Raw genomic sequence first — 72,089 nt, 5'->3', positions numbered from 1 at the left:
CACGCATTGATTTTAAAATGAAATCAATGTGTGATTGGAAGAAAATTTTCACTTTTCACATTTTTACTTTAGAAAAAGTTGCACAATCGACTCCTAGGTGTAGTAAACTCTAAGCCTTAAGAAATTGATCAATCACAGTTGATTATTCCCTTCATTCTTGACTGTGATTGATTAATTTCTTAAGGCTTAGAGCTCACTACACCTATTGTAGACCCGGCTTAAGCATACGCATAAGAAATTCGATTGGTTGAATTTCTTATGCATACGTTTATAGACTATAGATCAATCAAGATTCTTACTTATGCGCTTATGCAAAAGTGTGTGCTCCTCGCTTTATGGACCAATCAAATTTCTTATGCGTAAATTTCATGTGTTATGCGTTATACAAAAGTCTGTGCTCTGGCCTTAATTAAGCAACTAACGTCATTTTGACGTAATTGGACGTCAAAATGACGTTAGTTTGCTATCTGGAACAATTGTTAACTTTTATTTCTCGCGAATTTGTAGCTTGATTGTCTGTCTAATTAGCTTTTATTAATTTTTTTTACGTAATACAAAAAAAAATTTTAAAGAATTAATTTTTGAGCGTGGGTGATTTTGAAATCCAATAGTTTCAAACTGTCACCGCGCAGAGTCGCTAGTGTCGGTTCAGAATCTATCCGCTACTCCTGTCTCATCATGTTCTGTGTTTTATGACATATTAGGAAGAAAGAGAGAGAACGAGAGAACATGGAAAACACTTTTCCGAGTTTTGTGTGCACATTGTTCATTGTAGTATCGTAAACTGTCTACAATATACGCGAAACACGGAAAATCGCGCGTTCTTTTCTCTCATAACATTATTGAACTATCATTATCGTCGGTTATTCTTGTCTTGCTTACAATTAGTAACAGAGGAACATGGCTATGGCTTTTTCGGATCTGAGCAACATTACTCCTAATGTCGCGACAAATGTTGAAGAAACAACGGAGAATATCAAAGAGTGAGTTTATTTCTTAGAAAATGAGGCGGTTGATGCAATTTAAAATTCAGTTGCACAGCGGGACGTAGATAAGAATAGAACAAAACTGAATTATGAGCATTTTTTTCTCGAAAAAAATGTACTCTTATACAGAAAACTCTTTATTTTTGTCTACTCGTTATTTTTGTTATTTACATTTAATTATAATAGAATTTATATGAGTCTTTAGGTTAGGATTTTTGTATTTGTCTTTTTGTAATTGATAAAACATATTTATAGTTATATATTTATATATATTTATTTTAATGAAATAAAAGATATTAAAAACAAATATTATTGTAATGATAAATAAATATTAAAGAAATTGACCCTAATAATTTAAACTTGTTGAACTTACACTTTATATTTCTAATAAATATTATTGCAATGTTTAATGATAGTAATGCGAAGACTAGCCATGCTAAAATGAAAAAGAAAATAAATATAATTATGTATATAAAACAAAAATTTTTTTAAATATTACAAACTAACACTGGAGAGATTAAATATCAAAATTTGATCAATTAGATCAAATTTTTTTTTTTATGTAAATTCCAATCTTTAAGCTTTAAATGTTTAATGCGTAGCGCAATACAAACCTACTATTTTAATTTTGTTTTTCTTATTTTGTCTGAGTCATAGCACTGTATGTATCTATATAAAGTGTTACAACTTACAGTAAAACACATTATATATATAAATTACTGTATGTTTATTATATTTTATATTTACAGATTGGCAGAATCGAAAAAAGAAGCTGCTAATCAATATTATTCTCAAAAACAGTATAAAAAGGCATTGAGTGGTTACAGTGAAGTTATTGGTAAATATTTAAAAATTTTATTTTAAATAAAAATAGATAATTTAATCAAATAAAGCATTAGTTAATATTACATAATTATATAATTATGTAATATTAAATAATGCTTTAAAATCATTATATAATTATTTTAATAATTTTAGGATTCTTATTTTTAATAGATAATTACAATGATTAAAAAATATTTCAGAAATGTGTCCTAATGTATCGCGCTACTATAGCAATAGAGCGGCATGTTACATGATGCTGGGACAATATCGAAATGCATTAGCAGATACTAAAAAATGTATCGAACTGGAGCCACAATTTTCCAAGGTATGCTGATGATTTAATCTGTTGATCGTTGTATGTTACATTTTTTCTGTATATATTTATTTTCAGGCATACATAAGAATGATCAAGTGTTACTTGATCTTCGGTGACATTGTAGAAGCTGAAACCACAATAAAAAAGCTTTTAGAGTTCGATCCCAATAATGAATCGATAGCTGCAGAGCAAAGGGACTTAGCATATGTACAAAAGTTTCTTACAGATGCTGATGCTTCATATAATGCTAAGGATTATCGCAAAGTAAAAGATTTATTACACACTTTCTTATATTAACAATCCATTGAGATTATATAATTATTAAATTTAATTTTTTGTAGGTTGTATATTGTATGGATCGTTGTTGCGATATAAGCACATCTGGCACATGTTTTAAGCTGACTAAAGCAGAGTGTCTAGCCCTTTTAGGAAGATATCAAGAAGCTCAAGATATTGCAAAGTAAGTTGCTTCACTATAAATTAAGGGCATGTAATACAAAACATAATATATGCATTCGTAAATCTGTATAAATTCATCCTTAGTGATATTTTACACATTGATAAACAAAATGCTGACGCGATATATATCCGTGGAATGAGCTTGTATTTCCAAGATGATGTTGATAGAGCCTTTACACATTTTCAACAAGTATTACGACTTGCACCAGATCATGCCAAAGCACTAGAAATATACAAGGTAGATAAAACGACAAATTCTTCTAATTTATATTTTATTAAGAGTACGCACATTATTTTCATACATTTCTTGTACTCTGTCAGAGAGCAAAAAGTCTAAAGAAGAAAAAAGAAGAAGGTAATGCAGCATTTAAAAAGGAGCAATATCAAGAAGCATATAATCTTTATAACGAAGCATTAACTATTGATCCACATAACATTATGACTAATGCTAAATTACATTTCAATAAAGCAACAGTAGCAGCTAAGGTATTGCACATCAAACATTGGCTCTTTTAAAATTAATACTTGAATAAGTGTATTATTTTTATGTATAATACAATCATTTATATACAGGTCGCATAGGAAATTGCTGAAACTAATCAGCTGTCATTTTTTAATGCATGCAGTTATTCAGAAAACAAAAATTGTTGGAAAGAGGAAAGTTCAGTTTTTAATGGATATAAATAAAATATTTGTATACCAATTTATTTTATTGATAAAAAATAATGAAAAAAGAGTTAATAATCACATAAAATCACATAAACTAATGATAAATATTTTTAACAATGCCAGATTTATAGCAACTATTAAAAGGATCGTCAATAACATTAAAAATGACATGTTATAGAAAGAGTTTTTACGAGTTTTCGTAAAAGAACAGAATTTTGTACAAATTCAGATGGTGCACACTTTAAAAATATTTATTATTTACATATGTGATTATTAGCATATTTTTATTTTTTTTCAATAAAATAAACTGGTATACAAACATTTTATTTATATCTATTAAAAACTGTAGACTTTCCTCTTTTCAACATCATTTTTGTTTTCAATAACTGCATGTATTAAAAAAATGACAGCTGGTTAGTTTCAACAATTTCGTATGGGACACTGTATAAATTTTCAAAAACTACAATATTATGCAATATAGGGGGAAAAAGATAACCTTTTGTATTATACTTTCGCTTTATTGATTTTTAGTTAGGAAAATTGAGCGAGTCCGTAACAGAATGTACTGAAGCTCTGAAACTTAATGAAAATTACTTGAAAGCTCTTCTTAAAAGAGGAACTATCTACATGGAACTTGAACAACATGAAGAAGCTGTTCGAGATTTCGAAAAAGCATGTAAAATGGATAAGAATAATCGTGGTATGAATTTTATTGATTAATTATAGTATTAGTATAGCAGAAATATTCATAAAAATAATGTATATAGAAGATTAATGAGCGCATAATATGTATATTTATTGTTTTCTACATTTAGAGTGTTTTAAAATTACTGGATCTTTTAATGCTAAATTCTTTGGCCAATTTGAAATAGATTTTTTCTTAGCTAAAATGTGGAAAAAGTCTTTACTACAACTTCCAATTTTTTGCATTATATCTTTGTAATTAAACCTTAAATTATTATTAACTAAACTGGTATTAAACTAAACTGAAATTATTAATTGAATAATGTGTAATTATCTCCATTTAGCTTTCGAAAATATAGCTTCCTAAAGAGTTTTTTTCAAGTTCTTATAATTAAAAAATTATTGATGTCAATATTTTTGTTTAAAAAAAAAATTGACTTTAAATTGACATAAGATTCTTTTTCATTAAAAGAATATCTGCGATGATTTTGGGATACTATATGTTTAATAATTTTTATAGAAAATAAACGATTACTCGCAAAAGCGAAATTACTGCTAAGAAAATCCAAGAGGAAAGATTATTACAAAATTTTGGGTATTGACAAAAATGCATCAACTGAGGATATCAAAAAGGCGTATAGGAAACGAGCTCTGGATCACCATCCAGGTAAAAAAATGAAAATACATTATTTGTTGCATAACTAATAAACTATGTTCTTATTATATTTTATTATATTTGTTATTAGATCGTCACGCTAATGCAAGTGAAGGAGAAAAGAGAGAACAAGAAAAAAAATTTAAGGAAGTTGGAGAAGCTTATGGAATTCTGTCAGATCCTAAAAAACGCTCTCGTTACGATCGTGGTCATGACCTAGATGATAATGAAGGTGGTTTGCAAGGTTATTATTTCCTAGTAATTATACAGGCTGGAGCATTTAAAGTGTTACAAGCTGTTATCTTTGAAAGTACACATAGCAAAAAATGTTTCAAACAAAAGTTATTTAACTCGAAGGGTGATATAAAAGGTGCCATTGATTTGACCTTAGGTAGTCGTTTGAAGGTTACATAAAAGTCATTTTCAATTTCTTAAATGGGAAGACTTATTTCTCAATGTATATTCTTATAGCTTATCTTCAGAGCTTTTTAAAATATTATAATGAAGTATTTTTTTTATTAAGTACTTTTTGAATTGTGAGACTCAAGTTTACAATATTTTGATATAAAATAAAAAATATCTGATGAAACATTTAGTTTTCGGTAATCTTACTTTAATACTTTTATGCACAAAATAATGAGACCAATTAATTGATATAAAGAAAACAGTTAATATGAAAAAAGTATGTACTTTTTGAGATAATAACTTGTAACACTCTCTAAACATCCTACCCTGTATATGTTACTTATAATATTATATATTTTGTGGTTTTTTAATTGTCTTATAATATTGTATATATCGTATATAATTTTTCTTGATTTTATTTCTAGATATGGATCCCAATGCAATGTTCCATTTCTTCTGTCAAGAGGGAGGGGGTTTTCAATTTCAGTTTCAGGATGGCTTTCCCGGTGCTTTCCAATTTCAATTTCCAGGTTAATAATATTCTTCAAAAGTATAATATATATATTACATATATATATTACATCACAGTGTAGCTGTGTATATGATATTCTAGAATCTTAATAAATACTGCATCGAATTTTTCAAATACTTAAGCCGACGATGCAATGTAGTGTAATTACTTGCGTTTCGTAATTTTGAAACAGGTATTCATTTGTGCAGTTATGCATATTTATTTAAAATACTACTTGTAAATATCACATTTACTATTCTATTCTATTTTAATAAATAGATCTTCAATTAACGGATAATTAATTAAGAATGTTAAAATTAATGTCAAAGTGCAAGCAGTTTTGAAACCAGCGATTTTGAGGTCTGAAACATGCTCGTACCTGACGAAAATTTTTTGAATGAATAAGAAAAGCAAATACTAACTTTTTAATTGAAAACTTCAATTGAAAACGTTTTCAAAAAGTATTTGACTTCTTGATTGAAATCTTAGACAACCGTTTATTGTCATCGTGTTTAGCATATTATATTAATATATCGAAAAAGATGACAATTTTATTTGATTGAAAACACATTAGTAATTAGCGCCCTCTTTCCTAAAAATTGTTCAATTGCTCATTTTCGCGCCTCATGTCTTTCGCCCGAAGTGTTTTATTCACTTCATCCTCGATCTAATTGATGTGTAATCATTGAGACTGAATGCTTTCTCTTTTTATTCTAGATTTTCTCGCTTTAATCTTTACTCTTATTTATAATCTATTAATTATAAATGGAAATATATAGTTTGTAGGAAATAAAGCTATTCTCTTCTCTCTGGAATAGAAAGATGCGTGCAGATATATTAATAAAATATGGTTTTTCTTTAAATTTGTGTCTAAATATCCATATTAGTTTTAGATTCTTACATTATTACTATACAAGTCCGAGCAACACGATTATTGTAACATCATTGATTAAAATAATATTATTGACATAAATAATAATATTGATTAAAGTAAATTAAAATATGTTTATATATTAGAAAATCCTCCAACCTCATATATTCCGATACTCGTATGGACTGCTAGCATCCCTCTTTTCCCATATACAGGATGTCCCATAGGAAATTGCTGAAACTAATCAGCTGTAATTTTTTTTAATGCATATAGTTATTGAGAAAACAAAAATTGTGTTGGAAAGAGGAAAGTCTGCAGTTTTTATTGGATATAAATAAAATGTTTGTATACCAGTTTATTGATAAAAAGTGATGAAAAAAGTGCTAATAATCACATAAAATTACATAAATTAATGATAAATATATACAACAATGCTAGATTTAATAGCAGCTATTAAAAGGATCGTTAATAACATTAAAAATGACATGTTAGAAAAAATTTTTACGAGTTTTCGTAAAAGAACAGAATTTTGTACAAATTCAAGTGGTGCACACTTTGAAAATACTTATTTATCATTAGTTTACATATGTGATTATTAAAATTTTTTTCATTACTTTTTTTCAATAAAATAAACTCGTATACAAACATTTTATTTATATCCATTAAAAACTGCAGGCTTTTCTCTTTTCAACACAATTTTTGTTTTCTCAATAATTGCATGCATTAAAAAATGATAGCTGATTAGTTTAAGCAATTTCCTATGGAACACCCTGTATGTATACAATAGATGATGCATTTAGTATAATACAAAAATCGCTTATTGTACCAATCACGAACATTATTCACTTAATAAATGGTTGTACATACTAAATGCATTCAATGTAATGCTTTGAACTGAAATGAAGACATGTTCTATATATATATATATATATATATATATATATATATATATATATATATATATGATTTGTATATATAAAATAAAGTAAAATTCTTTTGTTTTATAATTTATTATTGAAATTTATTTTACCTTATTTATTATGTGAAAGTTGTGAAATTACAACAAATTACAATATATATAATAATAGAAATAAATTAATAAAATTAATGGATTAAGACTTGGAAGGATGTAAATATCATTGTATTAATCATAATTGTGATAACAATAGAGTAATATTGAAGAATAATATTTTTTAATAGTTTGTTAATAATAGTAATATTAATAATAATAATGAATATAATATATACTTCTTACTTATTGTTAGTATTACAAATTTATTAACTAAACAAATATTTTGCCGATAAATCTACGCTTTGTAATATCAAGTGAAAAATATACTATTTATTATATATTTATTATATATATTTATATATATATATATATAAAATATAATATTTAAAAAAATGCTGCAAATATTACATAAAACCTTTCAGGCAAAATCGGTAAGTAAGATTTCCAATTAATTATTTTTTTTAACATTTTATTCTGGTAAAAATGCTTACATATAGCTCATAAAGATACATTCTTACTACTTTTCATCATAGTCTCTTTCTTTATAGGCATTTGACTACACGAAAAAATTAAGGAATCAAAATCTTTCTATCTTGTCGGTAGAAAGCGGGAATCTTATACTTCTTTTTGCATCCATTACACTGCTCATCCTTCTGCACTTTTTGATATCTTCATCTGAATAAAATTGCTTATCACCTTCTTGGTTTTGATTCATAGATCTTCTGTCTAGACAAATCGCGCAATAAAGAAGAAGATTGTGTAAGGATTCTTTATACGAGATGTAGCATTTTTGTAAGTATTTTTATAAAAATAGTATTAAAAAAATAAAGTAATTGTATTTTTAAAATAAAAATAAAACTAAATATTTTCAAATAAAAGTAAATAAAAATATGTGTTTATTTAATTACATTTCGCAGTATTATATTTATGAATTAATAAAAATATGATAATAAAATAAATTGCTTTAAATGAAATAATAAATAATAAGATGAACTAAATATAATAATAAAATAAATTCTCCTTTGATTATATAAATAAATATTATAGTTTATAGTCCCAAGTAGCAAGCATATACAGTCATTTTGACGTTTGATAACGTCATGCAGTTTGTTACTTGTTTTTTTGTACTTAAATTTATTTTTATTAATTTTTCTTTTATATACTAATAATAATTTTTTTGTATTGATCAATATTATAAATATAAAATTCAGAACACAATAAGCAAACTGAACACTACAATGTAGATAAGAACATATCTTGGAAGAAGTCAGATTAGTTCATAAATATATGTGTTTTTCGATCATCAGCGAGTAATTTCAAATCTTTAATGCGTAATCCAAAAATTAGTAGTCTATGATAACTAATGCGAAAATTTATACCGTCCAGCCGAGAAAGAGAGAGAGAGAGAGAGAGAGAGAGAGAGAGAGAGAGAGAGAGAGAGAGAGAGAGAGAGAGAGAGAGAGAGAGAGAGAGAGAGAGAGAGAGAGAGAGAGAGAGAGAGAGAGAGAGAGAGAGAGAATTTCTCTGGCGATGATTCATGATATCTCGATATCCATGACATCGCACGTTTGTAGTTAAATGATAGGAACTAGACGCATATGATGCATGCTTATTACAATCGTGTGTCTTCAGGTACGTAACTGGGTAAAATTGTTATCGGAAGTATGCATTGTTACTTTGTTACGTTTAAAATTAAATCTCAAATGAAGAAATTTGATAAAATAAATAATATTTAATCTATTTCGAAAAAATATTAATTCTCAAAATAAATACATTCTATATATATATATATATATATATATATATATATATATATGTGTGTGTGTATATAAATATATAGCATAACTTTTAAGAAACAAATTGCGTAATTCAGAAAACATTTAAATAAAAAGTATTTTCAATCATAAGTTGGCATCCCTATCATCAATTTAAAACAGCTATTTGATATAATTATTTCAGTATAAATAAAATATCCTCTATCCTTCATTCAATAATGACGTTTATTTCTCGAAAAGTGCACCTTTCCCTTGTAGAAATTTATCACTAGTAACGCCAATTAATCACTTATTTCGAGTACTTAAAATACTGATATACAGTAGTTTAAGTACTCGAAATAACCCATACAGCACCGATAGATTGCAAAAACATTACAACAATCTTTCACCGCAATATTGCAATATTGCAAATTCACTGCAAAATGTTGCTACATCATTGCTGTTGAATTGCAGCAATGTTAAAATGTCCGCTTTTTGGAAGATTGTAACAAAATATTACAACAATATTGCAATATGTTATGAGTTTGCAATAATGCATTGTTGTTGCAACCATAAACTAATGTTGCATATACAGGTATATAAATGTAAATAAATCATTAATGAAAATACGTTGTAGTTAATTTATATATATTACAATATATAAATTATAGAATTTGGATTACATGCAATATTTCCGAAATATTAATGTCATGTTGCTACAAGTGTGCTGGAATTTTGTGCACTTATATCTCTGCAATGTCTTTATAATGTTGCATTGCAACTTGCAACGTTGCAACGTTGCTGCAATATAATTGCAATAATCTGTGCTGTATGGGAAGTGATAAATTGGCGTTATTAGTGATAAATTTCTATAAGGGTTGAAGAACAGCGTTTAGTGATAAAGTTGCACCAAAGTTTTTTTCAGGACTATTCAATTTAGGTTAGATTTCTTCATATTTTATACTATCTATGTCAAGTTTCATGACGATTATAGTTTTGTACCACCAAATTTTCCTAATTTGGTATACTCTTTCTGTAAATATTTTCTGCCATTCTTATTGTTGTAGCTAGTATAATATATATATATATATATATATATATATATATATATATATATATATGTGGGACAAAACATTTTCGAACTTGCTTATCTATTTTATTTCTCATCAGTAATTCTATAATAAAAGATACAGATTGGGCGATTAAGGAAAAGTTTATACCATAACTTTCAATATACGTTAATTTTCCAGTTGCTTCAAAAATGTTGGGCACAGCTTTAATATTGGTGTTTGAGATCATTATCATGTTGAGAAATAAAATTTTTTCAAATGAATTGTTAAATTCATCAAATAATAAACCGTATATTAAAAAAAAACTCAGATAGCTAGTGAACATAAAAGTTGCTTTCATATTGCTAACAAAGATGTTAACATCTTATATTGAGCATCTATGTCGTCCATTATTGTGCTGTTGTTTGTTAACATATATTCAATGTCGGAAACGAAACATTTGCACGTTTACTGGAATTAGAATTAATAGATGTTGACAATTAATGCTGACATAATGATAGCAACGTGTTTAAATCTGTCAGCAAATTGAAAACATTATCTGCTAACTTTTTGCTAACAGTATATGCTTATTCAATATATTTTTGCTACGTTTAATACTATTATAAGCTTGAACGTAAATATATATGTATTGCTGTTTTTCGCTCTATTTTATACCTACAACGTATGCACACATATACGTATGAATCGTAATACTAACTACTTTTATATTAAATTTCTAATCCAGATTTAGAGGATAATAGTATTTTTTTCATGTATCTAAATCTTAGGGATCTTGTGTTTATATTCATACAAAATGTATATTTTTTATATAAAGCACTTAATATGATGAGTTGACAGCTCGCCTATCATTCGAGACGTCATTTTCATGTCTAGTTTATCCTGAGAACTTGCTCAAATGACTTTCAGCAGTGAAAATAGTATTCACGTATTATGACTTCAATGTAAAGAAACACTCTTTGAAGGATATCTTAATAAGTTCACCGTAGTAGGATCCAGTCTTGCATCGATAATAATGGCCATCACTTCGAATATTTTTTGTAAAGATCACTGCTGAAAGGCATCTGAGCAAGTTCTCAGGATAAACTAGACATGAAAATAGGTTGAAATAAGATTAAAATAAAATAAAAATAAGTCAGTCAATCATGCACGATGTATCCGTTCGAACATTTTTTGTAAACGTGAATTTCATTTAATAACCCATACAGCACCGATAGATTGCAAAAACATTACAACAATCTTTCACCGCAATATTGCAATATTGCAAATTCACTGCAAAATGTTACTACATCATTGCTGTTGAATTGCAGCAATGTTAAAATGTCCGCTTTTTGGAAAATTGCAACAAAATATTACAACAATATTGCAATATGTTATGAGTTTGCAATAATGCATTGTTATTGCAACCATAAACTAATGTTGCATATACAGGTATATAAATGTAAATAAATCATTAATGAAAATACGTTGTAGTTAATTTATATATATTATAATATATAAATTATAGAATTTAGATTACATGCAATATTTCCGAAATATTAATGTCGAGTTGCTACAAGTGTGCTGGAATTTTGTGCACTTATATCTCTGCAATGTCTTTATAATGTTGCATTGCAACTTGCAACATTGCAACGTTGCTGCAATATAATTGCAATAATCTGTGCTGTATGGGAATAAAAATGTATTTCTATCGATTTTTCTTTACTTTAAATCTTGTTCAATAATCTTGTGTCGTGAGTTCTGAACTTGTTTCGAGTTCCTCTATCATATTATAGAAAAAAAAACATATCGGATCCGTTTAAAAAAATGAAGATGACCTTGGTATCTCCGAAGCGCCTCCACCTGGACAAAAATTATTATCGCCATATGATAGCCCCCTTTGTACCGTGCAATTTTTGTTACACAAATCTTCCTCTGGGCCTCATAGATTCGAAGATATTTAAGGTCCTAATAGTTATTGCCCCACCCTGTATAGAGACAAAAGTAGATAAAAAAAACTGGGATTTCGTAATTATTTCTCGTCTTTCATGTGAAATCGAACTTTCTTAGGATCATTGATGCGTATGTATTATGTATTGCAATCGTAGAGAAGCGTTTTAATTCTGTTAAATTAATCCCATACAGCACAGATTATTGCAATTATATTGCAGCAACGTTGCAATGTTGCAAGTTGCAATGCAACATTATAAAGACATTGCAGAGATATAAGTGCACAAAATTCCAGCACACTTGTAGCAACATGACATTAATATTTCGGAAATATTGCATGTAATCCAAATTCTATAATTTATATATTGTAATATATATAAATGAACTACAACGTATTTTCATTAATGATTTATTTACATTTATATACCTGTATATGCAACATTAGTTTATGGTTGCAATAACAAGCATTATTGCAAACTCATAACATATTGCAATATTGTTGTAATATTTTGTTGCAATCTTCCAAAAAGCGGACATTTTAACATTGCTGCAATTCAACAGCAATGATGTAGCAACATTTTGCAGTGAATTTGCAATATTGCAATATTGCGGTGAAAGATTGTTGTAATGTCTTTGCAATCTATCGGTGCTGTATGGGATATGATTAAAAACATGTCTTATGCACCAATTTTGGACATGGTGCTGTCTGGGGTTTGTACTTCCCTCTACTTTACTTCAATGGAATCCCTTTCTCGTAGATATAAAATTTTACAATTACTTATTTACTCTCGTTTTTAAAGGTACGAAGTACAAGAGAAATTTCCTTCAAATTCGCACGTTACGATTAGTCGCTCGTGCGCGGGTCATTGTGTAAATTAAAGCAAATATGGCCGACTCATATGCGATCGTGTGTGTGTGTGTGTGTGCTCGCGCGTGCAGATATACCTCGATATGCGACGAGCAGCCGGAGGTGGTGTGTTAGATTCGACGAAATAGCAGGGCAAACGAACGAAGCATCGTGGGGGATCGAAAATCGAACGTGCGAGCAAGAGGTGGCGCTGTCATTAAACCACAAGCAAAATTTCCGACCGTTCGCTCGACTCGACACGCGTCGCCCCCGTCTCCATATATCCCCTTTCCACTGTGCCTTCCCGCGCCGCGACCCCATTCATCATAAATGCAATCAGATCGTATTACGCGCCATTACCATACGCTCTACCCCCCCGTTTCAGTCTACATCACCCTAGTCGCGCTACCCTCTTCCTCTGTCAGCTCGCGCGTCACGAGTCCGAAACTCATCCCCTTATACTCATGACGAAGCGAAATCTGTGAAAATCTGCGAAATCTTTGAAAAATCTTTCGAGATGGGAAAAATTGAAAATCGATTAAATTTTAATTATTCGAGAGAAAATTAAGATGGTTTTTACAAAGAAGAAGCAGGGGATATATTTCTTTTTATTTTTTGTGTATTTATATTTTTTATTTAAATCTATGGTCGGTATTCATAGTCCGATCTTATATTTAAGATTGTCTTAAGTCTGGTCGGAGGTTGACTTAAGATCCCGTTCAACCAATTAAATGGCTATATACGTGGCGTTTTAAGCTCGGACTTAAGACGATCTTAAATATAAGATCGGACTATGAATACCTGCTTATGTTATTTTTATTTAAATTTTGCATAATTGAAATATATGCACGATAATTCATAAACTTTATCAATACTTATTGTCATATATGTATATGTGTATGTAAAATTATTATCTGGATATATTTCAATCACAACATTTAAAAATTTTTATTCTGTTTATAATATCATTTTATATTTAATTATACTTCAATATTTATACTTCTAAAAGTATGTAAATATATGTAAATTGCAACTTCTATATATTTTTTCTTAAATTTTGTGCATAAAAGTATTGCGGTAAGATTCTCGAAAAATGAATAATAAAAATATTTCGTCAATTATTCACTTTTTGATCATCCTATCCTTATAGTTTTTTATGCATAATTACAAGAAATCAATTTATATAATAAAAAATTTATATAATAAAAAATAGGATATTTTTATTAAAAAAAACTAGATTGAAATATCTTTAAATATCTTTGAAAAATTAAGGAGCAATTCTAGGTCACGATATTATATCTCTTACGAAACTCTACAATTTTTTATATAGAATACTTTTCCTGAAAATTTTATTTTTAAGATAATCAACTATAAATTTTAAAAGAGACCTTGTATATAATATAAAAATTATAAGTTACATTTTTCTAACGAATGATTTTCATGTCAATAATAATAAAAAAAGAAGTTGTAAAAAGTTTCTAATAAAGTTTTTATGCTAGTATTGGTTGAGAGAAGTTTGATTGTTTAATTTAGACGATTGGTGGTTCATGTATCTAAATTAATAATAAAAAAATTATAACTAAATTTATGCACATTGTGAAAAATTCCATTAATAAGAATTAAGAATATAAAATTATCAATTATTATATCATATATAATAATTAATTTATGCAGAAATGTGGTAATTTCTTTTATTTCCGAAACTTTTTTATGTATTACGTCATCAACATTTGATGAATAATTATTTGACGAATAATTATTTCAAGCAAATGTTATCTCAGCAAATAAATAAATTAATTGATATCTCGAATTCCTTCTCTCTCTCTCTCTCTCTCTCTCTCTCTCTCTGTCCCTTTTCTAGAATATTTGATATAAATAATACTTTATGTCAAATATAATATATTATAAAAACAAAAAATTGAGGAAAAATTAAAATTACATAAAATTTTTTATTTAATTTTGCTAAAAAGGCTTCGAAATTTTATAGTAAATAGTGAATGCAAAACTTTCCAGGCACCCCGTATATTTATATATATGTACATACATATATATACTTATGAATATATACTTATGTGTGTATCGGTACATACGAATATGCAACAATGCCGACATCGACACGACGATGTCCCATAGGATATTCTACTTAACCTAGAAAACGGTGGAATATAGAAGCGAAACGCTCGTGTGTGAACGTGTGTTCATTTGTACGTGTCGAACCAGAGCAATCCGGGTTGCGCAGGCAGGATGGCATCGTTGCTGAAGGACGGGATGGAGTAGTTCCGTATAAGTTCTGATCGCTTCGAAACTTCTTCCCTCCCTATCGCTCACTTTGCCGATGCCTTCACCCTGGTCGCGCGACATAAGGTTTGTTCTTTATTGCTGCACTGATGAATTAGTGCAGACTGTTGCAGTAAGTTAGAGTGAAACAAAATATATTTGTCTTACTCTAATTTATTGCAATATAGTTTATCACCCATAAAGCACCGTTAGATTGCAAAAACATTACAACAATCTTTCACCGCAATATTGCAATATTGCAAATTCACTGCAAAATGTTGCTACATCATTGCTGTTGAATTGCAGCAATGTTAAAATGTCCGCTTTTTGGAAGATAATAAAATTATTGATTATCGTTAACATCTTTTATTGTACAATATTGCAAAAAATTATTTTATTACAGTATTATACCCAGCAAATACCAAGTTACAGTTATATAATTGTTAGTTGTAATTTTCCACTCAACAATATAATTGTTATAATACACGTATTATATTTTTGAGTGGGAAATTACAACTAACAATTATATAGCTGTAACTTGGTGTTTGCTGGGTATATGTATATATATTACAATATATAAATTATAGAATTTGGATTACATGCAATATTTCCGAAATATTAATGTCTTGTTGCTACAAGTGTGCTGGAATTTTGTGCACCTATATCTCTGCAATGTCTTTATAATGTTGCATTGCAACTTGCAACATTGCAACGTTGCTGCAATATAATTGCAATAATCTGTACTGTATGGGCAGTGCAGGAATAAAGAACAATCCAGTACAAGTTCAACCAGAACATTTTCTAACAGTCAAAGTCCGAATTAAGCCACATTTAAGATTGACTAGTCAAAGTCCGAAGTAATTTTTTTAGTTTCTAACTTTAACCAGCCATATTATAGTTATTCCTAGGATTGACTATAAAAACGTACTAGTCAAAAGCCGAAACACAAAAGTATTTCGGACTTTGACCAATACGCTTGGTTGTTCCGCAGGATCGACCAGTCAATCCTAGGAACGGCCGTACATCGCGGGCTTTTACTATAACATATATAGCACATAATATGATGAATTGACAGCTCGTCATCCGTTCGTCTGTCATTCAAGATAAAAATAGATAAGGAAAACTGTAATTTTGTAATTATTTCTCGTTTTTCATATGAAATCAAACTTGCCTTGGGGTCATTGATGTATGTATTGTAATCGTAGAGAAGCATTTTTAATTCTATCTTAATGCGATGAAAGATTAGATAAAGTACGAAAATAATAATTTGGTCGATAAACACAATTGTAAAGGATCCCCTGAATTAATTTGTGTCTTTCTCATGTATAAAAATATATTATTTCTATAAATTATGCGTATATAATTTAAAATTGTAACTGTAGAATAGGAAATCGAGTTGATTGTTGTTTACATGTTGCTACCATATAATAATATATGGTATTACATGTTCAATCCTTGGAAGCGATTCCTGAACCAGCTGGTTTAGCCAACCTTTTTAAAATCGAAGAGTATTGCGATACTGATGATTACGTTGACGAATAAACTGTCGAATAATTAAAAAAATATATTCGCGAGATGAAATATATTATTCGCTATATCTACGTCGTTAATCCTGCATTATTTTTTGCTAAAATACGCCTATCTTTCGAGATATTTGACCATTCTGGAACTTTTGGCGCTCACTGTATATTATGCATGCATGCAACATGCAATTGTATAGAATATGTGAAATAGAGAATAAACTATATATATTGTCAAATACTGTGCGATATAGACGTGGCGCATATAGTATCGTATTTAAATCATTTGTTGAAATTACGACTTTAGAAAGTAATATTATTATTATATAAATGAATATGACGTCTCAAATTTTTATATTTAAAAAAAATTGAAATTTGTAAAATACTCATGCAATATAAAACTATTTTACAAAATATTACATTTTCAGTAACCAAAATAATTATCAAGAGCTGCAAAACATCTTTGTTATTTGAAACATTTTTCTATATATTTTATGATTTTCATAATATTAACTCAAAATCATAATATTGTGTGTAATCGAGTTATCTTTGCAAAATTATTCAATTCTTAAATATAGGTACACTACCGTCAAAAAGTTTAAAACCAAAAAAATTTAATTTATCATTTCTATCCTAAAAATAATGCAAACTATTTTTTACTTTTATAGTGTTATAATATGATTGTATAGCTATTTATAAAGAAAAAACAATTTCAATGAAATGTCATATTTTAACGTGTAAATTTTATTTTGTATTTTTTCCGTGATCTTTATTTATTACTTTAGTTTTAAACTTTTTGACGGTAGTGTATGCGTGTTGAGAACATTTATGAAAAAATGTGTCTCTTATTTCAAGCTATTTTTTACAATATACCTACCTAAAACCATAAAAATCGACGATATATATTATATATTTTCTTATTCGATATACAAAATATAGATATAACCAGAAAAATAATCGCCACAATACATGCATTTACATAATACTTAACGTGCAGAGGCCAACTAAGAGCGCTTTGTGATGTGATTATTTAATATTAATACTTTTCCACAAGAAGCTATAAAAGCGGAGTGGCTAGTCTTGCTACAAGTTGTTCTCGATGATAAGTGCTGTCCGTCCTCAAGTCACTTAGGTCGTGGCATCAGTAGAAAGTCCTAAGGAGATCGCTATATGGTTCTTGCTCTTAGTGATGAGAATCCGCTTGCTGCTTCCCCAAAGTAGCTTGTCAAACTCGAAAATTCCGTTGGCGTCGAAATTCTTCTAGTAAATTCTCTTAGAAGTTTCGATTACTGAAAGCCACGAATGTTGTTATCCTTCTAATCCTTATTTTTCAATGTTATTATTGACGATATAATATAATCTTGCGGAGGCTGCTTTATTGATTTCTCATCCGAAAAAATGTTTCAAATAAAAGTTGTTTGGTTTAGAGGGGAAAAGAAGTTAGCACTACTGACTTTTTTCTAAAGAACGATTTTCAAGATTTTTTTGAAGGTCATTTATATTTTTTTTTTAATGGAAGAACCTTAATTTTTTTATATAAATCGATTCCTCGCAATATTTACTATAAAAAGTTATAAAGATAAAATTAAATAGTTTACGAGATATTTTATACTTAAGTTTAACATAAGTTTACATAAACTATAAAAATATCTCATAAAATATTCATTTTTCGTCAATCGTACCTGAATACTTTGATGCGCAAAAAGAGAAAAGATATCAATTATTAGTGTAAAGAAAATACCTAATTGTTTGTTAGAAAAGATATATGTTAGTTGCTAATTTGCAAGTTGCTTTTTTTTATAAACAATTGTTTTATTTCTATAATTTTTCGTTATTTTGTGCATGAAAATATTGAAGATCGTCGAATGAGAATAATTTAATTGATGAAAAAAATAGACTCTTAATATTATTATTTTATGTATAATTTGACATAAAAATTTATTATAATTAAAAAAGTATTAGTATGTACTGCAAACGTTGTAAATGTATATTTGGAGCATATTTTTAACCTTAAATCAGTTTGGGGACGTATTTTATATAATGCTATGCGAGATGAAGAACGGGACGCGCTCAAATATGAAGCTTCAGAGGGTTTAATTATCATATCAGGTTTAATCGATCACGAGCGGATACGCAACTGCGATATCGCGACGATCACGCGGGATTGTTAATGATATTAATTGATAGCGCCGTGCATGTTTTGAAAATAGGGGCCACGAGGACGAATATTTGTGAAATATTTGCCGTCTTTGATGATTTAACATGTAACACAGAATGAAATTAATTATTTGTGCTGTTTCAGCTGTTGTAAATTAAAATGGAGCGATTTTAAATTAAAGTGTTTTTCGCGCGTCAATTTTTAAAAAGTATATACTTCATCAAATTTTTGTGTAAAGAACAATGCTGAAAAAGGGCCAAAATTTGCCTATAAGGGAAATGTATGAAATTGATGTATCTTTATGTTTTTGGATTTGCTGAACTCGAAAATGTGAAGTTTACAATTGTCAAAAACCGGGGAAAAATAGTAAAAATACAATTTTTCTAAAAAAAACCGCATTTTACAGCAATATTTTTGAATGGACAAGTGGTAATAGTAAACCAAAAATTTTATTTTATTAATGTTTTTGAGAAAGAGAGAGGGGGATGTTGTGATTACTAATTTTAATTAATTAACTAATTGCACGTTTCCGAGAATACGTGAATGCTAACTTTGGTGCTAACTATATAAACTACGATAATTTGTTTTTTTAGTTACGCGAGATTCCGTAATATTAATAAACCAGGAAAAGACGATGTCTTTTAATCTAATCTACAATTAGAGGAATTGGAAAGTGAAGATTTATCAACATTTGGGTTATATTTTTATTTTTTCTCTTATGTTCAATTTTTTAAGTACCTATCTCATATTTTTCTATATCTTACTTTCTTTTTTTCTTTGCTAATGTTAATCATTTTGTACTAAAGAAAATCTCTTATCTTTTTTATATATTATAAATAAATAAATAATAACATTATACCAGATTAGAGATTAAAAATAAAAAAAGAGGTATTGTATTAGATGACTGAATACGTTAAGCTAACACACTGCATACTATTTTCCAATAAAAAAAGACTATTCTCATTTACAATTGCCACTTGTTCATCAAAAAACATTTCCTGCAAAACGCGATTTTTCTATAGAAAACAATTTTTCCTGTTGTTTGGACAATTTTAAGCTTTATTTTCGAGTTCAGCAGGTCCAAAAACATAAAAATATACCGATTTTATACATTTCCCTTGCAGGCAAATTTTGGTTCTTTTTCAGCGTTGTTCTTTCTATTTCACTTTATATAATTTTAAGATCTATCTTTTTTTGTACTCAACTTTACATTATATCCAAGGAATAAAGTTACATACGCTAATATACAAAATAATAAATTAAATTGTATGTAAGATGGTGTCATTAGTTTGACCTTGAAAGTTGCTTGAAGGTCACTTTCAATTTTTCAAAAGAAACCACTTATTTTTCATTGGATATTCTTGTAGTTTATCTCAAGAACTTTCCAAAACTCTATAATAAAGTATTTTTTCATGAAGTACTTTTTTGAGTTATAAAAGTACGAAGTTAATAATTTTTTGACATAAAATGTAAAATATTTTGTAAAATATTCAATTTTCGGTAATCATACCTTATGTCCCTCTCGAAACTATACAACTTTTGTCTGTAACATTTTTTTTCACAAACATAAAAAAATTTTTGTTTTTGTATTAATATTATCTTTTTGTATTTGTATTAATATTAATTACAACATTATGGTGAGTTTATAATTTTTTACATTTGTAACACAAAAATAAAATTCTAATTATAATTGAAGATACGGATGTAATTCCTAGTAACACACTAAAAGAATGTGATAACACTTACACAACACAGCGTTTTTTCGTGATTTATTATTTGTATTAGCGGCTGAAAAAGTGTAAGTGAACATTGAAAATGCAAAATTTTGTAAGTATATTATAAACATCATTTTAATAAAGTCTTCACTTCCTTACTTCACACTTATGTTTTACATTTCGAGCTGAATATAAAAATGTTTAATACGTTTTAAAAATAAAAAAGAGAGAGAGAGTTATTTGAGGTTGGACATTAAAATGGAACACACTGTATATTTTTTAAAATATACATATTGTGACTCAAAATTGATATCTCGAAAAACCATGGATCGCGCTGATAAAAAAATTCTTTGAAAATGACTTATCAGAGTGAGAGATTTTGGAAATAATTCTTGCTGATTTCTGTAGTGAAATTCTTGAAAGACCGCAATTTTTACCAATTTCGTTGATTAGCAACGCCGCAGGTTGTCTGTTTTAACTCACTCGGTAGACAGATAGGAGATAGTGCATCTTATGACAGCCGGATATTTTTTTTTTCGCGTTTTCTCTCTTTTTTTTTAACTCTTCCACCCTCGTCTTGTCTCGATCCTTTTTTTTGCAACAAATAAACGCGCACTCGCGCGAAAGCAAGCAATTCGAGCATGAGAAGCGATGAGAAAAAGAAAGATCACGCGTCCTTCCGCTCTTCTCTCGTTCCTTCCGGAGTTCGATACACGTAGGTCTTTTGCGATGGAGACTCTAGAGAAAACCGAACTTTAGAAGCAAGAGAAGGGAAAGGAAAAGAGAAACGGACTCTTCCGGAGTTTTACGGTCCCTTTATTTTACATTTTTATGTGACCTTGAAATTTGAAATTAGAATTAGTTTGGAGAGAAAAGCATTTGTTATTAATTAAATTGTTATATTTTATATGTATGTATAGCATGAGCTGTCTTCATATCGTATTTATATTTTGAGGAATTATTATTCATCTAGTAGTGTCCCAAGTAGCAAACTGACGTCATTAAACGTCAAAATGACGTCAGTTTTCTACCTGGGATGTAGTTTTCATATTCTTTCTTATTAATTTAAGTGTTCTATTTTAAATAATGTCTATAAAGATGGCTATAATTTAATTTTGAAAAATGTAATAATTATTGTAATATTAATAATATAACTATTGTAATTACTAATGTAAAAAAAAGAAATTAACTTTTGCAGAATATATTGAGAATATATTTATTTATACCAATAATATATAAGAAAATTAGTAATATCATAAAAGTAAGCTTATTGTTTACTAACCTATTTTTCGAATGTAATTATATATATATATATATATATATATATATATATAATTAATTTATATAAATATTATATAATTATATAATACTATATTATATAATTATATAAATATTATATAATACAAAATATAATATAATTTATATAAATTATATATATATATATATATATATATATATATATATATATATAATTAATTTCATTTTTTAATTAATTTCAGGTAAAGTTTATTTGTGATAGAGAGAGAGAATTTTAATTTAAGGCTTACAATTAGTTACAAAGATACATAGAGTTACAAGTTACAAATTACAAGATTTTAAAAATTGGGAACATTAAAAAAATTATGATCTTTCTTGACATTTTTTGCTTCAAATTGCTTCAGGATTCTCCCATTAACGTGTGAAACGCGAGTCACCGGACACCCGGTATATTCTAATTAAAAACTTTTAATATTATTATTTTTTATATTAATAAAAAAGCTTTTATATTAATAAAATAATAAATAGTCTTGTTTCTGTTTATTTCGTCAATCAAGCTGGAAATTAAGATTTAGAATAATCTTTATTTTGAAAATTACTTTCTCCTATATATATATATACGAGGTGTGTTCAAAAAGTATCGCGAATTTTGTGTTTTTTCAAAAATTATTTATTTATTCATGAATATCTATTTTGTCCCCTTCAAAGTAATCCCCACCAGATATTATACACTTGTGCCAACGTTTTTTCCAATCCTCGAAGCACTTCAAAAAATCATTTTTTGTGATGTTGTTCAACTCCTCCTTCGATGCCGTCTTTATCTCCTCAATCGTAGCGTAGCGTCGTCCTTTCATGGGCCTCTTCAGTTTCGGGAACAAGAAAAAGTCACAGGGGGCCAGATCTGGGGAATACGGTGGCTGCGGCATTATTAGTGTGTTGTTAATGCGATGCTGTTTTTGGTCGAAATTGAGCAATTTTGGTACGAATTTCGCGGCGACCCGTGTCATGCCCAAATCATTGGTAAAAATCGAATGGCACGAGCCAATCGATATGTTTAGGTCCTCAGCAACTTCTCTAACGGTGATTCGACGATTGACCAATACTATTTTCTTCACTTCATCAATGTTTTCGTCTGTTGTTGACGTGCTCGGGCGTCCGGCACGCTCTTCGTCGTTCACATCTTCTCGGCCCTCGGAAAACATTTTGTACCACCGATAAACGTTGCTTCGGTCCAAGGTAGCTTCACCATATGCCACAGTCAACATTCGGAATGCGTCCGCGCACTTAATTATGTTTTTCACACAAAATTTGATACAGATTCTTTGATCCATTTTTTGGAATAGGCAAAAATCGAAGACGAGCCAAAACACGTGCAAGCGAAGCAGCTGTCAAAAATTAACTGAACATTCAAAATGGCCGTACTTGTCGGCATAAATGAGAAACATGAGTACCAATATAACGCCACAAAAAAATCGAAAATCGAATATACGTAACCCGCGGAAATTCAAAATTCGCGATACTTTTTGAACACACCTCGTATATATATATATATATATTTTTTTTTATTATTGGTCGACGCTAGACGTCGAAATAATTTTTTGGAGCTTTGCGTTTCCATGACGATGGCACAGAACAGAACGCAGGATTAACACTGACCTGTGCCTGTAACTTTTCCCATAATCGAAGAAAGGGAAAAATCTCTTGGTTTACACTTTGTCGAAAAAATCGGTGGGTTGGATGATAATTGATAGATTTTGCGAAATTATACATGACAGAGAGTCGCATCTCCTTTCGTTGAAATATTATATCTTATTAAATCTTCGATAAGTGAAATTAATTAATACTTATATAATTATGTATAATTATGTATCATAATTAAAAATATATTTTAAATTATAGTGGAAAAGATTATTGTTTCAATAGTTTAGTAAAATTACTTTTTCCTATATTGTACTGGTACGATTTACTAAATTTATTTTTTTACTTAGACATTCGATTATTTTTTATATTTAGAAGGACAATTGAAGAAAATATTAACAAATTTTATATTGGAATAATACTTATTTATATTTTTGTGATACAAAAAGTATTGTTAAATTTTTGAAGAAAATTTATGATTATAAATATGACATTCTTACAGATATGTTTTGTTGCAGACTGCAATGAGAACTTTTAGAAAATATTACGTCATTTTTGTTACATGTTTTACAATTTTATTGTTAGGGTACGATTAAAAACTTATGAAAAGAAGAATCAGTTTCAAATAAATACAAAAATTTTGTCATTTCTTTATTTTATTGCAATTTTAATATTTACTTTAGGGGTACAACTCAGCATGCTTTCCTGTATAATAATAATAATAATAAGATTAATAATATATATAATAAAAATAATAATAAGGTTGATAAAATAAAAAAGACAAAGTTATAGTAGAAATATAAACGGATCAGTTAATGCAAAGGTAAATCATTAGCATGGCAATGCGTTTTCAATACGCACCATCATTTCTAGTTGCAATTTTCGCCGAAAAAGAGGGCGAAAAAGAGCACGTGCAAGAGTTATCACACATTGATGTTGGTGATCAATGAGTATGTGTATGTGTGTGTGTGTATGTATGAGATTCGGGAGATATTGCATAGTCGACTCCGATAAACTCGACGAGGCATTGCGGCACGAAGCAAGATAAGGTATTTCGCGTGCAAACGCGTCCGCATGCTACCTTAATTCGCACCGATGAACGAACATGTTCATTTCACATAGCAGACTTTTATTTTTTTATATTTTCGACGGACGAACGCGCATACACGAACGTGCGATTCATAAAGCGTACAGCTAAGTTTTTTATTTCTATTTAAAGAATTGCGCGTTCGAGTGGCATTGATACAGAATATTTGCGGATTAACGTAGCGACGCATGATTTAATAGAAAAAATTCCAGAAAATTAATTTTTTAATTCGCAAATAGAAATACTAATAGATTTCAATATTTGTTTATAATTTTTTCTTATTCATTATTTTATTTATTTATATAATTAAAAAAATATATCATTATATTACGATAAATATAATATTTTCTTTATTCAGTTTAAAAAAATATCATTATTTTTTGTTATTGTTTATGTATTTTTTACCAACTTTTTATAGTGACGCATGATTTAAAAAATTCAAGAAAATTAATTTTTATAATTTGCAAATAGAAATACTATTAGATTTCAATATTTGTTTACAATTTTTTCCTTTTTATTATTTTATTAATTTATAATTTAAAAAAATATCATTATTGTAATAAATATATTAATGACACAATATGTTAATTTTTCTTCAAGTTATAAATATTTAAAATTTTTTTAATTAAAAAAAATCAATGTTTTTAAAAATATATAACTTGGAAATTAATAAAGATAAAAATTTAAAAAAATTCATGAAAGCTACTTTCAATAAATACAAAAAGATAAAATAAATGAAGCAAATAAAAAAAGGGGAAAAAAGTCGTTGATTTGGTATAGAATGCCCCATATACATTGTATAATTACAAAATACAAAAAATTCTTGTTAAGTATTAATAAAAAAATATATAAACAATACGAAATCTTTCTATTTGTGTCATTAAAGTATAGTTTATGTGCAGCTGTGAAATCCTTCAATTTTGAATCGGTATGCATCTATTTTTCCATTCTTCCGCCTCTTTCTGTTTATTCTCGTTCTCTTATACCCTGTTAATTCATTTGCTTGTATTTGTTCAATCAGTGTAATTAATGATAGCCTATGACTCATTGCAGCACGCCCGATTCAATTTTCTCATCGATGAACGAGATGGAAGAAGAAGGATATATATATATATATATATATATATATAAATTATAAAAATTTTTTATTAAATTTTAATAAAAGTTTTTAGGGTGGGTAACTTAAAATAGGACATCTTGTATACATACATATATGTATATGTATACATATATTCTACTACACGCAGATACACACATATATTTCATTTATTATTAATATTGATCTATAATACTGGCTGTAGAGCCTAACGCGATGTCTTTTACGTCAGTTATTGCAAAAATTAATTTTTGTGTTGATTTCGAGAGCCGAATAATATTCTAAAAAATTGTTTATTTTTTATACTTAAATTTGATATAAGTTTACATAAATTAAATTAATAATAAATAAATATTAAATAAACTAAAAACCTAAAAAACTGGTTAAAATAAATATATTGAAACAAAATAACATAATTTTCAAAACAGTTTCTATGGACGTATATGTATATCTATATTTGTTAATCAGGTCATAATACCAGTCATAATAATCTAAAAATAATTATATTCTTATTATATCTTACTATTTGCAGCAATAAACAATATGAAATTTGAAACGGTTGACTGAAAGTCGAGGCAAGACGTTTATATAATACAAATATGTATATGTATATTAACTATAATTGTTTTTTTAGTTTTTTTAATGAAAACACTTTGCGTTTTCTGTAATTACGAATCTCTAATATACCTCCTATATATAAATTTATATGTTCGTCTAGTCGAAAGCGATATATGTATATGGCGATATGGTTTATTGGTACCTCTTGGTCAACCGATCGCGCCTAATTGGAATCCGAATCATGCGTTGGCAAGCGCTACTGTTATAATGCGTATAAGCGTGTTTCTCGACCACGTGTCGTCTGCACGTATGTTAATTAGATGGTCTACCGAATAAGGATTTTCATTCTATCGTGTTATGTTCCTCCAATTAGAATAAAAATATATTGTATCTCTGTAATATATATGTATATGTATATACACTATAATAAAGTATTTTTTCATAATAAAGTTTTTGAGTTATAATGTTTAAAGTTAATAATGTTTTGACATAAAATGTAAAATATCTTGTAAAATATTAAGTTTTCGGTAATACACATAGTTGTTTTTAAGAAAAAGTATGCAGCTGTAAGTTGTAAATTACATATTTTTTAAACAATTATCTATTTTCTTTATACCAATTGATTGGTCTCATTATTCAGTGCATAAAAATATTTAGATAAGATTACCAAAAATTGAATATTTTACAAGATACTTTACATTTTATGCCAAAAAATTGTTAACTTCAAACCTTATAATTTGAAAAAATATGTCGAAAAAATGCGTCGAGATTATTCTTTTTTCTTTAAAATTAAAGGTGATTTCGGTTTAGTTGCTGTTAAATTATTAAAAGAATGGATTAAATATCGTAAGATGGTTATTATTACTAAATTGAGAATAACTTTTATGCATAGATGTATTTCACAGGATTTGGTACCGAACATATAACTACTTTATTATACGACTACGAGGATTCTTTGTTTAATCATAGATCGATTATGGATTTTAGATGTCTCAGAAATCACTTGATTACTAGATTGCAAAAAATTGAATTGAGAGATGCATATTGTAAATTAAGATTCGCTCATACATAAATATTTAGAATTTGTCATTCGATTTATCGTTGTATTCCGTCTTATATTTGTGAACAATTTTTCATTGAACAGTCTGGTCCACTATATACTTTTTTCCAAAGGGAAAGATCTAGATTGGTTAAAAAATTTGAATTTTTGAGTTGAAAATTAAAAAATCTTTTTAAAAAAACGATTAGACCGATAGCATACTCTTGTATGATATCGCGTAATTCGAACATGCGAAGTTGTCAGAGATATAAATTTGCTTCTGATTTTACTAATAATTTTGATAATGAGAACTATGATAGATGTGAGATATCGGTCATTCCTAATAATTTTAAGACAGAACAGTCAATATTTGATATAAAAGACTTTTCCTAAAGAAGTCCAAACTCTTCTCCAATTAGGTAAGAATTTTAGTTTACCCACAATTAAATCAGCTAAACTTACGACTGATTTTATCAAAAATTTTGAGAATAATATTAGATATCTCCCTAAGAATACACACAATTAGCTATTAGAAATAAAGCTGCACCGATCATTAGCAGATTGCCAGTCTATTCTTCTCCTAGAAATATTACTAATTTAACATTGAGACGTTTGTGTTCTATTACGAGTAGTTTTTTGAAGGATAATCTGAATGTTTTTGTTACGAGAGCGGATAAGGGAAATGTTTCTGTTGCTCTTGACAGAGACATTTATATTGAGAAAATGGAAGGCATTTTGGGAGATTCTGAAACATATAATATAATTAAGAAAGATCCAATAAATTGGTTGACGAATAAATTACGAGATTTGTTGACTTCATGGAAGGTGTCGGAATATATATCGAATAACATATATAAATCACTATACGTCAGTGATGGGAATTTACCGAGAGCTTATATGGACTCCCAAAAATTCACATATGTGGCATTCCATTGAGATTAATAGTTTCTTCATTAAATAGCCCTTTTTATATTGATCAGTTAGTTACCTTCATAGGATTATGCTTAGGAGTTTTCCCAAAGCACGTAGTCATATGGAGAATAGTTTTAGGTTGGTGGATGCATTGTCTGGAGTGTTCATTGAGGATGACTTCGTATTGATTTCTTTAGATGCAGTTTCTTTGTTTACAAATATTCCGATTGAACTGGCAATCGAAAGTGTTCGGAAGAGGTGGGATTTCATTTCTAAAAATTGTACAATCCCGTGTGAGAGTTTCTTACATGCTGTGCGCTTTATTTTGGAGTCCACGTTTTTTGTTTTTAATGGCACTGTCTACCAACAAACGTTTGGGACACCAATGGGGTCACCGCTCTCACCCATAATTGCAGATATTGTTTTGCAAGATTTGGAAGAGAGATTGGGATGATTAAATATTACACCATCTTTTTATATCAGATATGTTGATAATATAGCTTTAACTGCATCCATTTCGGCTTTCGAACATGTTCTGAACGTTTTCAATTCTTTCCATCCGCGTCTTCAGTTTACCATGGAGGTGAGTGAGGGGGACAGATTGAATTTCTTAATAGATGTTACTTTAATCAAAATGAATAATAAATTGATTTTTGACTGGTATCAAGTCTACATTCTCAGGTAGATACCTTAATTTTCTTTCACAACACCCGCTCTCACAAAAGAGAGCCACGATTATGGGGTTTGACCGATAGAGCTATCTTACTTTCGCATCCAAGTTTTCAACAAAAAAATTTAAGTTCGATCATTAATATCTTATTGAATAATAACTTTTCTTTAGATTTAATTTTTTTGACCATTTATAATCGACTTAAATATTTATTTATTAATCGTATTAATAATACACAAAATACACAGTGTGAGAATGAGAATAATAGGGATGGTGGAAGAAAGTTTTTCACGATTCCATTTGTTCCATCTATTTATGAAGGCTTTAAAAGGATAATTGGTAATTTAGATGTTAAATTTTCATTTTGTACTTTGAATAAGTTGCATCGGTTTATAAAAGTAGGTAAAGATACATTAACCACTGCATCACATATAAATATTGTGTATAAAATCGAATGTACTAATTGTGATGCATCGTATGTCGGTCAGACTGGTAGACAATTGCGAACTAGAATTAATGAACATCGTAATCATATAAGACGAAACGCAGCCAGCCGTTCAGTTATTACTGACCATAGATTAGAACTTAATCATGATTTTAATTGGACTGATGTTAAAATATTAGACAGTGAACCGAATTTTAATAAAAGACTGATTTCTGAAATGCTTTTTATAAAAAGACAAAATAACGGGTTGAATTTACAAACAGATACTAACAGCTTACATGAGGTATACATATGTAAACACGTTGGATAAACTGTCTAAGGTTTAAAAACAATTATTAGTTATGTTTATTTACATGATTAAATTTCACCTTGATCACTTCCGAGTTATTTTAAAGAGACGACTGCGCGACTTAGCGACTTATTTTTAAAGAACAACTGTACATATAATGTATCGTGTCTGTACCTTGCAATTAAAAATTTTTGAGTTTGTACATCGTGATTGCTATGTATTCTACTTTTTGTATTTTATGATATTTAGACTCATTATTTATATTATCTGTTTAGTGAGGTATGTTCTTATCCACGACATACACTATGGCATAAATATTAGACCATATGATGACAGCTTAATAAGTTATAGATACAACCGATTCAGGATTGACAGTATTTATTAGAACATCATTTTAAATAAGTTTTGAAGAATGTATTAATATTTCGTTTTTATTTTGAATAATATGAATTGTATGCGCTGAAGAGAGTCCAAAAAAAGGACAGAAACGTTCGCGATTGTATTATTATGATCTAATGTGATTTAATAAATCTATGAATTTATGCTTTACTTACTGCGTTGGTTTCTTATAGGCTCAATTTTATAGTAAATTTGAAAAATACTTTATTACAGTGTTTGGAAAGCTCTTGAGATAAACTACAAGAATATGTAATGAAAAATGGGTAGTTCTGTTTAAGAAATTGAAGATGGATCTTCACATGACCTTCAAATGACTATCCGTGGTCAAATCAATGGCATCATCTTATGTCTCCCTTTAAACCAAACCTTTTGTTTGAATCGTTTTTCCATATTTTTCGAGATATTTGCGTTGATTATTTAAAATAAGACAACCTGTACATGATTGATCTTTGGGATTTGCGAGTGTTAATCTAAAATCCTAATTTAAATTTTTATATGTGATATAATAAAAGGCCAACTTAACGAGCTTATATGCTAATAATTGAAAAATTTTTGTTTATTAATTTACGTCATACTATACAAAAGTTACGATAAACGTTTCGACTGTACGACAGTCTTTCTCAATATCTTAATAATATGTTAAAAAATTAATTTAGTCATTTCGACATCATAAATAAATACAACAATTATAAGATTATATGACAAACGCAATAAAAAATACATGATTGTTGGCATGAGTTAGAGCGTCAGATGCTGTTATATTATGTAACGACACTGTGAACAAATTAATATATCCGCTCAAATATTACAATACATTTAGATTTTTAATAAATAGTATTAACTTACTTTTTTGTCAACGAACATAACACAGTCGTACAGTCGAAACGTTTATCGTAACTTTTGTATAGCATGACGTAAATTAATAAACAAAAATTTTTCAATTATTAGCATATAAGCTCGTTAAGTTGGCCTTTTATTATATCACATATTTTAATTGTATACGAGCCGAAGTTTAATTTATAAAATATATATATTTAAATTTTAATTATATTATTACATATTATATCTCCCTTAAACTAAGAAAATGTAATTTAATTAAATATTAAACACATCGTTTTTCTTCTTACTTCCGTTTCAAGTAATTTTTTGTTATTTTGTGTCCCAAAGAGAAACAAGCCTAGCGCTAATTTTCTACATTAGGGCTCCGACGTTATAAAACAACGAGACTATTAAGACGTTTAAGCCGCTCGCCCGCCTGGCTAATTGTAATCTCGCGCAGCGATTTCGCATTTATCAGATGAACGTCGGCGGCGCGTGGGCAATTAAACGGGAGAGCGGGAGCGCCGAGCGCGCGATAAATCGCGCTCAGCGCCATCGTGCGTGAAGAGGCGGCCCGCAGCGCCGCTAATTTATTCGCGCCGCTGCCTTTTAATCGCCTGCGCGTCCCCGCCGTCGTCGTCGTCCGCGTCCCCGTCGTCAATGTCGATAATTGGATAACACGCTGCAAAAAATCGTGCACGACCGCCTTCGTTATTTTGATACCATATGGAGGGAGAAACAACGCACCGCAAGTGATAACCGCCGTAAATCTTCGTGAGACCGTGAGTGTTGGAAAAACGTTGCGTGCGAATGCGCTTCTGATTTCTGTAAAAAATAAAAATATAAATGAATAATAAAGAAAAATAAAGTAATAAGTTAAGGGTTAAACATTATATTAGGTTAGATTAGATTTAGCTTAGATTAGATTTGGATATGATTTGATTAAAGTTAGGATCAAGATTAAGTTAGATTCCTAGGTAGCACACGATCGTTTTAGAAATGTTTCTTAAACGTATCTAAAGTTTGTTAACAGTTTAAGCATAAATAAAAAACGTTTTGACAAAAACGGGTTTAAAACTATAATTTAAGAAACGTTTCTTTCACGTTTAAATTATACTTCCACAGCACGAAATATTGCTAAAATCTCAGGTAGCAGACTGACATCATTAAACGTCAGTTTGCTACCTGGGATATTTAATAAAATAAATATTTTAATATTTGTTTTGAGCTATATTACAAATATTGCAGCAATATTATGCAAATATTATAAGTTAATATTTTGTTGGAGACATTGCAAAATATTACTGCTCTATTATAATGCAATCACAATATTTTTTTTATTTACCGCTATGCGTCGCACGTTGAGTTATCTATCTCGCATTTAAGTTTTAGTCACGAGAATTATATAAATCATGCAAAAAGTGTTTGTATGTATGTTATTACAATTAATTATTTTTGTCAGTTTTTTGATACAATCCTAACAAGAAATTCAAATATTAAACTGATTATTCAAAAATCGGACAAATAAGTGTCCGAATAAATGAAGAAAATTAAGAAGAAAATATTTTACAATATTTTATAAATGTTACATTAACATTGCAGAAAATATATCAGCATTGTAAAAATTATTATATTGCACAATATGGTTTAAGAGTGGACATATCTATATTATTGCTTTACGAATAAAGTATAAAATGATAAAAATGGAATTTTGACCGTTTCTTAAACTCGAAAACTTTTCTCGTAACGTTCTTCGAGTAGACATTTTAATTAATAAAAAACGTTTTCGAGAGTCGGTTATGAAACATTTCAAAGAATCATTTGTAAAACGTTTTTGAAACAAATATGTTAATTCGGCTTATTTTTTTCTAAATGTTAACAATTATTTAATTAAATCGAGATGTATTCCGAATCTGTCATAATCTGTAAAACTATGTACAATATAACGTATATGTATGAAGTAAAAAATGGATAGAGATAAAGCAATGATTAAACGTGATTTTTTCTTAATTTAAACATTTGCGATATTTTTTATTAACAATACGTTATAATAATGATTATAGGATTTATAGATTATGATTATCTGTAATAACAAATTTGGAACATTTCTTGATTTAATTAAATAGCTTGCATATCTAGAAAAAGAGTAAGTCAAACTAACACTGTTCGGAATATACATTTTATAAATTAAATAAATAAGACTGGGAGCAACATATAAATATAATTATTATTGTGAATTAATGATACCTAATCAGTTGGAATGATCGGCTCAATTTGCTTCGTGATTTTTTAGCTATCTCTATCTTTGCGACATTTGAAGAAATCGATATGTAAAGCAAAATGTACTTATAAATCAATTAATATAGTTTTGCAATCAAAACAATCGATAATCACTAAATTATTTTCTTCAACGTACATATTTATAAATATATCTGAATAAAATTATCAAGAAATCAGTCGTTTTTATAAATACTAAATTTATAAAATATATAGAAACTTATTTAAATGTTTTTCTTATGATTGTAAAAGAGAAGTAAAAAAAGAGAATTTTTTAACATCTTTTTTAAAATAATATTACCTATGCTACACATATTATTCATCTTACTTTGATTGATCTTCTATATGACGGGGTTTTTATAAAACGCAAAACAATATAATGATGAAAAATAATATACATATACATAATAATTGTTGCCTTCGCTTATGAGCCTTTATATTTAGTAATTGTAGTTTTCAGAAGGTCACCGCGGACCATCTCGATAAAGTAATTGTCGTGTAGAATTCCGCTAGAAATCATTCAGCTCGTTAACGTCGAGAGCTTAAAGGGGATAGTTCGGTATCTTTTGGGCGACGATGCAATATCTTTTACGGCGGATCGATAATTGCACTGCAAATTCTCATACACTTCTTTCTTACTTATTAAAAATTGAAACTGTGTTTGCAAAAAATAAAAATAGATGAACATATAAAAGAGAAAAATAGTTAAGTTAAATTACAATTAGGTTAAATAGAGTTTGGATCAAGTTAGGTTAGGTTAGGTTAGATTCGAATGCGGTTAGGTTAGGTTATAAACATTAAAGTTAGGATTAATTAAATACATATAAATTAAATATAATAAAATATAAAAATTAAATATTAAATTAAATATAAAATAAAAATTAAATTAAATAATAAAATATTAAATTAAATATAAAATAAAAATTAAATAAAATATGTATATAAGAGACACTTTTGATATTATATTATGTTAACTGTTCGCGAATTTTTGTCGATCGCAAACTGAAATGCTTACAGGATTAACATTTCTATAAATTATGAGAATTGCGCGCGAAAGCATCATGTTTCAACAATGTAGAAATGATTGCGCGCGTGCGTTTCGGATTTCACTCAATTTTACTGAATCGTCGATTTCATCGATACTGTGGCGGTACACGGCGATATATGGATTTTCCGACAGTATTTAATGACGGTGTTTTACACATACACGTTGCATGTACTTATAACGTATAATTATAATAACGTATCACATTTTTTAACTGTACAATATAATAAGTATAGCGGAGTTACAGTGTCTATAACTTCTAGCTATTAAAGAAACTATAAGGGTCGTAAAATAGAGATCTTATTATTTTTTCTTGAATATCAAATTTAACTTTTTTTATATATTTAAGGCAGAAATATAAAATGTATTAGGAATATAAAATGTTCTAGATGATTGTTAGGTCAAATTCGTCAACGATAAATGACGTTATCACATATAATTGGTTATTGAAATATACATATTATAAAGAGATTTCTCTTGTTAAATTCATAAATCATCTTGTACATACATACATACATTACTAAAAAATCGATTATGCACGGTATATATCTCGCGACGAAAAAGTTACTGTTGCAAAATAAAATTCCATCATCCGCTGTCGAATTTCGTAGCGTTAATTCAAAATTAACCAAACAGGCTGGATCACGGTATAGCGCATAACGGACGAAAATAATTGAGTAAAATACTCCGGGCGAGAGAGCGTCGCTCCCTTCCTCCCCTTGGTTTTCTCTCGCATCTTCGTCTCGCTTTTAACGTTAATAATATGACGCGTGCCTTTTAACCGTTACGCTCTATTAATGCTGAAAGCGAGATATCGACGCAACTGCCGACGTCGACATCGGGTTAGGAGAGAGAGAGAGAGAGAGAGAAAGGAGGGAGGAAATAGAAAAGAGGACATGTTTTCATGTTCGCACAAAATTTTTTACGAATATTTTGCGCAAGAAATTGCATGCAAAATCGGGAAATTCTCGACAATTGCGATAGTCGTGGCTGGCTAGTGCAGGGGTGGGAGAAGCGGGAACTCGCATGATCACCGAGTCCCTGATATACCCGGTGGGTTGTCGAGGTGGACGGTGGTAATCCTCCTAAACCCGGCACAATACCGCGCCGGATTCTACAGCAGCCATTAGCGCGAAAGGGGAAAAAAGATTAAAACCTTCGCCGGTCGCCCGCAGCGGACGGTGGCGAATCCCCGTTTTATTAATCGTGCACGTTGCGGAAGATAACGTCGTTGGCCAGCAGTTTCGAGGAAAAAGGTTAAAGGCGCCTCCGAGGAACGGGAATTGCGGTCCTTGTACATCACAACGATCATTGAAAAACGAGTTAAACGTTGCTTTGTGTAAACGTGGATTAAAAATAGGAACGTCAGAAATGCAAATATATATAATTATCTGAGATAAATTTATAAAAATTCACGAATAAAACATTTATTATATATACAGGGGGTAGACAAAATAATGTGAACACCTGTGAAAGAGAGGTATTTATATATGTACATTAATTAAATGTTGGGCCATCATTTGCTCCTTTTTCAGTGTTGGGCCACCATTTGCCCCCTTTCCAATGTTATCTCATTCTTCCATCCGCCAATTGCCTTAGAGATAGATGTTGAAGGAGGAAATCCGCTTCTCAATCTTCTTCAAAACTGTTCACAGTTCGATGATATTAAGCCATTAAAATGTCCAAACACTCTCCCTGGCCAGCATAATTACCAAACCCAATTATCATCGAACCACTATAGGCAGTTTTGGAGAAGAGATTGAAAAAACGTTTAATTGGCTCAATGATATTCAAATTTGGTAATTGTGCTGGCCAGCGAAAATATTTAAACATCTTAATAGCTTAATATCATCGGACAGTAAGCAATTTTGAAAAAGTGAGAAACATTTCCTCCTTCAACAAAGCAATTAGCAGATACAAGAATGAGACAACATTCCAATTAGAAAAAAAGCAAATGGTAGCCCATCTTATTAACAAACAAATATAAATACCCCTCTTTCACAGGTGTTCACATTATTTTGTCTACCCCCTGTATATATAATTTAAATAATATAGAAGAACAAAATTTTTGGAAAATACAGAATAATAATACAAGATTCAAAAAAGTAAAGTCGTAGTCTCACGTAACATTTTATAAAATTAGAATTTTTGAGAAAAATAAATGTATATATTTTATATATATATATATATATGTATGTATGTATGTATATACACACAGAGTGGCTCACATAACTCTTAATAGCTTTATATTTCCGAAAGTATATACCATTGATTTTTAAGGTTAAGATTTTGAATTATATGAGTTTTGAATAGCTTTTGAACTTGAATAAATATTAATCTCCAAATCTTCTCGGTTGCGTGGGGAAAATATGGGAAATTATAAAATTTTAAATAGGACATTGTACAAAAATATATTTTTTGAATTTTGTGAAAGGAAACTTAATATTATCCGAAATATTTTTTATCAGATGTTGAAATCATGAAAACATGTGATGGTTTAAAGTTTAAAGTTTTGATTTATAGTTATATTTGAAATATTTGAGAATCACACGAAATCAAAATTATAACATTCTACTCTGACTTATTTAATTTATTAAATGTTCAAAATGTTTATCATAGACTTGTAAAATATATTTATCCGAATTAACAAAAATATTCTTAACATTTATTAGTAGCATTATGGGAGTCACTGAGCGTATTCTTTGTTTTATATTTTCTTTCGTTGTTGACGATTTGGAGGGATTTAAAAAGATGTTTGATTTGAAAAATACCTTACCTGCAATAAGACCATGATAAGATATTCTTCTCGAAATCGTGCAACTTTTACATAAAATATATATTGATAAAAGTCTTGATTTTCAAAAAATATACTAATGCGTTATTTAAAATAGGACTTGTAAAAGAAACATATAATTATTAAAAAAAAAAATATGCAGTTGCTTATTGCAAATTGTAGTTTTGCAAATCACAGGAGTATGTTTTTCTTATATTAATTGATTTATTTCATTCTTCTATGTATACAAAAGATTAAGGTAAGATTATTGAAAAATGAGTATATTACGAAATTTTATATATATATATATTTTCTACTTTTTATCAAAATGTGTATAAAATGAAGTATAAAATATCTCGTATAATTAATTCATTTTTCGACTATTTCACACTAATAATATAATAGTTTACCCAATATTACAAGATTCTTCGATTTTTGAAAAATTATAGTTTAAAAAAGTAATAATGGCCTCTTTTAAATTTCAAACAATTTCTATCTAAAATAAGATTATGCTTATAAGATTACGACATCTCCTTTGAAATCCAACAATTTTTGTCTGAAACGTTTTTACATATATCTTCTATATTTTTTGACATATTTACTTGAGACAATAAAAAGGGAACACCCTATATACAACGTATACGTGCGTGCGTGTGTATGTGTGACTATATTTTTTTTTAATCTTTCGGTGAAACAATCAAAATCGCAATCGACCACCCGATATATGGCGATGTTCATACACGTAAAGAATGCGCGGTTGAATCAGATGCAGCATCAAAAGAGTCGAGCGACTTTCGCCTTTTATTCCGCGTCCACTGTACCGGATAAGAAGGAAGACGCAACGAGAAGGAGAGAAACATCATTTCGTGCTTTCTTTTCTCACAATCAGTTAAAGAGAGATTGGGGAAAAATGAGGGAAAAAGGAGGGAGGGAGAGAAGAGCAAGAAAAGAAATGAAAGAGAATGAACTCGAAAAAGTACGTCCATGTAGTAAAGGGGATGCAAAGAGTTTGTTGAGAAATTCGAATAATGCGCGTTTTTAGCAGCAAAAGCTACAGATGTTTATCTCTCTCTTCCTCTCTTTCTCTTTACTGCTGTTTCTTTGCAACAAGCGAATATTCTACTGACCTCGAAAGTAAAATTTCTGAGGTTTCAACGGCTGATGAAAAAGTTCTGTTTTTTGCGACGTATCTTTATTCACGCGAGAAGAAGAGGAAACATTGTGAAATTTAGATTTGCGAACGTCAAATTGTGCTAACCTAGATATATTTAATCTGATTTCGCTATTAAATGCAGGAAAATATTAAGAGAGTTTCTCAAAAAGGGAGCAAAAGGAGTATGCCATATTGGAAAAATTTTTTGGTACAAAATCAATCGTCATGAAACTTGACAAAGACATAGTATGAGGTAGAATATGAAAAAATCAAACCAAAATTGAATGGCTTTGGAAGAAAAATATTTGGTGTAACAAAAGACTGACTGTGTCAAGTTTGATGACGATTGGTTATAACATTATGTGTACAAACACAACATTTTCCCAATTTGATATACTCCTTTCCTTGACTTGAAACCGTGAACCGTTCTTTGCGAGCATAAAAACTATAGACATACAACAAATTTTCAATAAGATCCACAATTTGCAAAATAGAATAAATAAAAATTAAAGTAGAAGACTCTGCAAGAATGAATATTTTTTACAGGAAGGAGCAGGTCCATAAATTGGGAAATAGAGAGAGAAGAAGCATTACAGTCCATATGCCTCTCTCGACAGCCACCATATACCTAAAAGTTGCGGGTGAGTTGTTGTTATCTGAAAAATACAATTTAGGTCCGGTTTAAAGTTACATTAAAAATTTGGTAACTATGTAGATATGGGGAGCTACCTTCGATTTCAATGACCTTGACATATATTGTCAAGGTCACTGTTCTGAGTAAGTTTCAAAAGGTTTTAAGCGTCGCTCGTTGTTTATAAAAAAATTATTAATAAAAAATATTTACTAAATAAAATTAATACTTGTGACATATATATTTAAATGTATTACACGTTTAAAATTCATTCTTCGGGTGGGGGTACAGGAAAGGGGCGGAGCCCCTGGTTTCTTATTGGTCCACGCGTTATTTATTTAGTGTAATATGATTTCAATTTAAAATTTATTTAATATATATTCTTATTTTAATTTACTATTTATTTATATATATATCTTTATTTATAAAATACATATTAGCCATTGTATTAAAAAAACATCTAAGCGTTCATCAAAATCAAATAACCGAGCGATGCTTAAAACCTTTTGATACTTAATTAGGAAACAGTGACTTTGACAACATATGTCAAGATCATCTAAATTGGAGGTGGCTCCCCATATCTGCATAATTACCAAACATTTTTAAAACTATACGCATAATTATTTAGGTCTCGCGAAATAATTTACACCTAGTTGAAAAGATTGGAGAACATAACTGACCCAACTGAACTGGCACATCGTGTCATGTCAGTTATGTTCGTTGCAAGGTCCCAAAATTTCCAGATTCATTGAATGATAGGAACGATGATGATTGTATATATAAATTCATTTTTTTTAAACTATTCATTTGATAATAAAAAAAGTACTTTTTATTGGATATTATACAATGTACGATAATTTAATTCTTATTTCTTCGTCTTTGCTTCGCAATTGAAACCTCCATCTCGTGTATTATACACTCATAAGTTCGTACTTGTAACTAACACGAACGCCTGAAGCACTTTGCAACATACTTTCCTTTACACCAATACAATTATGCTAGCACAATGATGCAGCTAGCATTGCATACGTGTTACGATCGGTACCACACGCGAAGAGGCTAAATTGAATTGAAAAACCAGGAGGCACGCGCAATGCGAAAAGGCATAGACGGAGAAAGAGACGGAAAACGGGAAAGAGAGAGGAGTATCATCGCGAGATTGTCCGGGAAATCGCTGACGCGATATCCACAAGCACGAAAACTTGTAATTGGTTTGCGGTAAGCCGACGTTTAAATTTCGAAATACTCGCACGTGTTCATGTACATTACGACGAAAACAGATGCGAGCGCGCAATCTGCACAATTCAACTAGTTTAGGCAAAACAAAGCGGTCGCATCGGCCAGCCAAATCTTTTTTTTTGACTTGTTAGATGGTTTTGCTAGTTTCTATTTTATAATGTCACGTATGTGTTTTGTTATAAATTATATGATTTATTTCTTGTGATATACGATATAAGAAGCAATCACTTTTAGATTAGGGTTATAAGGATAAGGTTATAAGCAATCACTTTTAGGGTTATAAGGATAAAGAAATTCTCCAGTACGAATAAGAGAAACATATTCAGACACATGTCATCGAGTTGCGTTCATCGAAAGCATAGAGTGTAGTTTGCTTGTTCTGGGCCCGACATCAGTTTTGTGATGGTGTAACGAGTAACAATCCAGGGCGAGCGGGCAATTGCGATGATGGTAAAGTTATATCATTTTTGCGAGTACCGTTGAGGAGTGATGCTGAAGTGACGTCGACTCTCGCATGCAACTGGACCGATAGCATGCCGCCGAGGAACTTTCAAGTAATCCTTGTCGTCTCTAGAGGCGAACTAGCCGCTTGTGCCGACTCCGAACATCCGACACGAGGGACGTCCAGAAGTTTGGAATAAATGGCGGACCCTAACCTCTCATTAATGACACACGCAGCTCCAGAAACTTTTGTTCTGTCTACCCTGTCTACCCTATAATATTTTATACTTCAATCTATGAATAAAGATATGCTATCACGTTGTACCTATGCGTGTCTGATTTTTACAGGATGAATCATTTTGTTCTATCCTAAATATCTTTTTTCTACGCTTTTTATTAAAAAACGTATTTCGCGCATGAAAGTTTGACTTTAAGGGGGACACGAGACAATGAAATAGAGATAGCGCCACTTTTGAGATATTCATTACTTAACACTTTTTTAAAATGGAATTTTTTTTTAAACAAAAGTTGTAGAACTCGTCGAAACCAATCTTAAGAATTTTCTTGATTTTTCCAATTGATTTATACAATTTTTCAATTTTGGAATTTTAGTGTCCGCAAACAAGTACTTTCTATTCAAATTAATTTATATTTTGTTTTTTATAGTTATATTTAATGATTGTTGTATAATAGTGTTATATCAATCTAATGAGCAAATGCATTGTTTACCACGAGATATAGTAGATATGATCAAAGTGGAGTTGTGTAGAAATAAAATAATTCCGATTCAGAGCTACTGAAAGGGAATATCCTCATATATTTAGGAAAGTGCTTCTATCTCAATCTATCTCGATGAGACGTACAATTTTTGTTAAAAAATCAGTTTCCATTTATAAAAAAAGTAATAATTAGTGAATTTTTCGAAAATAATTCCATTTGTAAACAAATTGATATCTTGTATCACCCTTAAAGTCAAACAACTTTTGTCAAAATATTTTTATACGTATATATATATATATATATATATATATATATATATATGTATATATAACTATACGTTCATTTTTCATCACGTCGTGGAGAACCGACCGAGAGTAATTATCGAACGCTAACGGCATCGACGGTTTAACCGTCACCCATAATAAACGGCGATCCGCTCTCTCAGCATTTCTTCCATTTTCTCCTTTTCCATCTCACGTCCTTTCTCTTCTCTTTTTTCGTTCACTCTGGTGCTATTTTTTTTCTTTTATTCTCATTCTCATTCTCTCTAATGCATTGCATCTCTTTCTTCCTCCAGCCGTCTCACTCATTACGTTTTTTTTCTTCATTGTCCTTCCTTCTTTCTCTCATTATGGTCTCTCTCTCTCTCTCTCTCTCTCTCTCTCTCTCTCTCTCTCTGCCCACCTTTCTTCGACCTTCTGCTTGCACACGAATTCCGTCGCTACTACCAGTTCTTCCATCCACGTTCTCTCGTTGCACAGACCGAGGTGGGTGGAGGCGAGGTGGTTAGAGGATCGAGAATCCAACCCCTAACGAGCCGGCGTTCGGGTCGCGTTTGCTATCACCCACGCGAGTCAACGTCACCGCGCAAAATGCGAAAAGTTAAGGGGTATTCACAATGGTCAAGCGATTTTTTATTGTGTTATTAAAGAGGCTCTTGGAGACTATTCATAGGTATCGTGCTGTAATTTATTAAATTTAATTTTTCTATATTTGTTACATTATTTTCAACTTTCTTCCCTGTAAAAATATGTATTTTATATACATGATCTTTTTTATATTAAAATAGTTATAATTTATATAACTTTTTCATATTACGTCCGATTTAAAAAAAATGAGGGGGATCTCTGTTTTACCCCTTAAGAATCTTCAATATTTTTTCATTTATCTCAAGCGTTCTATTTAATTTAAAAAAATTCAAGTTGATATTTCCATATAGTAATGCTAGAAAACAGTTTCTAATTTGTTATATGGAGTACCCTGTATATATTATTAAATGATAAATATATATATATATAAAGTTTGGTAATAATTGATCATATGAATTGATTATTAATAATGAAAGAAAAAAATTTCAATTACAAATAAATTACGCGGCTAATTAATTTTTTTCGACTTAAGCGCGGAATAGATTTTTTGACAGTGGTCGAGAGTACTAAAAGTCTGGCTGCCACGAGCACTTCCGATATCCCGTCATTTCCGGGCCGACTTGTAATTTTCGTTCTACAACGCCCTGAACGTGACCGCGTTCGTCGGCGATCATCGATCAATTTCGCGGGGAAAGGAAAATACGAGATAAATTGAAAAATTGTCAGACTCGGATCTCTCTCCAGAGCGACCCGACATAAAAAAACGAAAAAAATTTTTTTAAAAACGCACGCATGCACGCATCGAGAATTTTTGTTCGATTAAACATACCTGTACAGCATGATACACTGCTGAACATCGTTCATTCTAAAATAACTACGAAACGATATTATTTGATCAGTCGAAAATTGCAAGGGTGGGCAGAATAATCACGATTTCTTCGCAACATAGAAATAAAGGGAGTAAAAATTTTCGTCTATTCGGCAATCCATGAATTTCTCGTGAATAATCAAAATATATATAAAATATTATAAATAATGAGAATCGCAAATATTATACAACTAGAAGTAATATATCTGACTTCTAATGATATTATATATATATATATATATATATATATATATATATATATATATATTTATTTATTCATTTTTTGACTATTCGAATATATCTATCGAACATGACTATCAAATATAGAAAGTATATCTTGATAGCTCAAAATCTTTCAAATATACATGCACAATTCATATTAAAATATTATACATTAAAAAAAGACTTGAAAAGGATTAGCAAGGAGTTAAGAGGATCTCTCAGCGAACGACAAATTTCGATAAAATAGTAATGCCCTCATTTTGGAATTAAAAATATCGGTAATGACCGACTGATTTTCGAAGAATAATTACTGATATTTTGAATTTTCCATTTTAAATCATTCAGCTCAAACATGTATTAGAAATCCATGTATACATGGCACACATGGAGTCACTTTTTGCTACGTTTAATACTATTATAAGTTTGAACATAAATATGTATTATTGTTCTATTGTATCTACAACGCACGCACATATATGTACGAATCGCAATATAATATAAATTATACTTTTATATTAAATTTATAATCTAAATTTACAGGATAACAGTGTTTTTTTCATGTATCATAATCTCAGGGATCTTGTGTTTATTCATACAAAATGTATATTTTTGATATAAAGCACATAATATGATGAATTGACAGCTCGTCTGTTATTCGAGATATCGCATCATATTGAAATAAAAATAGATAAGGAAAACTGTAATTTTGTAATTATTTTTCGTTTCTCATGTGAAATCAAACTTCCCTGGGATCATTGATGTATATGTATATTGCGATCGTATAGAGAAGCATTTTTAATTCTATCAAATTAAAGACTAGAAGTACGAAAATAATAATTGGTCAATAAAATAGACAATTGTGAAGGATCCCCTTAATAACTTAGAAATTAACATAATCTAAAAAAAAATCTAAAAATTTTTGTTTTTATGCTGCATAACTTTGCAAGACACATCGAGCTAGGACTAGTCAGAAAATTAATTATGATTATATCGAATATATACCTAGACAGCAGTGTGTGAATGTTCAACTGGACGAGAGTTCGAAGGGAGGAAGAGTGAACAGAAAGAGAGAGGGAATGAGAGAGAGAGAGAGAGAGAGAGAGAGAGAGAGAGAGCTCTGTTCGAAAGGTCTACGAGCTTCGTTGCTGTCATACGCAGTCAACTGTCTACTCGTCCTCCCTTTGCCGTCATCTTCCGCCTCCTTCCGACTAGTTGTCTTCCTGACTTTCCTCTTTTCACGGCCTCACAATCAAAGACCATTCATGCGCTTGCCAATGGCCAGCACAATCCTGGGGATCACAGAAGAAAATTCTTCGAACTATACAGGAACGCGAGTGAACGGTGTTTCTGAACGGCGCAAATGAAATTATTCATGCAGATCTTTCTCTTTCCTCTCCCGAATAATGTAACTCGTTGCAGCTATGTCTGTTACGAGTATGTGCATTCTTTTCATTTTTCTCTTCATCATTTTATTTTTTTAGCTTCCCTTTGAACAAAAAGAAAAATGAGTTTTGCAGTGAATAATATAAGATAAAAAGTTAGAGATATTATTTTGATAATTTGATAATTATTTTTAACTTAACATTCTAATAGAAATAAATTTTCTCGAAAACAAAATCTTGTATAAAAAAAAAAAATTATTTTACAATTTCAATTGCGTTTATACAAAGAATGATTTTCACTCCGCTTGTATCATAATTTATAATACATCCGTATATGTAGGAATTTATACATTATTCGATATCATGTTTAAAAGTAAAGCGGGGAGCACACACTTTGGCATAGGCCCATAACCGTAAACATAAGAATCTTGATTGGTCTATAAACGTATGCATAAGAAATTCAACCAATCGAATTCCTTATGCATATGCTTATGCACTTATGCAAAAGTATGTGCTCCCCGCTTAAGATAGGATAAACACATATTTGATTTGGGTTACAAACAAAATAAAAAAAATGAAAGTCAGGAACAATTGATTGAATTGTACACATATATAGAGAGTTCGATAATAATCTAGACCTCTCGTGCGGGCAGAGTGGATTAGATAGAATAGGAAAGTACTTTATCGTTTCACGATCTTCGCAATAATTAAGGGAATCCCTCAGCAAACGACGAACTCCGACAAAATAGTAGCGCCTTCATTTTGTAATTTAAAATATTGGTAATTACCGACTGATTTTCGAAGAATAATTACCGATATTTTAAAATTTTACATTATAAATCATCCAGATTAAATATGTGTATTAGAAATCCATGTATATTTGACACACGTAGAGTCAGTTTTTGCTACGTTTAATACTATTATAAGTCTGAACGTAAATATATATTGCTATGTTTCGCTTTATTATAACCTACAACGCTTGCACACATACCTACGAATCGTAATACAAACTATACTTTTATATTAGATTTCTAATCTACATTTAGAGGATAATAATGCTTTGTATTACACGTGCAGGCAAAGTGGCACTTTCTGTGTGTGTTTTCTGTGCGGAAAGCGACCGATTTTCTCCGTCGCCATCTAGCGGCGACGCGGTGAGTGAATAAGCCGCATTCAAAGCCATTGCCTACGGCTGAGCCGCGTTCAAAGTCATTGTCCACGGCTGAAGCCGTAGGCAATGTATTGAACACGGCTATTCCCGTACCGTGCCGCCGCAAGATGGCGGCGTGCGATCGGCCACCTCGCGCACAGAAAACGCGCACAAAGCCACTTTGCCTGCACTTGTAATACAAAATAGTATGTGTATACAATATACTATTCTTTTATGTATCTAAATTAAAGCTCGTGATTGTAACCGATTAATCAATTAATTCAAAATCGATTAATCGATTGTAATCGAAAGAAACGGTTATTCGATTAATCGTCGATTAATTACTTGTCATTTTTATTAGAATTTTAGAATATGTAACTGTGTAGTGTGCACTGTCTACAAAGAAAAGAAAGAAGTGTTAAATTAAAACTTATATATCCAAATTAACGCATTTATTGCTTTGTATATATACATATACATAATAAAGTGTAAAAACATTAGTTTAATTTTTACTTAACGAGAAATTAATGGACAAAGATCAGCCAACCCGCTCGAAGAAGAGAAGAATCGTTCCAATGTTACTCGGTTGCTATAGGCACGCGACGAAGTAGTGGGGGAGCACTCTACAAATAGCAATGGCTATACTCCGTTTATCGAGAGAATGTGTATCGAATCGGACGAAAATTCGTTTATTTTCGAGCAGGTTTTCATCCATGATTCCCCCCATCACTGCTTATTTAACTTATCAGTGTCTGCAATGAATGGCATCAGGTTCCCGAAATATTGAATCACCGGTATCTCTCTATTTTGCTCATCTATGCGTAGATCGATGCACGTTTTCTCGTGGAACAGACCATAGCAATCGTGTAAATTACCTTCTCTCGTTGCGCACTTGTATTAAGTAAATAAATAAACTACTTTCCTACTTAGTTTAACTTGCTTTAATCGCATACGAGAGATTTGGCGATTATTATTGGGTACACACAAATTATATATATATATATATATGATACAGGATGTTCTACAAAGCCAAAATTTGGGAAGATGTTTCCCACACCTAAAGGATGAAAAAAATGTTATATGAACATATGGATTCAAAAACGCTTTTTACAGGAGTTGGTCTTTTTTTAGAAATTAGTTTTTAATATTGTTATTATTCAGCCACCATTAGGTGTAAACTTTACACTATTAGGTGTAAACAAGTAATCATAACATTATCAATATTTTTAAAATTTTTGCTTTGCAAATAAGATCACTGTTTTATTTAGCCATGACGTTGCATACTCAGAAAAGAAGCTCTTAACTTTTGAAAAAAAGCATATTCGCACCTATACTCATATAAAATTTTTTCATCCTTTAGGTGCATCTCCGTAAATTTTTGGCTTTTTTAGAACAGCCTGTGTATATTATATATACTATATATAGGATATATCCTATGTCTGTTCATTATTTATTCGCCGAACTATGCATTCGTAATCTGCAGCCTATCTATCAGTTGCGCTTCTGCTCGATTCGCTTTTTTACGTGTCCGGACCGCTGCTTTTTCCGCATTTTTTCATGAAAATGCGCGGCGCTCTCTTCGGGACCGGAAATGAACGATGCGCTTTCGTGGCCTCGCTGGCACACCGCACGTCTGTTTGACACAGGTCGATCGTATGTTCGTGTAAAAAAAAGTACAGCGTCCTCTTTTTTTTTTAGTAAACAAATGAGAGTACAGTTATGTCTAAGTCCGATTTCTATCTATCTAATCCATGACAAAACGAGCTGTCAACTCATCATATTATGTGCTATATATAAAAAATATACATTTTGTATGAATATAAACACAAGATCCCTGGCATTAAGATACATGAAAGAAAACACTATTATCCTCTAAATCTAGATTAGAAGTTTAATATAAAAGTATAATTTGTATTACGATTTATACGTATGTATGCATGCGTTGTAGGTTATAATAGAGCGAAAAACATCAATACATATTTACGTTTTTTATATTAGTATTAAGCGTAGCAAAAACCGACTTTATATGTGTGCCAAGTGGATTTCTAATACATGTTTGATGTGGATGATTTATAATGTAAAATTCAAAATATCAGTAATTATTCTTTGAAATTCGGTCGGTAATTACCGATATTTTTAATTCCAAAATAAGGTCATTACTATTTTGTCGGAGTTCGTCGTTCGCTGAGGGATCCCCTTAACTCCTTGCTAATCTTTTTTAAGTTTTTAAAAATAATTTTAATATTTTAATTTTAATATATTTTTTTAACATTTATAATATTTTGATATGAATTGTGCATATATATTTGAACGATTTTGAAATATCATTAAGCTAAACTGTCTATACTCGAATTGTCAAAAAATAAATATGTATAACATTTTCTAATCATTTAATAATCTTTATAATCTTAATAATCTTAATAATAATCAAAATGTCGATAATCATTCTTCGAAAATCAATCGGTGATTACCAATATTTTTAATTCCAATAAAATAAGCGCGTAACTATTTTATTGGAGCCCGTTGTTCGCTGAGGGATTTCTTTAATACTCTTGGTTAAATTTAACAACACGTTGACACGAGGACACTAAAATATAAAAATACAAAAATAAGAAACAAAATTACATTGGCAGTATTCTCATTTCTCGAGATTAGTTTGCAGCGCGACGGGTCAAAGTCAGCTGAAATCTCGTCAAGCTATCTTGTCGTAGCCAGTTGCGGTTCTTCGAGCAGCCAGCGCGGAAAGCATCGTCGCGCTCATTCGAGCAAGCGTGTATCTGTCGGCGGAACTCTTATCAAACCCCCGATCTTTCCGCTCCCCTCCCCTTCACCCACCGTAATCTTTTTCTCACCCTGCACCTCCCCTCGTAACCGCACACGGTTGTGTAAAGGGCGATCGCAACGGGCCGGAAAATAGGCTCATCTGAATGCGGCACGGCGGAGTCGAGAAGAGGGGTTCGGAGAATGGGAGATCGTCAAGAGGGAGGTTGTGCGCGAGAAAGGTTTGGGAGGGTAACGAGAACTCGGGGACGACGATGCGGCTGGAGATACGCTCCGCTTGATGGCGATACCGCCTCGAGAGAGCTTCGCACGGAAGTGAATCGCGCGAGGACGTGGAAAGCATTCCCCACTCTCTCTCTCTCTCTCTCTGCTACGTTGATGGCAAATGGTCAACAGAAATCGGACGCGCTTGTCGAGAGACTGCGAAGGCATCGCTTTCTGCTCTTTCCACTACATTTGTCGCTGCCTCTCGAACTCTTGTTGTTATAAAATATTTTTGAAAAATTTTGAAAAAAATATCTAAAAAAAATTTGAAACAAGAATATTATTTTCGGAACTTTTCAATTTTATGGGTCATTTTGATGAAGTTTTTTATCAGAAGAAGAATGCCGCAAAAACAATCTATATAATAATTTTAAATAATGATTTTTAAACGTCGCAATACTCTGCTAGTAATACTTTTGCCACAGTCATTGATGATATTATATATTCATTTAAGGAAGAATATATTTGGTGGAATAATTTAGTGTTATGTGTGTGTGTGTCTTATGAAGCAAAAGCGCGGGTAGGAGAAGTGAGATTCCTCTCATCTCGAAAAAATTCTAACGTAAAATTTATTTTTGATTAAATTAAAATTAAATTTGTTATATTAAAAAATTTGAGAAAAATCTTTATGAAAACAGCTCGTCAAAAATTTTTTAATTTTAATATTTTTCACAAAAAATTAAATGATTTTATTGTCAATTATATTAGATCGATTTTAGGATAACTTTGTGTCACTGATTCCGAATGTGGTGGCATTGGTCTCTAATCTGGCTCTAATTTTTGAGATAATGAATGTTCCATGAAAAACAAAAAGATATAATGATCAGGCGGTGTGTCCCCATTAATAGAAAAGTGCGCTGTTTGTACAATTTTCTTTTATGTAGGTCATCAGGATCATGTTGCAGAGATAAAAACAATGTTAAAGAATAAAAAACCCAAATCCTGCTGCATATGTCGGCAGTTACAGATTATATTGTAATAAAATCGTATAATTTGAGTATTTATTATTTCAAAAACTAGAGCCAATTTGGCAAAACTATCGTCATTTTTATATTCAGCACCTTCAAAATATTTCAAATTCGTTCAAACATACTTGGTAACTAAACAAAAATTTTTACCGGTGTTTTTATTATTAAAGAAATTTTCTTTGTTCTTTTTTTAGTAGTTGGCAACATATGTATATTAATTATATACAGGGGGTAGACAAAATAATGTGAACACCTGTGAAAGAGGGGTATTTATATTTGTTTGTTAATAAGATGGGCTACCATTTGCTTTTTTTCTAATTGGAATGTTGTCTCATTCTTGTATCTGCTAATTGCTTTGTTGAAAGAGGAAATATGTTTCTCACTTTTTCAAAATTGCCTATTGTCCGATGATATTAAGCTATTAAGATGTTTAAATATTTTTGCTGGCCAGCACAATTATCAAATTTGAATATCATTGAGCCAATTAAACGTTTTTTCAATCTCTTCTCCAAAACTGCCTATAGTGGTTCGATGATAATTGGGTTTGGTAATTATGCTGGCCAGGGAGAGTGTTTGGGCATTTTAATTGCTTAATATCATCAAACTGTGAGCAGATTTTGAAGAAGGTTGAGAAGCGGATTTCCTTCTTCAACATCTATCTCTAAGGCAATTGGCGGATGGAAGAATGAGATAACATTGGAAAGGGGGCAAATGGTGGCCCAACACTGGAAAAGGGGCAAATGATGGCCCAACATTTAATTAATGTACATATATAAATACCTCTCTTTCACAGGTGTTCACATTATTTTGTCTACCCCCTGTATATAATGTTATACTTTATAGCACATATTTATATATGTGTATGTATCAGATTTTTTCTTTCTTCTCCATGAATTTAATATCTGCGCTAATACTTGCGCACAAGTATAATCGCCTCGCGCAAATCATCCTTCGAAAGGTCGCCGATTTTTGCAGCCTCTTTCTCCCTCTCTCTTCTCTTCGCAGTTTAATATCGCGGAGCGCTCTAAATCGAACGCGCACAAAAGCGTGATAACGAATCACGTCCGTTGCAGACGAGGGCAATGGCACCAGTAGCGGCGCCCCGGGGGCTCCTGGAAACGCGCAGTGCTCTTTCCCCTCCCTCCCTCTTGCCCTTTTTGCACCCCCCTCCCCTCCCCCCTTTTCCACCCCGTCAACAACGAACGTCATCCCCCTTTTTCCCGGTGGGAAGGGGCGCGGGTGGCATCACGCAGCGGTAATGATAGTCGGGCGCATTATGTTTTACGTGGGAGTGGCAACAGCCGTGACCGAAATGCTCGTTGCTACTCGCTCGCCCGCTTGCTAACGATAATTGCATCCTACTTTTCCCGGTCGCGCGCGCTGCGCGTTTTGATAAACGCGCGCGTGTGTGGCGTGTGACGTAGTAACACGCGCACGCATTGCACGCACGAAAACGTATATCGGGACGTGTTATATGCTTCGCGCGAAACGTGTATGCAAGAATTAGATAGATCGCGTGTGATTTCCATGAGCGTTTGAATGAACGTTTAGAATTTATTAAAGCAACATTTTTTTCTGTCCTTAAGAGGATGTAGTTTTGTGTTGTCGATCGAAAAGTGAGGTTAGATTCGACTATAAATCTATTCATTAGTTGTACAGATTGTTTATTACCTGAAATTATAAGCTAACGCGGTTTGTTTGAATTAATACTTTAATTATAGAAAAGGATTTATCAATCTGTATAGTTAATCAAAATATAAGTTTTAAAAATAAAATATTCTATTTTTTTTTTACTTAATTAATAAAATAATTAATAAAATAATTAATAAAATATTAATATTAACAAACCGCGTTAGCTATAATTTCAGGTAATAAACAATGTGTGTAGCCAATAAATAGATTTATAGTCGAATTTAACCTCACTTTTCGAGAAGCTGTTACTAATGTATTAAAGTATATACAGAATTTCAAAAATCAAATCGAGGATCATTCATCAGCGATCCGAAAAATCTCTACATACCATTTTCATAGGAAAACATTAATTTTGGATATGATTAAGAATCTAAGCGTTCCAATCAATTCTTCATTTACTACAGCTGCCATATTGGATTTACTATTTTGATTTTTCTGACTATGGATTCTTTATAATAAACAACTTGAAAAATTCTCAGTTACCGGTTTTCATGGAAATCAAATGAATTTTGGACCATCCGATCAATAATTTAAAAGTTTTCAATAAGTTATCATCTACTTTAGCCGCCATACTGAAACGGCCATTTTGAATTTTTGAAAAGGCCATGTTTTTCTTAAACTGCACAAAAACGAAAATTTTAAGTTTTCAATCATATCTTATTTCGACTTCATAAACTTTACCCAGAAACTTGACGTGGAACTTCTCATATGTATACTCTAATTGTTAATTATAGATTAATAAATTCTTTATATATATGTATATTTTTTTAGTTCGATTATATATAATTAAAATTATTACACAATATGTATATAACTATTATAAATTTGTATATTATTTGTACCAATTAATGGTATAAATTAGTGAAAGAACCAGCGTAGTAATTGAAGCGCAACTTATTAGATTTGTTTAATATCAATTATATACATTTATACAAATTGCGAACGTTTCTTTTTTTTGGATTCTCTTCAGCGCGTACAAAGTCAAAGAAGAATACACCCTAATCTCAAATATTATTAAGAAATCTAATATATTTGTCAAAATTGTTAAAAAATTCTACGAAGTCTTATTAATGTCCTCACTCGATTGAGTCCTTGTCTTGTTAAACTATCTTTATACAATCGGTTGATTATTGCTATTGTGTATGTCATAGTTAACCCTTTGAAGCATACATTTTTCTAATCATTGGAATTTCATAAAAATTATTTTTAGGGGGTTTTTGGGATCGCTGATCACGAATCTCTTATCAGATTTTTAAAATTCAAAATTTTTTACAAAATAGAAAAAAAATCGTTAAAAATTTGCAAAATTTAAAATATAGAGATTTTTAAGGTGCTGATTACAAAAATATTATCAGATCTTCAAAATTCAAAATAAAGATTTAGTATACTTACAATACAACAAGATCCAATATAATTTGTAAGGTGAAAAATAAATTTATATTAGGAAACAAAAGTAAAAAAATTTCATTTGTATCCTATGGTAATTGAGAGATGAAATTCCAAACTTTCTACAGAAAGCACCGTTTTTAACTAAACTCAGAGATGATTCCTGTCTCTGTTTTTTTATATATTAAAATTTTTTTTTTAAATTGCCATGTGGGAATTTTTGAATTTTAAAAATTTGATAATAAATTTATAATCAGCAATTTTGAAAACGTCTATGTACCAATTTTAATAAAATTTGGTAATTTTTTAATAATTCTATCCGCCAAATTAAATCCGTCATATTGAATTTTAAAAATCTGACAATGGATTCGTAATCAGTGACCCCAAAAATCCTATATATACAAATTTTGGCACAATATAGCCATTTTTTTACATTTTGGTCCGTCATATTGGATCTGCCATTTTGAATTTTAAAAACGGATTCGTAATCAACGACCCCAAAAACCTTTAAATACCAACTTTCATACAGATACGCCGAAAACTTTCTTATAAAATGAATTTTTTCTAAAAAAAGAGCTATTTTTCAGTATTTGTTTATTAATATAAACAAAATTTACTGAAAATTTTAAATAATTGCACGTCATTTCTGATTCATTAATGTGTCACTAATATAAAATCACAAAAAAGCTTGGAAATCAAGCAAAAACTACTGGAAAAACTCAAAAAATGACAATAAAATAGGTGGGAATACGTATATCCCACCGTGCTACAAAGGGTTAAAAGCATACTCATATGGTAATTCCGATGTATTAACTTAGGAACTCAATAATTAAATCATATAACTTAAGAATGACCTGTGACTAATTTTGTTTATACAAATTTATTTATTACTTATACAAATTTTGAAAATATTTTTTATTATTATGCAAGAATATTCTGAAAATATAAGTTTTCGCGTGTCCATTATTGCAATAAAAAATTAAGGGTTTTATGATTTAGGATTTTCAATAGCAACCCTTTTAAACTGTGATAAGTGACCATTTCTGGTTGGCGTTTGCGAACAGTTTGTAAAAATTAGCACGCGCTTTCGGATTTTCCTGCTTCGTTTATTTCCAAGGCGCCAACACCGACACCATAAATCATAAATCCTTGATCTTAAGGTTGCAGACTGTGAAGAAAACGGGGGGGACGAGGGCGGAAGTAAATTTGAAAAGATATCTACCCGTGTCATCGTTCATTTCGGAGTAATCTCCACTTTATTCGCCGCTTACCTTCTTTTACGTCGACTTTTATTCCCCGGGCGTTGATACGCCTTCTGCGCAGTGTCCTAAGAGATATTTGCTATATTTCGGTATGAGGCATATCTGCTGGAGAAACATATATGGAGGACACCATCAGATTTCCTGGCCAATTTGAAGATTATTTTTTCTTAGCGAAAATATCGATAGAGGGCAGCCTTTTCGGCATGTTCTTAATTTTTGCTATCATGTATCTTTGTAACTAATTGTAACTCAAACAGCATCACATCTAAAAATGCGACATATAAGACGTCTAAAAGATATCTTATTGCCGACTTTTAAAGACATATTTTATATAATGTTTAAAATACATTTTAATGATTCCTTTAAGACGTCTTATGTCTCGATTTTAAACGTTTTGTTGTCTGGGAAGCCTTAAGAGAATGCTAAGTAGGTCTGTTTTATCGACAAATATTATTTTCATTTAACTCTTTCTTGGCTTTTTATACAGAATGTAAAATCTTTACTAGAATTTAAAGTATTTATAATAACAAATCTGGGTTACTATATATATCTGTATATAAAAAAAACAAGAAAGTTAAATAATTAATTTTTCTAGCAGTTTTTTCCATTGGATTAACCTAACATAAACGATAAGAAAATTGTAATTAATAATTAAACCTTCTTGGTTTCTTTTTATATACACATATATCTAATAGTCTAAATTTGTTATAAATACTTTTCTAGTAAAGAATTTTTCATTCTGTACCTATAGCCAAGAAAGAGTTAAATGAAAGTAATATTTGTCGATAAAACAAACCTAATCAGCATCTCCTGAAAAAGATGCTGGATTAGTTTTATTTTATCGATCAAAAAGTGAGGTTAGAGTCGATTATAAATCTATTTATTATAGTAAAAAAATATTTTGATTTTTTAAATTTATATTTTAATTAGCTATATAGGTTGAGCAATTCTATTCCATAATTAAGGTATTGATATTAACAAACCGTGTTAGCTTATAATTTCAGCTAATAAACAATCTGTATAGCCATAGATTTATAGTCAAATCTAACCTCACTTTTTGATCGATAACACAAAACTATTTCGACATCCTCTTAAATTAAAATTCTATTAAAGTAAACTCTTCCTGAAGTTAACTGAATAATGTGATTTCATTAATATTTTATTTCCACGAAGCTTGGTTTGCGGGAAATCTTTTATTTTCACTCGCTTATAAATTACTTGAAAATTATTAGTGCCTCGATATTTTCGCTGGGAAAAAATCGTCTTTAAATGACGTTAGGAATCTACTGGTAATTAAAGCAGCGATTCACTAAGTACGAGACATTCTGTATAAATTAAATGTATAAAAATTATTTCATTTTATAAATTATTTGCTCTTTGCCCAGATAATTTAAAAAAAGTATACATAATAATTTACAACGCTTGAATAGAAGCTACAAATTGTTATTTAATCTCAAATTATTTATTTACGTATTTAACTATAAATTGCACACAGAGCTGGTGACACGATTAGGACTCGAACGGTTCGACTTATGAATTGTTGAAACAGTGCAAAAATCCATTTGTTCCTTTTAGTTAAAATGTATGTGTATGTGTGTGTGTATAGTTATACACACACATACACATACACTCGTTTGAAAAATTTTCCGATCAAAATTCTTTTTAGGAGAATTAATTATCGGACATGGGGAGGCAGAAACCGCGCACATTATTAAAATGACAGAATTTTTTTTTCTCTCCCGAATGTCTGAGAAACAACATTGTGCGATAAAGCGGAAAATGAGAGAAGGAGAAAAAATAGCGGACGGCGCAATCAATGTTTGCTTTATATGTGAATCGCGAAAGAATTTGATTATACTCGGGCGTATTTCCTTGCCACTCTTACGACCATGCACATCAGTGTCAGAGGAAGAAAACGATCGGGGGGTTGTGTGTTTGGAAAAGGGCGCGCGGGGGTAAAATTCCATTTTCGCGTTCCACCCTCACACACACACACACGCGCGCGCGCGCGCACACGCACATACGAGGATGACGATACTCCCGCCGCTGCTGTCGACGGCAGCAGAGGGAGCAAAAAAAAGGGTGCGCGTACGTTCGTGTCACCTGCGTCGCTCGCCGCGATTTTGCGAAGGGTAACAAGATCTATTTATCCAACACAGGTCCAGAGGGGATGCGAACGAGGATAATTGCGAATTCGCGTTCCAGGAACGGTCGGCTGAGATTCGCGAACCGCGAAATCGGAAACAGTTATCGATAACTCGTTCATTTGCAATGTAGCTACATATATACCACGCGCTGCTCTCTTAAATGGATGATTCGTTTATATTATCGAGATTAAGTTATATGTGTAACAGCAAAACTAAAACGAAAATCTAAAACAACAAATGAACTTATTTAAAAAGTACAGGAAATAAATTATTTTTGATATTTATTTAGCATCAAAAATTTTATTATATATATATATATATATATATATATATATTATATATTATATATATATTATATATATATATATATATATATATATATATATATATATATATATATATATATATATATATATATATTATATATGAATATTATATTTTATTATACATATTATAATAAAAATTTTGGTACTAAATAAGTATAAAAAATTTTTTATTTCCTGTATTTTTAAAATAAGTTCTCTTTTTGCTTTAAATTTTCGTTTTAGTTTTGCTATTATACACATAACTTAGTCTCGATAGTAAAAATGAATTATACATTTAATAGGTAAATCAAGTAATCGACCAAACTAGCAAAAATCAATTTATTTATCTTTACGACGTTTCGACCATGTAATTGTGGTGCTTATCAAGAGAACAATATATACTATGAAAAATAATTTAAAAATAATATTAAAAATACAAAACTAAAATAAAATAAAAATATAATAACTATTCAAATAACTTTTTTTCTGACTGGTGGCATGAAGATATATAATGTTTTAATTTGACAATAATTTATGAACTCCAGTCATGACTTGATTGCAAGTAATATTACTATACTAGAATATCGGTTTGCAATTATACGTTATTATATGCGGTTATTTGAGTAGTTATTATATTTTTATTTTATTTTGTGTCTCATTTTAATCAATTACCCCAAAAATTTTTTCATTTTTAATTGTACAACAAAATGTTTTAAACAAAAGTTATTTGACTTGAAGAGAGACAGAAGATGATACTCCTGACATTTTTTTAAAGAGCGCTTTTCAAAGTCACACATTTGAAGATTATACTTTTTAAAAATAAAACCACCATATTTTTTAAATGTAAATCCATTCCTCGAAAAAATAAAGAGCTTGAAAATGAAACTTTTCGTCATTTTTTTACATTTTTCTAAATCTGAGATGGTCGCTCATCGTAACAAAAGTTGCGCGAGGACGCCCTATGATTATTATTAGAACTCTCCTCGCAAAAATTCTGGCGGGATCTCACCACAAGATAATTTACTGTCGCGACGAGAAAGACGCGGGATTTTTCATTCAGACTTCGGCTTAACGACCGTAATGCCATGTCGAATGGAAAGATCGTTCTCCCTTGATCCTCTTTCGCCGCCTCGCGAAGAAAAGCGCTGGAAAAGGGTGACTCGACCAACTCAGCGAGGTTTTTGCGCCGTAATCGGCGATGCTTAAAGAGTGCGTCATGATTAAAACTCAACCCTTCGTGAGTTCTTCTGCGCCACTTTTATCTATATAACTTATGCGAATCATTTTCTTGCAATTGGACCATTTGTCATCTATTCACATATTTATTATCGTGCGTCAAATTATCATTAAGTGTGCGTACAATTATTATTTAATTATTTATTAATACGCTGAAAAATTGTATTTAAGAATTTTTCACTTACTTGTACTTTATTCTAAAATAGACGCAAAATTATACATATATACTTTGTCGCTTTTCTTTTAAGAATTTCTATTTAATAAAAAAGATTTCTAATTAATAAAAGGAATTAATCAAGATTTGTTTAAACAAAAAAGATTAATCAACATTTCTAATTAGTAAAAAAGAACTCATACGTACATAAATTATATAAGATAATATATTATATATTTATATTGATAATATATTTATATGATAATAATAATATATGATATGACGCGATACACTCTATGCATAAAATTATACTTTATCAGTCGACTCTTTTTTAATCGATAATAATAATAAATAATCAATACTAAAGCTAATAAATAACAATTTTCTGTCATATATTACTGATGCTCTAACTTTTCTGACATCATGCAATATTATAAACAGAATACAAAAAAAAATAACATACATATATGTCAAATTTAAAGATATTGAAATACAAAACCAGTAATCGCAATAATCTTATACGAAAAGGGCACATAACATTTTTTTACGTATAATCAGAATAAAAATTGTGTTACATATGTTATCTTTCGTAACGTACCAAATGGAAGAGGATGGAAATAGGGCGAACGAGGGCTTGTGAGAAGCGCGAGTTGTTGTCGAGGGTTGGACCGAGCTTCAGGGCAATCTGCAAATACCTCGACTGTGCCTGATTACGTCGCTACCTCTCTAATTACACGGCAACCTGCAACGATACTCGACCCGACCGTCTGAAACGAGTTCGTGGATCTTCGTCTTCGTGGCTGCTGGCAGAGAGAGGACAGAGTGGCGACGAAACCGCGTCATTGATGTCACCGTACAGGGGTGACTCGCGTATTTCGCTTTGCAAATCGTCAACATGACATGTTGATTTTTTACTTGTTATCGGAAATATCCCTCTATTCCCGATATCACGCGATTGCTTATGGAAATAAGCTTATGACAGTTTGTACAAGATAAAATGAGTAATAATATGTATATGTATTGTATATTATTATATATACAATATAATATGTTATACAAGATATAAAATACTAATTTATATATTATAAATTATAAATTTTTTATGATAATTATATATCTATATCTATATAAATATTATGAAATTATCAAATAATTTATTCTCTCTTTCTCTCATTCTTTCTGCGCGAGAAATACTTAATAATATAACAAAATATTTTTATATTAACATACGTACAATTTTGCTAAATGTAAAACAATTTTACTTGCTTTTGCAGAATGTTGTGGCAGAAATTATGAAATATATTAACTTTAAACATTTAGAAAATTATTACTACATTTGGATACACCGAGTAGATTTTGGGGCCGACGTCGCCGGTTTTAATACGGTTATAATCGACGAGGGAGAGGCGTATCTCGGGAGCAAATAGAGCCTCGTTTCCTCTGCAGCCCTTTACCCTCTTCTTCACCCCCTCCCGGAGCCCTGCCCTGCCCTTCTGTCGCCGGCTCTTGAAGAGGAAGACGACGACCGCTTCGTGGAGTCAGGAAATTGCGACTACGCGATCTCCCCCACTTTCACTTCCATCCCGGCTTCATCTCTTTCAACCCGGTTTCGTCCGCGTCAACTCCGAAACCTTGAATCTTGGCGCAAAAATATTTCGTAACACTTTATTTTATAACGTCGATTATAATTACAAATTATCTATTTCGTACTAATAATCTACAACTTAGCCAAATGATATCGATTCTTTCAGTAATAATTTTTTGTAAAATAATTTTGGAATTTTTGCGTATTTCCTGGTGTATTAAGGGGATCCCTCAGCAAACGACGAACTCCGACAAAATAGTAGCGCACTCATTTTGTAATTAAAAATATCGGTAATTACCGACCGATTTTCAAAAAATAATTACTGATATTTTGAATTTTACATTATAAATCATCCACATCAAACATGTATTAGAAATCTACTTGGCATACATATAAAGTTGGTTTTTGCTACGCTTAATACTATTATAAATTTAAACGTAAATATGTATTGATGTTTTTCGCTCTATTATAACCTACAACGCATGCCTACATACGTATAAATCATAATACAAATTATACTTTTATATTAAACTTCTAATCTAGATTTAGAGGATAATAGTGTTTTCTTTCATGTATCTAAGTCCTAGGAATCTTGTGTTTATATTTATATAAAATGTATATTTTTTATATAAAGCACTGAATATGATGAGTTGACAGTTTGCCTGTCATTCGAGACGTCATATAGAGACAAAAGTAAATAAGGAAAACTGGAATTCCGTAATTATTTCTCGTTTTTCATGTGAAATCTAACTTTCTTGGGATTATTGATGTATGTATTGCAATCGTAGAGAAGCATTTTTTATTCTGTCAAATTAATGTGATAAAAGACTAGAAGTACAAAAATAATTAGTCGATAAAACAGATAATCGTGAAGGATGCTCTTAAAAATTCTTAAAAAAATTTTTTTTAATTTATCTTAAAGAATATGTTTTAACATAAAATTAAAAAATATAACATATACATATATGAGAAATGTTATTTTAAGTTAGGTTTCAGATTTGCGAATATATTTATATGGCAGAAAAATTTTTATTTGAGAGAAAAGAGGGAGAAGAGGAAGAGGAGGGAGGGAGAGAGAATAATGATATTTTCTTCAATTTAGACTCAAATAATATACTTAAATGGCAGACGTCAAAAGTTATCGCGAATTATTCTCACACAAACAGCTTCTATTTTGTACTCTAACTTAATCCAATCTAATATTTAGGCTAATTAAGCCGAAAAATGTGTGATTAATACCGGAGGCTGCATTAATTAACGGACGTGATCAGAATGGAAAAGAGAGCGAAGAAGGAAGGAGGAGGACGGCGCAGCAATGCATGTTCCGTAGCACGCAATGAAATTTACATAATAAACATAATAATAATAACGACGATAATGGGTTAATACGCGAGGAAATGCGCGGCCTGGTTATCCCCCACACATAATTAACTTCATCGGTCGCCGTATTCTAATTACCACACCTCGAATAATATTTGTTGATAATAAACATTATTATTGCGTATCGTCTGCGATCAGGGTCTCCAATGGATGCGTTATATCCATTTAATTGCCGCGTAAATTTAGCCTTTAATTTTTTTTTACCAATTGGGGAAATTTTGTAAACTATATATTGCGCATGTTGTTCATAATATCTTGTACGATAAACATTTCATAGATTGATATGATAAGATATATATGCCTATGTTATTTAAAAAATTGTTTATCTTTTTGATTATGTAATTGAAAAAAATTAAAAGATTTTCTTTATGTAATCGTAGTTGTAATGTAGTTTTCTAAAAATAAGTTGTATAAAATGGTATTATATTTTATTTCTAATAAATAATTTCAGTAAATAGAAATTTTTAACAGTTTTTGTACATACATATATAGCCTATAAATTTATTAAATAATAGTTTACTGCTTATTAAATTAGACTTGGTTAGATGGCGTGCATGGAAGTATAATTGAAAGCTGTTGTTCATAAGTATATTTATATAGTATATGTATATAGTATAAAAAATAAGCATAGAGGTGGTTAAGGGGATCCCTCAGCAAACGACAAACTCCGACTAGAGTTCCTCGAGTAAGAGTTAAAACAACAGGGGGTCGATTTCTGATTGGTTCCGCCAGTTATAGGTTATAGCCAAGAAGTGAGTAAGAAAGAGACAAAAATAAACAAAAGAAAACGACAAAGTTATACAAAACATATGGTAGTTATGTAATGGTATTAGTATATAATGTATGTATACGATTCTAGTTGACTATTAATGGCGGCGTGTCTTAACTCTTACCAGAGGACCGCTAACCCGACAAAATAGTAGCGCTCTCACTTTGGAATTAAAAATATCGGTAATTACCGACCGATTTTCGAAGAATAATTACTGATATTTTGAACTTTACGTTATAAATCATCCAGATCAAACATGAATTAGAAATCCATGTATACTTGGCACACATGGAGTCAATTTTTGCTACGTTTAATACTATTATAAGCTTGAACGTAAATATGTATTACTGGTTTTCGCCCTATTATATCTACAACGCACGCACACATGTGTACGAATCGTATTATAAACTATACTTTTATATTAAACTTCTAATCTAGATTTAGAGGATAATAGTGCTTTCTTTCGTGTATCTAAATCCTAGAGATCTTGCGCTTATATTCATACAAAACATATTTTTATATAAAGCACTTAATATGATAAGTTGACAGCTCGCCTGTCATTCGAGACGAATGTCGAGACAAAAGTAGATAATGAAAAGTGGGATTCCGTAATTATTTCTCGTTTTTCATGTAAAATCGAATTTTTCTGGGATCATTGATGTACATGTATTGCAATTGTAGAGAAGCATTTTTAATTCTGTCAAATTAATGCGACGAAAGACTATATAGAAGTACGAAAATAATAATTAGTCGATAAAACAGGCAATTGTGAAGGATTTCCTTAAAATTAAAATTAGTAATATAATATAAAAAAAAGGTAGATGTAAATATGAGCCTGTATACAAATTGTAACCTCAAAGGGAACAATAAATTATTAAAGATCATCAATCAATTATTAGGAAAAAGCTGTAATATACAAAACAGGAAACAAATGTGAAAGAAAAAAGATCAGTAATCGAGAAAGGAAAAGAGAAGGAGATTAGATTTGAGATAGTTTATTGAATTGTGAAATGTGATCGTCGATGTGATGAGAATCAAGCCTCACTTGCGTTTCGCCTTAGGGATCCCTAGTAACAGACGTCGATTTCTGTGAATCTAAAAAGGATTTTCATCCTCTGCAGATAAAAATTTTTGAAAGAGTAATGGCAAATTTCGTCCATTTTTGGGACCTCGAATTTCAAACTTTTTTTCATGGCAAGTAGTACTATTAGATGAAACATTAATTCCAGTAAAATTTCAAGATGAGCATATATAGGCACGGTTCCGGAGATACAAGGGGGAAAGTAATGATTTTTAGTCGGTTTTATGAGAAATTATCACTTTCACTTCTTCATATCTAAGGAACCGTGTCTATGCTCATCTTGAAATCTCTAAGATTAATGTTTCATCACATAGTACTATTTGGCATAAAAAGTTTCTCGGTATTTTATTTTTGTAGTTTCAGAATTATTTTGTACTTTTATAAATAATTGATAATACTTCATATGTGTAGAGCAGTGATTCTTAACCTTTTTGAAGTTACGAAACACTTATTTTGATTATAAGAAAAATTTGCGAACCTCCAAGATCTTTAAGGTTATAAAACTAATAACAAAAATATGCATAAATATACTTTTTATTAGACATTATAAAGTACAGATTATATAACAATAAAACAAATTAAATTTAAAAAAAAATAATATTCATAAAATTAAAAAATTATTAAAGTAGTTTTTTTTAGGTATAGGTACATCGCGCTTTCATAATTTTGAGGAATACCGGTTAAGAACAACTGGTATAGAGTAACAAATAAACGGAGTTGTGAAAAAAGTCGTAGGCAGAAAAACGTTTCTTTTTAAATTGCGACTTGGAAAAATTGCGAATATTATTGGATCTATTCGACTATATTAATTATTGTCAGTTTATTTCTGCGAGAAGTCATGACGCACCGTCTTTCTCGCTTTCATCTTCACCTCTATCTCTGATATAATTCCCTAACGTCTGCTCCTCCAGACGAATACGGAATGAAATCGCTTTACGGTCTTTCGACGCTGCGGAATATTAATAAATGCTTCGTATATCGCCGTCAGCTGACATTTCTAGATCGTATAAGAGATACCGTCATAAAGTAAATTTATCTGCGCCTTTTCTTACATTTTGTATAATATATATGTGCAATAATATAAGCATAAATAATACATTAAACGCGATAATTCTAAGCAGTAACGTCAAAAAGTATATCGGTAAAGTAAGTACTAATTTTTTTAATTTGTGTGATTTCTCTATGATTCTCTTACTAATAATATTAATAATAAATTGTTTTATCGGAAAATTTAAAAAAATATTTGATATTAATTTTTAATATAAATAATTTATTCTAAATTTATAATAAGTGGGGCGAATAAGTAGGATCGATAAATGTTTATCGTAGCGTTTTACACCTACTGTTCTGTCGAAGTGGAACTCGGGAGTTCCAGCTCGGAGGCGAATCACATAATCAAGAAACGCACGAATATATTACGAACGGCGATCGTGGAAGAGAAATACTTTTTTTTCCATGAAAAATTTCCTCCCCGTCGTAAGCGAGGGAGGGGGATAAGAATCGATGCTACGTGAGACTCGACGGTTGCATCTCGACATGATTGCAAGTCGTCTGATTTTACGGTTCGGCAGAGGTGCAATCGTTCGGTTGCTCGACTTTGCAAATCGTATCGATTTTATAAATCGAGAACTCGCATGTTTCGAGTTAGACGTAGATTTCGAAAAGAACTAATCCAATCGACTGATTTTTCCATTTTTTATTGCGAATAAAATTTTCTTCCTCAAAATGTATATATTTTTCACTTTATTGTAAATAGAAGTTTAATATCAAATAAAAATTATTCTTATTCTTCTTAATGTTAATTTTTGTATCGAAATTACTCAGTTTATTTTTTCAATCAATTCGTTATCTCCAATATTTTAAGTTGGATTGTTTTAACAGCGCAAATTATGAATTGTAATAAAATTGTTACAATAGACATATATGTGCATAATAAATACGCCCTTGACATTAATTATATTTTAAAACGTTATTTTTACGGATGTAAAGTAACAAAGAATCACAGGTTAACAAGAATTAATATGACTCTTTTTGCATCAAGCAAAAGGAACTTCAGTTTGAATATTCATATCAGACATATCTTCGTTCTTATTTGCATATCAAGTATCTTTCTGATCAGGCTGATCATTATTTTCTTAATATTTCGTTTGACCCTCTCTAGCTTTTACGAATTGCCAATCTCGAAGAGATCGCTCTATGTTGTTGAGAAGATTGCGTCGCTGATGAAGAAACACGGTGAAAGAAATATGTTTCTTTTTTTACAGCTCCGACGGATGGATTATAATGAGCATTCGTTATTCGAGGTGTAATAATTTTTTTATGTCTCTTTATTAAAATTTTAGTCTCCTTGTTTATTAGTTTTTTACTCGAAAATTAAATCTCAAGACACCGCAGATATTCTTTCACCACATTAAATAGAAATGGAACATATATTTTTGCATATTTATATTAATATCTTTATAATCACGATGGAAGAATTGAACTTTCTCTTTTTCGTATGTATACGATTTCCGTGAAAAATTTTCATGCAGCAATAATGACTATATCGTCTCCTCACCCTTAAGCGTATATCCACTTTAAAGCGCATCGCATCGCGTGAGCGACGCATCTATAACGGGTGATCCCTGAAAAATTAATGCCATTAAATTTGATGAAAGAATCGAATCTAATGATTAGTTGCAATTTTTTTTCAAAATGCATCAGTTAACATTATAAAACTATTTTGCATCTTAAAAAACATTAAGTATTCTTATTTTGCAAGAAAACAGGCAAGCCGAAGCAACAATAATGTCATCAAGAGAAAAATAAAACACATATTTTTTTTTTAATACTTTAAAATTCAATTAATTTTGTGTAAGAATCTCGTAAAAAATAAAGATTTTTGCATTTGTCGTAAAAAATGTTAAAAGATAAACGTTTGATTCTATCAAGAGTCAGCGTAATTTAATATATTATGTTAAAATGTTATACATATTAATAGAAAAGTAATAAATATATAATCATTAAAATAAAAATTCCTACACATAAAAACAAAAATTTTCTATCTCTTTGTAAGAATATACAAAAGTAATATAATCTGTGGAATTTTTGATTATATAATTACATAATTATTTTTTCCTAAGATTGAAACATCACAAATAGATATTATTTTAATTAACTATAATAAAATATGATACGTATTATTTATATTCATTATTATTATTAATTCAATTTAATTATTGTCAATTTTGAATTATTTTATTATATTATTTATAATTATTTATATCATATATTTGTGATAAAGACTACTGTTTTCCAATTTTTTTCATTACATATATATATCTTCTGCTTAATTAAATATGGCTGCCTTTGCATCATATTTCGTCATATAAGTGTTATATGTGTTAGCAATCTAGTATAAAAGTACAATACATAAAAATCTGCATATTCGCCGCTTCGGCGTTTCTAGAACCTCTTCATCCCTCTCTCTCACGTCTCTCTAAAGATCCCTTCTTTTATCTCGATCCACGTGAATTCTTCGCATCGCGTCCTTGAGTCTTTTGGAATCGGAAATGACGTCACCACGGGAAAGAAAAGACGGAGAAAGTCGTCCTGCGACGGAAACCAACGTTCAGGACGTCGACGAACTGATCGAATTACACACGTCCCTTACGTCGTCGATAGTCCACCGAAACGGTGAAAGGGAGATTTGGAATTGCAAATATCCAACTCGCTTAGTGAATCCCTTCCGCAAGATCTCTCTTCTCTGTTCTCTGTCGACAGTGGAGACTGACTTAGCTTCTTTTTCTATATATTCGACACGTGCAATTGACCCACGTGTGTTGCGCGACATGTTTGTGTGTGCGTGTATATTTTATTTATTTATTTATTCATATATACATATATTTTATAAATTTGAAATATTTGTACAGTGCAATTAAAATGGGATAATCTGTATATATATACATATACACACACATACATACATAGAAATATATTTATTAATTATATTATTTATTTGTATTAGTTTAATTAATTATTAAATTTATTTGGTTTCTATAGGAAAGATTTTAATTAAATTATTAATGTATTATTTATTTATACATATGTGTTTATTTTTTATAATAAAATTATAAAATATGTAATAGTATATTGTGTATCAAGTGCGGAAAGTTGACAATTGGTCACGAGTGCAACCCACACGAGTGAACAATTGTCAATCTGCACGTGATACACATACTATTTTGTATTACAAGTGCAAAGTGGCTTTGTGCGCGTTTTCTGTGCGCGAGGTGGCCGATCGCACGCCGCCATCTTGCGGCGGCACGGTGCGGGAATAGCCGTGTTCAATACATTGCCTACGGCTTCAGTCGTGGACAATGATTTTGAACGCGGCTCAGCCGTAGGCAATGACTTTGAATGCGGCTTATTCACTCACCGCGTCGCTGTTAGATGGCGGCGTGGGAAATCAGCCGCTTTCCGCACAGAAAACACGTACTAAAAGTGCCACTTTGCCTGCACGTGTAATACAAAATATAAATTCTTTATCATCAAAGAAGAAAGAGCATATAGATATATGAAGATAAAGTCATATACATATATAAAATTAAAAAATAAAGTATATTCATGTATGTATATATTTTAATTTTTGCAGCAAATTAGGCTATCGTTACTTATATCATGAGTTAGGTATCTTTTTTCCACAACACTCACATACATATTAATGAGAACAGAAATTTATCACTTCTGTGTTGCCTCCATCATTCAAGCGTCTCGATTCTGTCCGAACGACCGGAAAATAGGTCGGCGAGAACGATAATCCGTAACGACTAGGCGGAAGATAAAAGAAGGAAAGGAGGGTCATTAAGAAGATAGACATAGCATGACGACGGATGCAGACGGATTATATGAAGGTGCACACAGAAGGCGAAGCCGTTACAAGAATTGGAGAATTATCCGGTCGAGTCTTTCAAATGTCCGTCAGTTTTCATAAAGGATTGTATCTAAAATCGTACAGATCACTATCTTGCTACGAATAGAACAATTTTCGAATGTTGTTTTTTTCAGTGCCGATTCTACCAATATTCTTTAGCTAAATCATAGTTTATTTATGGAATTTTTTTTCTACATTTTACAAATAGATATTAACATTTATTTTGATATATTGGGGTTACAAGATGCTTTTTTGCAAGGAATCCTCAACAAAAATGTCGAGACATCAATAATTTTCGAGTTATAAGCGATTGAAAATAAGAAGTTTTTCGCAAATTAAGCTTTGTGGAAAAATCAAATATTAACAAAATCATATTTTTTTATTAATTTTATGTAGAGTTTACTTTAATAGAATTTTAATTTAAGGCTTAATTATGAAGATACATGATGGCAAAAATTAGGAATATGCAAAAAAATGGCCTCTCTTGACATTTTCGCTGAGGAAAAATCGTGTCCAAATGATCCCAGGAATTAACAAATTTGTTATTAATTTTAGGATATCTTGCATATATATTTAAAATTGATAATAATCAAGTAATTAATTAGCAACACAACTGACGATGCTACTAAATAAGCTCGCTATGTTTTTCAAATTCTTAGACCTTTTAGTTCTTTCTACTTTGTACTTTAACATTTTTTATATTCATAAATTTTCAATTAATTTTTTTAGTCTTTTACAAAATCGAAAAAAATTACATAATTTTAATTTTTGTCAAAAACATATATTTTATTTTCTTAATGATCGCTTACTCCAACGATACTTTGACGAATATTTGTGTCAACGAAAATATACATATGTGACATGTGATCACGTATATGTATATCTATAGCTCGATTCGTTCGATAGCATCGATATATACCGAGGGCGAGAGGGCGGACGGACGATCGCTTATCCGTCGTCACGAGCGCTTTTTTTTTGCTCCCTTCCCCGAGGATTTATATTTTACCTCGCGCGTTGTGACGAAGTTGACTGGGGTTAAAAAAAAATCTGCGGAAAAGCGAACGGAACGATCTCGTCGGTGGTGACTCCTGTAAATTCTTCGGGATATGTATCGATATCGCGCGCATGCACACATACCACGAGCTTTTACTTTGCCGCGGACGAATAAAAAAAAAATATTCGTGAGAGAGAGAGAGGGAGGGAGGGCAAGCGAGAGTTGTATTTTTATGGAAAAAAAAATGTTGCTAACTGCACGCGCTATATTCGAGATGCATATCGCATATTATTTTTGCATCGTGTGAAGCGTGAACCCTCTATCGACGCGATGCGACAAAATTGTGCGACCAATTGACGACAAGTAACTATGGCGAAAATTGAATAAAAAATACAACTATTAATGATAAGTTTCTCGAATTTGCGCACTACCATTCCTCGAAATTTGGTTAATTACACTAGTTTACAGCCAAAAATTATTTTAAACGAAGCGTTTCTTATAGATTTTTGAGTACTAAAAACGATGTCGCAAACTAAATTTTACTAGCACGATCAAATTTCTAAATTAACTCGTGTAAAAATTGGCTTTTTTATGACATTTAAGATTTTTTTTTGTAAAAAAAAGTTTACGTTATCTGGAAAGTCTGATCAAACATCATGAATGTATTTGTCATCCTCTATAAAATGCAATTTTTGTTTCACTATTTTACTTTTTAACCATGTTATGAAAGATTAAAGCTAGGAGCTACTTTTCATATATGAGAGATGCTCCTGAAGAAAAATAATTTTTTTGGAAAAAATTATTTTTTCTAATATTGATTTTGTATTATTAGAGCGCGAAACATACACCATTATCTGGTTTTATGTAATTTGTGTGTGATTTAACTTTTTAATAATTATAATTTTAATAGTAGATATCTTGTATCGCCAGTGATGAATAAAATTAAAAATAAATGTGAGACGACCCAACTGGCTTAAATTAATTCTTATTATTACTTTACTTTCTTAAAAATCAAAATTCTTGTATGTACATCTATTGTATTTTTTAATGTTAATTTTAGACTTGATAAGGACCTAAACCTAAGGTCGAAACGTTGTCTTTTCTTGTACATGGCATCAAACTAATAATAATAAGAATTAATTTAAGCCAGTTGGGTCGTCTCACATTTATTTTTAATTATAATTTTATTTAATTTTATTTTGATAACTGTTAACCCTCGTGATAGCTGCTCGATGTTACGAAGTTATGAATACAACCCACAACATGAATCGAGTCAGCCAATCAGCATCGCGGAAAAGCGACAACGATGTCAATAACATGCCTTTTTTGTAAATGATGAATGGATTTCATCCTCTTTAGAATATACAACTTTTGTCTGGAATACTTTTTACAAAGTGCATTTGTTTCGAAAAATTCATCATAGGCGAAATCATGGTATACATATATAGAAAGATAAACTATTGCGCATAATAGCGGAAGTATGAAATCTTGACCAATCAGAGTTTGAGTTTTTATGTAGTTCAATACTTACTCAATGACAGTTCAATGGAATAGTGAAGTCAGTAAGCAGCCATTTAAATTTCTCATAAAAGCATAATTGACTGACTATACATATCCCTTAATTTTGATCTACTGCGAAATGGTTTATTATCTTTTGTATTTACACCATGGACGAAATATTTACTATCTCACTGTATTCAAATTCTTCTCCTAACATGACTAAAAAGATATATTAAAATAAAACAAATTTTATAGAAGATGAACAATGATTTGATCAAAATTTCCGGATAATGTTAACCTTTTACACAAAAAATTTAAATTTCATGTTTTTGCATATTAAACGGTAATTATATTTCGAAAAGCTGATAGTAAAAACTGCTAGTAAAAATTGATTTGCGACATTGTTTTCAGCATCAAATCTATAAGAAACACTTTATAGGGTTAAAAAATTGAAAAAAATATTATTTTATAAACTAATGTTAATGATATATATTGTATTCGATTTTAGGTTTTCAAAGCTTCTTGCTAGAGAAGATTGGAAACGGATGGAAGATCGGACAAGTGCGAAATTGGAACGCGCGCACGCGAAACGGGCGAATGAGTTTCGTTCGATACGGCATAAATATTCACGGCTGGATCGGAAACGCGCGACGTCGAAATTAGATGACGCAAATTGCATTACACCCCGGATGTCTCGAAACTGTCGTCTTTTCTTCCGAAGTCAGACGAAGATAACGCCGCACCAGTCAAGAAGAATGACGTCTCGACCCATTAATCGTTTCTTAATTATTATTACACTTAACCTAACCTAGAAACCTTCAAGTAAGAGACATGTAAACTAGTTATAACATCGGGATTGGTTAATGACTGACTTTGCAAAAATATGGCGGAGCCTATGAAATAATTTGATTTTATATTTGACTTACAATTAGGTATATTGACAAAGTAAAGATGAAGTAGAAATAAATTCAGTAAAACTGATTTGAAGAATTTATATATATATATATATATATATATATATATATATATATATATATATCAAACAAAAGAAAAAAGCAACCCGGCATTGTGGTAAGTTTGTAGTGGAATATCGACTACAATTTTTTATGTACATATCACATCAAATATTAGGTTAAGAGCGTGATTATCTTCAAATATACATATTTTCAATTTTCATGTATTTTATAACTTTTTCGTGTAAAATATATTATAATAAGATTAAATGTTTATACATATGTATTTTAGTATTATACATATATTAATTTTAATATATTTATATTTTTCTAACAATAAATTTTATAAACTGATCACACTCGCGTCATAGCGGCCGCCATAATCTTGTAAGAGATTACACTTTGCATGTCTCTTATTTGAAGGTTTCTAATTAAACCTAACCTAACCTATCTAATTAAACCTAACCTAATCTATCCTAACTTGAAAATAACCTATGGTAGCGTAACCATTGCTATCGCGATTATAACAGTTTATATTTTTCGTATGCAATACCTGTCACGTGTGTGTGTATATGTGTGTACCAACGTTATCCAGAGTTTAACACAGCGCGGTCGAAATTCCGGCATCCGATTTCCGTGATGTTTTCGTTTTTTCGCCTTTTACATGTCATTCCGAGTGTTATATACAACGGATCAGAACACAAGTTACAACGTTCGTCGTGACAACGTTTTGTCCTACTATTTTATGTTATATTTTTTACTTCGTTTAAGATAGCTTCCGAATTATACTAGCCACGACACACTGCGTATATATATATTTTCTTTGCGAGTTTCTTCGTATTTAAAATTGTATTTAAAATTGTACTTATTTAGATTTAACAAAAGATAAACAGAATCATATATTAAAATTAATATTACATTATTATTGTTATTAATAATAAGCGTTATGCTCGTCTATCAACGTCTGTAGTCATTATTCGTTGCATCGACAGCAATAATTACGCGCGGGCAGGTATTGATTAACCTTTTTTTTTTAGAAAACTAATGAGCTAAAATTGGCCGAAAGTACGAAATTCGAACA

At 30.4% G+C, this 72,089-nt stretch overlaps 1 protein-coding gene and 1 long non-coding RNA gene across 4 annotated transcripts; both read left to right on the top strand.

Annotated features, from left to right (window-relative positions):
• Positions 1 to 687: 687 nt before the first annotated feature.
• Tpr2 (Tetratricopeptide repeat protein 2) lies at positions 688 to 6,373 on the top strand. 2 transcript variants are annotated; one of them, XM_085487659.1, is made up of 11 exons: positions 688 to 983; positions 1,736 to 1,824; positions 2,012 to 2,136; positions 2,203 to 2,391; positions 2,469 to 2,587; positions 2,671 to 2,824; positions 2,908 to 3,072; positions 3,787 to 3,955; positions 4,460 to 4,606; positions 4,686 to 4,826; positions 5,425 to 6,373. In XM_085487659.1, exons 1-11 carry the CDS (start codon positions 901 to 903, stop codon positions 5,532 to 5,534), a joined length of 1,491 nt encoding a protein of 496 aa, XP_085343785.1. In that variant the 5' UTR covers positions 688 to 900; the 3' UTR covers positions 5,535 to 6,373. The 2 variants fall into 2 exon arrangements, with proteins under 2 accessions (XP_085343785.1, XP_029156999.2); XM_029301166.2 differs by having other exon boundaries at positions 4,686 to 4,838.
• A 25,109-nt stretch (positions 6,374 to 31,482) lies between these two features.
• Positions 31,483 to 70,817, top strand: LOC114929598 (uncharacterized). 2 transcript variants are annotated; one of them, XR_014925868.1, is made up of 3 exons: positions 31,483 to 31,651; positions 38,664 to 38,758; positions 70,564 to 70,817. It is a non-coding gene; the product is annotated as an uncharacterized LOC114929598 (long non-coding RNA). The 2 variants fall into 2 exon arrangements; XR_014925869.1 differs by lacking the exon at positions 70,564 to 70,817 and adding an exon at positions 40,383 to 40,741.
• The last annotated feature ends 1,272 nt before the right edge of the window (positions 70,818 to 72,089 follow it).

Source organism: Nylanderia fulva, unplaced genomic scaffold, assembly GCF_048542155.1.
Source record: "Nylanderia fulva isolate GAGA-0341 unplaced genomic scaffold, ASM4854215v1 Scaffold59, whole genome shotgun sequence".
Taxonomy (NCBI): domain Eukaryota; kingdom Metazoa; phylum Arthropoda; class Insecta; order Hymenoptera; family Formicidae; genus Nylanderia; species Nylanderia fulva.
The sequence above is the reverse complement of the archived record's forward strand: the minus strand, read 5'-3'. Positions and strand labels throughout refer to the sequence as shown.

What these genes read in the sequence shown, in the direction of transcription:
- Tpr2 (XM_029301166.2), top strand. Translation starts at nt 901, where the DNA reads ATGGCTATGGCTTTTTCGGATCTGAGCAACATTACTCCTAATGTCGCG. An exon ending in GAAGCTCAAGATATTGCAAA is followed by an intron (nt 2,588 to 2,670) that starts GTAAGTTGCTTC and finishes ATTCATCCTTAG; the next exon opens with TGATATTTTACACATTGATA. An exon ending in AATGGATAAGAATAATCGTG is followed by an intron (nt 3,956 to 4,459) that starts GTATGAATTTTA and finishes TAATTTTTATAG; the next exon opens with AAAATAAACGATTACTCGCA.